This window comes from Rhynchophorus ferrugineus, unplaced genomic scaffold, assembly GCF_030347505.1.
Source record: "Rhynchophorus ferrugineus isolate W39M unplaced genomic scaffold, kcgeb_rfMv2 rfM3, whole genome shotgun sequence".
NCBI classification, from domain to species: Eukaryota; Metazoa; Arthropoda; class Insecta; order Coleoptera; family Curculionidae; genus Rhynchophorus; species Rhynchophorus ferrugineus.
Genome location: NW_027472582.1, coordinates 5,681,755 through 5,753,843, shown reverse-complemented (window position 1 = coordinate 5,753,843; position 72,089 = coordinate 5,681,755). Strand labels below are relative to the sequence as shown.

The 72,089-nt window shown below is 32.7% G+C and overlaps 3 protein-coding genes across 5 annotated transcripts in view; 2 read left to right on the top strand and 1 right to left on the bottom strand.

Annotated features, from left to right (window-relative positions):
• The window catches only part of LOC143193608 (alpha-tocopherol transfer protein), a 23,486-nt gene extending 10,808 nt beyond the window's left edge, over positions 1–12,678 (bottom strand). Inside the window, exons 1-2 of one of the 3 annotated variants that reach the window (XM_076399928.1) lie at positions 12,547–12,653; positions 8,660–8,847 (exon numbers count right to left, since the gene is read on the bottom strand). The gene's annotated coding sequence lies outside the window, so the exon portion shown is untranslated. Of the gene's footprint in view, positions 1–8,659; positions 8,848–12,546 lie in introns of those variants that run through there. The other 2 variants (XM_076399929.1, XM_076399930.1) reach the window with 2 other exon arrangements.
• Positions 12,679–22,384: 9,706 nt separating this feature from the next.
• Positions 22,385–32,932, top strand: LOC143193116 (alpha-tocopherol transfer protein-like). The gene is made up of 9 exons (XM_076399085.1): positions 22,385–22,572; positions 22,646–22,650; positions 22,700–22,738; positions 24,543–24,848; positions 24,899–25,058; positions 27,483–27,732; positions 29,490–29,600; positions 32,567–32,669; positions 32,727–32,932. Exons 1-9 carry the CDS (start codon positions 22,385–22,387, stop codon positions 32,867–32,869), a joined length of 1,305 nt encoding a protein of 434 aa, XP_076255200.1. The 3' UTR covers positions 32,870–32,932.
• Positions 32,933–39,158: 6,226 nt separating this feature from the next.
• Positions 39,159–48,007, top strand: LOC143193607 (alpha-tocopherol transfer protein). Its single transcript, XM_076399927.1, has 7 exons — positions 39,159–39,293; positions 39,355–39,513; positions 41,894–42,056; positions 42,115–42,361; positions 44,155–44,265; positions 44,327–44,429; positions 47,672–48,007. The coding sequence occupies exons 2-7, from the start codon at positions 39,363–39,365 to the stop codon at positions 47,821–47,823; spliced, it is 927 nt and encodes a 308-aa protein (XP_076256042.1). The 5' UTR covers positions 39,159–39,293; positions 39,355–39,362; the 3' UTR covers positions 47,824–48,007.
• Positions 48,008–72,089: the final 24,082 nt, after the last annotated feature.

The following is a 72,089-nucleotide window of genomic DNA, read 5'->3' as shown; positions in this document are numbered from 1 at the left end:
ATGTGTATGTGGGCTACTACTAGCAAATCGAACAAAGCCATCCAACATGTATTCTTATTCCAGTAACCTATTTCAGTGCCCCTGAAATTATGTATTCTCTGGGTATTCAACATCTTCTGGAATCCATAACGAGTACGATTCGAAGCACCAGTGTAAAGTACTCTGAAAGAGCGTCAGTGTAATTAAATGTACGCAATGTTAGTAAAATACGTAGGTTAAAAACTTTACTACAATTAGACTTGATTAATAGATACATAGAATAGTTCTTCATCATAGAATAGAATCTTGTAGATTTAATTGTATAACAAAAATCCCACCAATTACTTATTTGCTATTGGGTGTATAGATGGTGCTACGAGAATAATAACAATCACTACATAGTATAAAACAAAGTCGCCTTTTCTGTCCCTATATCCCTATGTGCGCTTAAATCTTTAAAACTACGCAACGGATTTTGATGCGGCTTTTTTCAATAGATAGAGTGATTCAAGAGGAAGGTTTATATGTATAATACATGCATAATATACTAAGGCAACATTGCTAATTTTAGAGGTTTCTAACGTGATGTCGTAAATTAACCTATTTTTTAGGCTTATTTAGCAATTAGCAAAAACGCTGCCTAACCCTACGAGTTAGATCAAATTAATGTACTACAGTATTGTACACCATAAAAAGGTCTACAAAAAAGTCCGCGATGGTATATGTTTATGTTTTAGGGATAACCCACATTAACCATTTTTATTGTTTACTTTTTACGTGAGAAAATGGCTTATTTACGAAGCTATTTTAAGCAATACGGCATTAATCCTTATCGAATTAAGTACCTTAAATACAGTGTGCAATTAATATAGATCAATATGGTTCCTTATAGCATGTAAATTAAACAAATATTTTCGGAGATATTACAAATTTAAAATTTGCGTTTAAAAATGTGTAATGTAATAAAAATTGTATGAATTTAGATATTCCAAAGATAGCAGGAAATCTTCATAGTAAGTATAGGGGAAGAGGAATTGTTTTACTCTAAATTTAATGCGTGCAGGCCAAGGGCAGTAATGAATGAACCAAAAATACTGGATCGATTTTAATCATGTTTTCATTGAGTGACATAGGCATATATATTTTATGCCCGTGCAAAGTCGGAGCGGGCCGCTATGTTTTTATATACAACGTTCATATTTTTTCTGTAGTGTATTTAATTTAGTATCAGCATTGCACCCGTGCGAAGCCGGGGCGGGTCGCTAGTAAATATATAATCTGTTAAGTTGCTATAATAAATAGTATATTAAAATTACTTTGTTTATTAATTTATTAAATTATATATATATATATATATATATATATATATATATATATATATATATATATATATATATATTTAGTTATTTATCGTTCATAAATTTTCATTTTCGTACAATTACACAAATACATATATTTGTATCTTTTTGTAAATTTTTATTGGACTATTACTGGATTTTAGAGGTAAGACTCTTTCAATAAAATTTTTATGTTTTAATAATGTTTTTCTGTAATTAGCAAAATTCATAGTAGTTTAAGAATGTAATATTCAATACGTCCTTCATTGACATTAATTATTGAGTTACATTTCGACCTTATTTTATTTTTGCAGTGGAAACAGGGAGAACTTTCATTTAGAGCTTTTTTGGGCATCAAGCGATAACAGTAATGGCACATATTATAATTAATTATTAACTATAAATATTTAATTATTCTTCCTTCTTACATTGTTTTTAAAGTTCAAACCTATACTGATTTAGTATTTAATGGATATACTCCCATTAATACAATCCATATTGTCGTTCCAATAAAACGGTCAATGCATGTTATTAATATCGTCGAGTATATTGCCAAATTCAGTTTGAAAACAGGCAAAATGTTTTTTGAACTCAGAGCGGATAGTTCCCTCAATTCATTCTACTAATTAGAGTTAATTTAACACAGATAAAAAGAAATAGAATGAAGTCTAATGCGTCCAAACATATAACCGAATTGGTTTATAAAGTTCGATTTGTATTGGTACAGTTCGACACCGTTGTCATATGTCAGTAATATTATTTCAAATAATAATGACAATAATCAGAAGTTAGAAACCGGTAAACGCTCTTTTGGCGCTTGTTTTGATACATTTCTAACTGTTGTTTCTAATAATTTGTAATAATTCTGATTAAAAATGCCAAATTCATTAATAGTCAGATTCGGGAACTGATTGCGTTCCTAATCAGACATTTTTCCTAATTGACAACCATTAAGGAAAGTAGTAATATCATACTGTTTATTTTAAATTACACAATCGCTTTACATGCTATATTGAGGTGGATAAGATAAGATCAACAACAGTATGGGAAGGATTATTGGATTTAGAGTTAAAAAAAATTATTAATATACACAACATGGTTATAGTACGATATTATTGACTATAATTTCACTCACAGTCACTAAAAAATATAACAATAATTATTATTCAAGTTTATCTATAACTAGAGTGATATAATGAAATCGATAACGATAACAGTTTTTTATTATAAATAACATTACAATGGTTTCAATGAAAATTGTTGTTTCTAAATATTAAGCCATATTTTGAGGTATTGAAAACGGGAAATAAATAAAATTTTATGGCTTAATTAAGTTATTAACATAACACTTACATTTTATTGATGATATGTAGCATCATAATAATTATCAATTAAAAAATTACCTTGATTGGTAATAAATGAAGGGGTCAAAAGCGCAGAGGTATAAATGACCATTTCATTGATATAAAATAACGGTCATATACTACCAGATGTAGTCGTCTGGCGTTGCAATACATACAGTCGTATAGTGAAAAAGTTTTACCTGAATTATTTTTAAGTTACAAGCAATTAAATGTACGCAATGTTGTTAAAGTGCGTAGGTTAATACTTTTATTACAATTAAACCTGATTAATAGATACATAGAATATTTTTTACAACAACATAGTACATTTCGACCTTATTTTATTTTTGCAGTGGAAGTAGGAAGAACTTTTCTTTAAAGCTTTTCTGGGTATCAAGCGACAACAGTAATCGCCATGCCTTCCATTTTTCTCTGTCTATGGAACAATTAAATTTTATTTAGGATAAGAAACGTTACACATGATTTAAGTTTTGTTATGGTTATTGAAATAGTGAGGCAGTTTTTGGACTTAATTCCATAACATCCAAAAGAATTATTTAAACAATACAATTTAATCTATAATTTGATGTTCGTGGCTGAAGAAATAGAATAATTTTTGGAGGAAACATTAAAAGAAATTGCTTACTATAAGAGCAATATTAGGTAAACATCACTAATAAATACACTATTAAGTAAAGATCCCGAATAACTAGTTCAAATAATATCAAACAATGAATCAAAAATATTTGTTAATTTTTGTTGATATTATTACTGATATTTTCGCTTTTATATCCTCTCTATATAGATAGTTAAAATATATCGCCATTCAGAGAAAAACATGATTACTACTTTGTATGCACACAAGTGGAGAAACCAATTTGCATTTTTTTATATATTGTTGTGTAGACAGAAACACATTGTTACATACAAAATTCATTCAGCAATGAGATAAATTTACATCGCCAAGCGAGTGAATTCAAATAAATAGATTGCTATTAATAAATGCAAAAGTTGTGGCCATGGAGAGCGATTAAACGTAGACATTGAAGGTACGTACTATGGATTGTTCGGTCTACCTTGATGAAGAAGTGTAAGTGTACTCTTAGCTGAAGACGGCTTGACTCTGATTTCGAAATTTCAATTTCACACTAACCTCAAATCCAGAACTAAAGCAATTAAAACATTTCTTAAATAAGAGAACATTTCTGTCTTCATACGTTTGTTACCGTTAAACCCTTTATAGCGGAGAAATCTGAGAAGGAAGTGTTAAAACGATGATAAAACTTGGATAGTTGATGTTTGAAAGAATGTGGTATGGTCCAATGGATCGTCGTTTACATTATTTATTACGACTGCCTTCTTCCTACAGTCAAGATTCCGTTGTGATATGGGTGGCAATATCGTGGCATTCAGCTGGTCCTCTCATTCATGTCACTAGCAGTATTACTTTGAATGAATATCTCGATATCCTCAATGATGTAACAGGTCGATTGAAAAGTCCCCGGCCTGACACATAGATGGCGCTACTATTAGTAAATCCATATGTTTTTAGTTAGCCCTAACCCTCAAAAGAAGCCCCATGAAGAAGGACACTGCCCCAGGAAAATCAACCATCAAGGGTTGGTATGCTAAGTTTAGACGTGGTGAAATGAGCACCGAAGACGGTGAACGCAGTGGAGGCCCAAAAGAGATTGTTACCGACGAAAACATTAAACAAGTCCACAAAATGACTTTGAATAACCGTAAATTGAAATTGAATAAAGTGTCAGACTGTAACTTTACGAATGTTTGGGTATGAGAAAGCTCCGTGCAAAGTGGGGTGCCACGAGAGCTCACTTTAGACCAAAAACGGCGACGAGTTGATCATTCGGAGCAGTATTTTAAGATGATGAAGCGTAATAAACAAGAGTTTTTGCATCGATATGTGGCAATGGATGAGACATGGCTCCATCATTTCACTCCGAAGTCCAATCGACTTCAGCAGACGATTAGTTACTACCACATAGCGTTATTGGAGCATTTGAAGAACGAAATCTCCGAAAAACGGACGCATTTGAAGAAAAAGAAAGTCGAATTGCTTACGCATCCACCGAATTCTCCAAATCTGACCCCCAGAATCTGACTATTTCCTGTTCTCAGTTCCAAAGAATGCTCGCTGGAAAGAAATTTTCCTGGAATGAAGTGGTGATCGCTGAAACTGAGGCCCATTTTAAAGCAAAGGACAAACCGTACTACAAAAATGATATCGAAAAGTTGGATGATCGCTATAATCAGCGTATCACCCTTGAAGGGAATTATGTTGAACAAAAAAAAACTATTTTTGACAAAAAAATTGTGTTTTACTATGGTAGGCCGGGGACTTTTCAAGTGACTTGTTATGCTTAAAGCCCAAAGTTAGCCCAAAGTGTCTATTGTGGAATAGGTTTTTTTTCATAACTTTAGACCACCGCTATAAATTAGAATAAAAACAAATATCTTAATATATAAAAAGAAAGATCAACTGTTTTCAGATGTTTAAATGCAACTTGAAATATCCAAAATGAGAGAAAATGTTTTTTTTTCAATACTTTTCGTTTAATACAGAAGTTTTCTATGGCATACTATGATTGGCAATGAAACGTTGATCTACAACAACAGTTGAAATCTATGGCCTAACACATAACAATATATTATAAGCAAAAAATAACAATATTAATGATCCTTGGACAGAAATAACATTAATTTTCAGAGAAAAATTTGTAGAAAATAGTAATTCTAAATGAACAATCGTTATTACGCACATTGATTATAATAACAATAGGGATTTTTTATGCCTTTCATTTAAAAAAAAATTAACAACGAGTCTACGAATTATTTTGTACATAATCTATGCTACATTTATACCAGAATTTATGAATAATTTAGGTACTCTTACGTACTTAGGTTTACTCGAAACTAGTTAAATTATAATAAAATAATTTTTATAGTATAATAGAGTGACAAAAGTAATTTTTTATCGCATGATGATGATTTATTAATTTACAGAGAGTCAAACTATTAAACTATAGCCGAACTATTAAAACCAAAAGTTATTAATCAATTTAAATGTCAATAGTTGGATTGGAACACTAAGCATTCTAGGTTAAGGTTCAATTATTGTCTGACTTGTCGAATTTTCTATTTTTTAATTTTTAACTAGAACATAATAGGCGTCCTGACGGCGTATTTGTATTGTAAGTTTTATTCTTTTTTATTTATAATTCGTATTGTGTATGTTTCTATATTTTTATAGATATAGACAATTTAGTGGTTTAATTTATGAATCATTTAGGTACAATTTAAGAATAACATTTTATAAAATCAATCATAGCGCAATTTCAAGACAAAGCGAAATAATTGATTATGTGTTGGAAGTAGACCATACCAGGTTTGTTGTCAATTGCTCTAGGCCCTAAGAGCTAGGAGGATTGTGACTATAACCATGAAATTTCAAGGGTCTTCGCTACAGGTGAATATATGAATATTCTGTTAATTTCAAAATGTAAGCAAGAAAGTCATAGAAGAGTCGGACACCACCAAGAATCTGAAGGATATTGTCATGGAAAGTGTGTGATATATATGCGAATATTTTATCTTAATATCGATTAACAAAATTCGGTAATAACAAGAATCGTTTGACCTCTTTTTTACAACATACTTATAAAAAGATATTGACACAGTTTTTAGATTTTCGCAGGCATCTTCTTTGATTCATAATATAAATATTAATCACTCCACTTTCAATTTTAACAATCTCAATTAATTTGATATCTGTTGAACTCAGAACAGCTAACAAAATTTGTCTTTGCTTAAGAACTGGTAATAATTGATAATATTTTCGAAACATAGTACATCATTGAATTAAAGGTAATTGTAAAATTTATTTAGATTTTTCTATAAATTTTATTTGCACTAACTTCTAATCCATTTCAGATTTCATTAGTAAATGCATTTTGTAATAAAGCAAAAATACTACATGCAGTACATACATTAATTTGCACATTAAGAGTTAAAATGAATGTTGTAAAGTTAATTCATTATTTGTTGGTGACTTTTTAGTCCCAATGTGGAACACAAAACAAAGTAGAAGCTATAGAAGACAAGTTAAAGTGAAAACAAATTAAAAACTTATCAAATAAGTCTGGTTTTTTCAGTTTATTGTTGATTAATAGTGATTCCAGATGAAAAATATATATAAAAGATAAAAATTATATTAATACATAAATGATGTAATGAAAATATGTGAATAAAATGAAACATAATTATTCAGACATAACTACTTAAATTTTCTGGACGGGACACATGGGACAAATAAAAGAAATTTTGAATTATTTACAGTAATTTCGTAAATACTTTGAATCGTTGATAGATACAAAGGTGATTAACGATTAATGCAATAAATACAGGTCAATTGAAAAGTTTCCAGCCTGACACCTAGATGGCGCTACTATAATTAAATACATATATTTTTAGTTAAACCTAACCCTTAAAAGATGCGTGTATAAATTAGACAGCTGTCGGATCATTAGTTTGTGAATTATAGCATATTGAGTGAAGCAGTTATTGTTATTGTAAAAAAATGGATAGAAAGAAATTTCGCTTTTTGAAGGGAAAAAATACAGTTGAAGCAAAAACTTCGCTTGATGTGGAGTTTCCGGATACTGCGCCAGAAAAATCAACCATCAAAGATTGGTATGCTAAGTTTAGACGTGCTGAAATGTGCACCGAAGACTGTAAACGCTGTGGATGCCCAAAAGAGGTTGTTACCGACGAAAACATTTAAAAAAATTACAAAATTATTTTGAATGACCGTAAATTGAAATTGAATGAAATAGAGTACATTATAAAGATATCAAGTGAACGTGTACATTATATAATTCTGTGTAAAGTGGGTGCCGCGCGAGCTCACTTTTTTACCAAAACCAACGACGAGTTGATGATTCGGAGCAGTATTTGAAGACGATCAAGCTTAATAAACCCGAGCTTTTGCATCGATATGTGACAATGGATGAAACATGGCTCCATTATTTCACTCCGAAGTCCAATCCGAGTGGACTGCACACGATGAACCCGCTCCAAAGCGTGGGAAAATGCAACAGTCGGCTGGCAAGCTTATGGCATCTATATTTGGGGATGGGCATTTAACAATTTTCATTGACTACCTTGAAAAAGGAATGACCATCAACAGCGACCATTACATAGCGTTATTGGATAGTTTGAAGGACGAAATCGCCTAAAACGGCCGCATTTATGGAAAAAGAAAGTGCTGTTTCTCCAGGGCAATGCACCGTGTCACAAGTCAGTGGAAACGATGGCAAAAACCCATGAATTGTCCTTCGAATTGCTTTCTCGTCCACCGTATTCTCCAGATCTAGCCCCCAGCGATAATTTACTCTTCTCAGATCTTGAAAGAATGCTCGGTGAGAAGAAATTTTCATTGAATAAAGAGGTTATATTAATACCGCCGAAACTGAGGCCTATTTTCAAGCGAAGGACAAATCGTACTACAAAAATGGTATCGAAAAGTTGGAGGGTCGCTATAATCAGTGTATCACCCTTGGAGGGAATTATGTTGAATAAAAACAAAATTGCCAAAAAATATATTTTACTGTGGTAGGCGGGGGACTTTTCAATTAACCTGTTAACTATATGACAGTTTATTCTTATAATCTTCTATTAATTATTTTTGAGAATTTGTGATAAGTTTTGTGAAATCAAGGATTTATTTAATGATTTTATATACATTTCTACAAGTTAGTTTCTATATTGTAAAAAATAAAGTGCCTTGTATTGTATTGTTTTACTTCCACGTTTATGTTATAACATAAAAGTAAATAAAAGTCATATATACTTATATTTAAAAGATTTGATATTATTAGCAGAATAAGATTAACTTAAAGAAGATAAATTGTGGTCGAATTTCGACTACAGGAGGAGCACTTGTTCTCATAAAACTCTCACCACATTCATTTCGTGTCTTACCTTAACCAAGTCGGTATATATTCATACAAATCTCGCACCGTTTAATCAGTTCTCATCAAAACTAATTTGATAACAACCCGGTCTGTACTGTATGCGACACGTTGCTTTCACGAACACATTCGGAATGATTTAAATTGGTGGGATAGTCGAAGTTGTCCGCATTCAGGCCTTTCAATGGTCTGATTAAGCTGAAAAGGAAAAAATAATGACTTCAAGGCAATGGTAGCGCGTTCAAGAAGTAAAGCGACCGATTCGTTACGCAAACTATTATGCGTTTCGGTTCGGCTATTGTGGTACTGGTGGAAAATAGTTAAACATTATATTGTCACTATCAAGCAACCTATTTAATTTGCTCCCTTTTGTGACTTTAGTTGTTTATTGGTTAAAGAATATTTCTTAACAGGTCAATTGAAAAGACCTCGGTCTGACACATAGATGGCGCTACTAGAATTAAATGAATATGTTTTTAGTTAGCCCTAACACTCATCATTCATAACTCATAACACTCGCATATAAATTGTACAGCTCTCGGATCATTAGTTTGTGAATTATAGAATTTTGAATGAAGCAGCTTTCGTTATTGTGAAATAAATGGATAAAAAGGAATTTCGCGTGTTAATAAAATATTGTTATTTGAAGGCAAAAAATAGAGTTGAAGCAAATACTTGTCTTGAGACCGAGTTTCCGGATACTGACCCATGAAATTCGACCATCATAGATTGGTATGCTCAGTTTAGACGTGGTGAAATGAGTACCGAAGACGGTGAACGCAGTGGACGTCCAAAAGAAGTTGTTACCGACGAAAACATTAAAAAAATTCGCAAAATGATTTTGAATGACCGTACATTGAAATTGAATGAAATAGGAGACCTTTTAAAGATATCAAGTGAACATGTAAATTATATCATTCACAAACATTTAGGTATGAGAAAACTCTGTGCAGAATGAGTGTCGGGCGAGCTCACTGTTAACCGAAAACAACGACGAGCGCAATAAACCCGAGTGTTTGCGTCGATATATGACAATGGATGAAACATGGCTCCATCATTTCACTCCGAAGATCAATCGACAGTCATCCGAGTGAACTGCACACTATGAACCTGCTCCAAAGCGTGGGAAAACGCAATAGTCGTCTAACAAGGTTAGGGCGTCTGTATATATCTTGAAAAAGGAAGGACCATCAACAGCGACTGTTACATAACGTTATTGGACCCTTTGAAGGACGATATTGCCGAAAAACGGACGTATTTGAAAAAAAAAATGCTGCTTAACCAAGACAATGCACCGTGTCACAAATCAGTGGAAATGATGGCAAAAATCCATAAATTCGGCTTCGAATTTCTTTCTCATCCACCGTATTCTCCAGAGCTGGCCCCCAGCGATTATTTCCTGTTCTCAGATCTCAAAAGAATACTGGCTGGGAAAAATTTTTCGTCGAATGAAGGGGTGATCGCCGAAACTGAGACCTATTTTGTAGCAAAAAATATTGTTTCAAATAGTTGGAGGGTCGCTATAATCAGTGTATCACCCTTGAAAGGAACTATGTTTAATAAAAAAACTAATTTTGCCAAAAAAATATATTTTACTATGGTAGGCCGGAAACTAGATTTTTCCTGTTATGTACACTGGTGAAAATATTTAAAATATTTTTGTGATCTTCGAAGACAGTCAATGGATTGAATGACCAAAAACTTTGTGATGTTCACGAAGAATAGTAATGTTGACCAGACTAAAAATATTTATTTTAAAAATATTCTGTTTTTTCTTGTTGGTATCTTTGCGACTTATATGGAATATTAATATGTTATTCTGACTATAGCCCTCTGCATAAAAATTATTTGACGTCAAGAAGTCTAGAACGATATATTATGTGACTTGATAGGCTAGGATAATATTCCATATAACTACTGTTTCGTACCTATATTCTATTCAAAGTTTATCTGCATATGCGTCATCAAGATGTTTAATGTATTGCCTGCCGCTATTTGTAAATTCGTTTTAGAATCAGACAATATTCTCCTTCTCAATTTATTCTATTTAAAAAGAGATAGAATGCTGTTAGACAAGTTCGAACATGTAACGGAATGAGCCTGTCAAAGCGGTTCAGTTGTCATACGTATGCAAAATTCTTGAAAGCAATAGGGATGAGAGATTATAACTCTAACCTATAAATTATTTTGGCTGTATAATTAACTATTGTTTTAGATGTATTATAATGTTAAAATAAATTATATTCGATGAGATTATTGTTCAATTGTTTTATATATATTAGAATTTTGATGCATGTCAAAGCCAAATTGAACTAAAACTGAGAGTTGATACGGCAACATTGCGACGTTTTAGCGTCACAAATTTCGATGACGCATATACAAATAATCTTTGAATAGATTAAAGCTGACCAGAAATAATGCGAATGCCTATCTTTGGTACCTTGCCTATAATCCTGATTTTAAAAAAAATATTGCTTTTCAGTACATATTTTTGGTGAAAAATTCATATAAAAGCTAAAAATTATATCAATACATAAATGAAGTAATGAAAATAGTAAAAAAAAAGATGTAAAAAAAAACTTTCTAGTAGCGCGATTAAGATTCAATGTTATCAGTACTAAGACAGGGTGATGAGAGTGGAAACAACTAAGGGTGAGTATACAATTAATATAGAATTACTCTAGAAAATTGTATTGTAGAGTGTGAACGATTTATATGCATAGATATGTAGGTAATTGTTCAGAAAATATATGAGCGTTTGTTTAAAATGTAGAGGGGGATAATGAATATTAATTTTTTTTTGCAGATATGTTAAATGCATTAAGGAAAATGCAATAACTAAATCTAATCTTGTCAAGAAAAATGTATACATGAAGTAGCAGACGAACCTAACGAGAATGATTCAGAAACAACAAATTAGACGTGAAAGAAATACGAACTAAACACAAGAAGGTAAGTATATTCTCTAATAAAAATAAAATACATTACTTAGTTGTACATTTATTAACTAGGTGTACTAAACATTCAGAGGATACCATAGATAGTTTAGAACAAGTTCAATGTAAATATAATTAAAGAACTTTAACCTATAAGCCAGTGTGGTTGTTTAATGAATTCTAGTTTAAGTCCTTAATATATGCATCAGAGGCACTGTAATGTATAAAGAAATTATATTTTATCACATTTTTGTTTCATTATTTTATTAGTATTATAATGTTGTTGTATATTTAAGCTAGAAAAAACTAATAAGATAAATTGAAATGAAGTTCATTGCGACTCCGTGGAGACTATATACACTATTCAAAGTTATTTTGTATATACGTCATCTACATTTTTAACGTCAAAACGTCGCAGTATTGGCGCATCAACTTTCAGTTCTAGTTGAGTTTTGATATACAACAAAATTCTAATCTAAATAAAATAAATGAATAAAGGTGTTATCAAATATAATTTATTTAACATTATAGTACGTCTGACAACTGGACGACTTTGACACACTCATTCGTTTACATGTTCGAACTAATCAGACAACATTGTGTTTCTTTTTAATTAGAATAAAATGAGAAGGAAAATATTGTCTGATTCTAAAACGAATTTACAAATTTCGGCAGGCAATACATTAAACATCTTGATGACGAATGTACAAAAAAACTTTGAATATATTGTATATTTACTGTGACTAGTGACTGTTGTAAGGTGATCAAAGTAACCGAAAAATCCAGACAACTATTTCTCAGACAGCTCAGGATGTTTTAAAATGAACAGATAAAATTATCTGTGAATATGAAACGAATAATTTATAATAATAGATGTGAGAAAAGCAAATAGTACTTTCTAGAGTAATAAGTGACATTCAAAACATAAAACATAAAACATGTTAGCTCAGCAATCACTTACCATACCCAATCGACGGAAACTGATCGCACAATGGGTACTTAGTTATTTAAACCGTTTACGTGAATGGCGCTAATCAGGTCGTTCTATTTTTATTTTGGGACAAATAAATATTATTGTCACAATAATTAATAAGTAAGCAACTTCATTAAAAAAATGATAGCTTTATCGGACGTGGCTGATTTAGTTTTGTTGAGGTTATTAACGTTACGGACACCATTCCACAACAGATATAAAAATTTATTTTTTCGATAGATGCGTTAAGTGTGCGAAAAAAAGCCATTTTTGTATAAAATTGTTTTATGACTAAAAATTAATTCTAAAACAATATCATATTTTGCTTAGAATTCTAATGCCATATATTACATAATCAGTAATAACATATGTATGGAAAGAAAATGCGAATTATTAATTAAAGTGGTTAGGTAAGGGGTAACGGTTGGGATAACTTCTTAAACAGTACAATAGCTATTTCTGGAATATTTTCCCAATATTTTAAATCTTTTTATCATCGAAGGTTTATCTGGACTGGACCTATAATTTAACATGGGCTCCGAACCACGGCCCTCGGCATTAACCCTACCGACTGGCCAGTGACCAACTTAAAGACCATCCCACAAGACATCCTGTCTTACCCGGTCTGGTTACTGGCGTGACTGGGATGGTTATTACTTGTCGGATATTCTACTCTTTTCATAATTGGCAGTGATGCATAATTAGGAAGTCTTTCTTCTAATTTCCGCTTCTGCATTAAGAATCTTCCTCTCTTTGGGAAACCAAGAAACCCATAAAATTGATGTGAACTAAATCACATGAACTTGAACACTAGCTTAAGTAGTTTAAGCTTAAGAAGTACATAACTGATGTATTAATGCCGTACTCGTCTTGCTTGTCTATTAATGTAAATACAACAGAACATTAACAATTAATAAACAAAGCATATCTAATGTAAAATGTAATTAATAAACAAAACGCCTGTAAAGTTTAAAATATAACCACGATGTGAAATCTGAATAAAACTGTTACTCCAGATGTCAATTTGATTAAGAGATGCTATATGACACACTGATTGCAGTTTAAATGGTAAACTCAACGTACTCACCAGACATAACATCCCCTGACTATTACTTACATGTAGTTTCGAAATGTTGAAGAAGTACCAAAATGAATCGATGATTCTATTTTAATTAATATAATGAACCAATTTTTTTCAACAAATACATTTTTGCAGTAAAAAATGATTAAAATATGTTCAAGAAACTAATAGTATCATCAATGCTGCTGGAAGAAAAGTTGACTAAACTAATGTGATAGCTTATATATGCAAATATATTAACAAAGAATACATGTTATTGCAAATAGTAAAAAGAAACAGTTTTTTTAGTATTTTAATATAGGCAAACCCTGACATAGATAGTCTTAAATGCCTTATTATCTATTAATCGTAGAAAAGAAGAATATCAATAAATATTAGTTTTGTTGAGTAATAATCATGTTTATACACATATTTCAGCCAATTTGTTAGCCGAGCGGTCAAGGCGTTGGGATAGTTTTCTGTTGCTGCGATATTCGCAGGTTTGAGTCCCATTAGAGACATTAATGATTTAGATTTATGTCTGTAATTGTGTACTGGCAAGCGTATAAAATACAATAACTAATAACTAGTAAGATTACATCGGTAACTAGCTGCTAAAATGCTTTTGAGCCGGCTTTAATCTGCGGAACTATCGACTGAAAACAGTCGAAACAGTCGATAGTCCCAAAACAGTCGAAACAGTCGATAGTCAATTAGCGACTGGAAATAGTAATTACTATTTTCAGTCAAATGCACGGTTCGACTGTTTTTTTCCATTCGTGGTGTCAGACGAGGAGGTACGAATTCTTGTCTGTATAAAATGTGAGATAGGAAAGGACGGAGATAGATGCTTGGAGCAGTTAATTTTAAATGTCTTTATATTCTCCAATGGTAGTATAAGCGAGACAGAGATGTATATATATTCATTAACGTGATAACTTTAAAAAATAAAAGGAAAAAAAAAACTAATTTCTATTATTATGCAATATATAATATAATTTTAAAGAAAGTGGGTTTACTTTTATACTGAATGTTCTGTGGATGTGTAAAAAGGAATGGAATAATAACACCACAAATGTTTTATCCTGTTTTAATATATTAATTGCTATATTTTAATAACATTGTATAATAAATATAAATTGTACAACTTAAATAAAACCTAAAAACTAAAGATTTTCAATAACCATAACTACTAAATAAAATGTAAACATATACCTAATCATTGAAAAATCTAATCCATGATGAACCTGAAAATGATCGTACAATAACTACCAGACCCTTTTTAAATAAAAGTTTTATTTATTTTTGAACGGAAATATTTTAAAATTACTGTGAATATTATCATGTTCAACTTTTCTACATATGTTGCGGGTATAGAGGAATATTTTACGTGTAACTGATATAATTCAGGTGGTTTCATTTTATTGGTTTGCCAAAAATCCAATTGATTTTCTAAACGCCTAATAAATGGAATTCCCAAATACTGCTAAATCTGTAATGTAATGTTGCTTCAGTATTTGGAGTAATTACTTCTTTCATTCTAGCCATTTTTTTATCAAAATATCTTCAGAGGTCAATACATTCTTGGTCAGTAGTTTTGTCTTGAAGAGTTGTGGAGCTATATTTGTATTTTTTGAAGTTGAAATGGAGGATGCCTCTTTTGTGATAACTTTTTGTATTGCCTCAGCATTATTTGCAATACCAAATCCTGCTTTTTTAAATCTAGGATCTAAAAATGTGGATTTCCCGCATATCGTATTCATTTCTAAAATTGCCAGTTTTTTAATGATGACATCTAATAGACAATTTTGTCATTTTTCCCCCATTCACTTATTAAAATCCTGGATTTAATGGAATATTGCAGTACTCTTATTAACCGTATAATTAAAAACATCGTTGGCATATCTTTCACCAGATAACTCGGTGGTCATTATTTCAATGGGCTTTAAAAGTTGAACACATTCTATTAAGATAGTTCATTCGTTAACAAATAAGAACTGTGGTGCTCTTCTTAATAACCAACAAAATAAATTGTTGAATATTAAAGTGGAGTTTTCCTATCAGAATTAATTGTATTTATTACAAATATTTAATATACTTTATTCACCTCTTTACAGTTAATATTTTTAAAAGAAATTTAACTTCTACTGTAAAAAATTCTTCAAATCTTTTGGATCTATGCAATTTCTGAAACCTCTGGAACCTAATTTTAGTTTTCAAGATTTTAGGAAAAAAGTTTCGACAAACAAAAGGCTTGCACGAAAATCGTGTAAGTTTATCAAACAAGTATTACCTATTATACCAGTCCAAAGTATTACCTATTATGCCAGTCAAAAGTATCTTACTATTTAACATTTACAATTTAATTTTTTTGCCCTCAAAAACTAGCGTTCCAAAATACTGCTATATTAATTTACAATATATAGTTATTCACAAGCAAACTATAAAAAAAAATAAAACCACATATATTACATATAAATCTATATAAGCAAAAATGCGGCGCATTACTTTTAAGGACGCGGCTAGAACGGAAGGCCAGAACGTTAAAAATCAGTCGAATGAACTAGTAGAACCGAAAATAGTAACTAAAAGTAAACGACTGAAACAGTCGATAGTAAATAGTAATAAAATCAGTGGGACCGAAAATAGCGACTGAAAACAGTTACTAGTAAAAACAGTCGATATTCGATTTCAGTCGATTGTTCCCAACACTAACTAAAACCAAATAAGAGCATATATTAAAATTTGTATCACGTTTAGTATTATATTTTGGATGATTCAGCTCTGATGTTAGAAAATATACTCTAATAAACAACAACAATAAAAATAAACTATAATCTCATGCCTAAATGAGAAAAGAAGATATTAAACATCATAGGGCTAATTTTTTTTCTAGGAGAATATAATTTATATATATAAATATAATGTATATCTTAAATAGAAGAAAACTTTACTATTAGCTTACCATTAGCTCGTCTAGCTTTAAGGGTATAATCTAGTCTGGAATGATTTACAAAGCTTAACTCTATAACAATTTGTTTTAAGAGGATTTTTCAAAATATAAGTTATTTTCAGAGATATAGTTGTTACAGGAATACCGTATGAGAAAACGAAAGTTTAACAGCGTTTATCTCGAAATGACTTTTTCGAGACAGTTGACATGATATCCTAAGTCCTACTAAACCAATTTATTTGTATTTTTTTTTAATATATAAGTCCCCTTTTTACTAACGAGAATTTATCTAGACTGGACCTACAGTTTAACGTGGGCTCCGAACCAAGGTCTTTGCCATTACCAACTGGCCAGTGACCAACTTCCAGAAAAAACAATCCCAGAAGAGTTCCGGTCTTACCCAGCCTGGTTACTGGCGTGACTGTGTTCATTTTCCTTGTCGGATTTGGCACTCTCGCCTAGGACAATCACAAATATTAAACAATCACAAACATAAATTTACGACCATGTCGGTAGAAGGACCGTCCTGTCGCCTTTAACACTTCACCAACCAAGACGGCTACTTGTAATTTAGTGCGAACCGTTCCTATACATTATTCCATTGTATTAAAATAAAATTGCATCAAAACTTTTTCTTCCTTTATGTGAAAAAGTTGTATCTTTTTTTTAATTAACTTGATATCTAAAATACGTTCTTCTAAACTAGAATACAGGGGGTAACAACTCCCTTAGAATATTTTTTTTATATATTTTTAAGTTTCTTTTTTATCAAATAGAGTTTTTGTTGAGTGGATCTACTGTTTAACATGAGCTCCGAACTACCGCTTCAGCATTACCATTTTCCTTGTCGGATTTTGCACTCTTGTCTTTTGGAAAATCCTTAACATAAATTTACGACCATGCCCCAGCAGGATTACACATTTTGAACATATTTCTTTTGGAATATGTTCAAAATTATTTCATGGATCAAGATTAATTCATCATTCATAATCAATTATGGAAATTTATTTAATTTTTTCATTGCCTCAATGAGTATGGCTTAATCATTGAATACATTTTAACTATACAGAATGTGTCTAACAAATTACTCTTTCACGCCTTTATATAAGTTTTTTTTAAAAATAGCTTAAAGTCATTTTTTACCAACGAGGGTTTATCTGAATTGGACCTACAGTTTAACGTGGGCTCCGAACCACGGTTCTCGGCAAAAAGCCTACCGACTGGCGAGTGACCAACTTAGAAATTATTTTCCTTGTCGGATTTTGCACTCTTGCTTAGGACAATCACAAATATTAAACAGTCACAAAAATACATTTAGGACCATGTCCCAGCAGGTTTCGAACCCGCTGCTATCGCAACAGCAGGAGGTCCGTCCTGTCGCCTTACTACTGCGCCAACCAAAGCGGCTAAATAAGATTTGAAACATATTTTAACATATAATATAAGCAAGAATAGATAATATCTAGCTTCTTTTGTACATTGATCAGGTTATTGATTTTTATTATTAACGCAATTACTGCGATTTGTTGTTATTGTCTCGAATAAATATGCAATCTTTCAAGGTCAGACTCGTATATACTTTCCACGTCCGCTGATACTTTTAATCACCTCTGCAATGATAACTGTCTTTAATTTATGTTCGTTAAGTGTATACAGATTAGTTTATTATTTGCCGTTGAATAGGAAACAATTATTCTGTTAATGATCGAGGGTACAAGGCGATCTGAAACGGAATGTGCTGGGTGCTCTATATACTGGAGGAATATAGTCATTTTATATTTACAAGGTCAAAGAACCAGCGCCAGCTTCGACTATCTTTATTATAAAAAAAAACATTTTTACGTTTGCGTCTTAATATCTGTTAATTCATTAATTGCCTTAAAACATATTTGTTCGATGTTTCGGATTTATGGTTTTACTATGAACTCTTCACCTGAGTGTAATGAGATTTATTGTATGGATAATAAAAGATTAAGGCCAGAGGATAAATGTACTCTTAAAATATTATTATTTATGCCATACCGTTGTCGATATAATTGACATACGCAATGATGCTCATTCAATATTCTATATTAAGTCGACATATTGAAAAAAATAATGTTTCGTTATTAGCATATTTAATAAATTGTTTAAAAATGCAAACTAAGTATATTTTGGAATTATGGGTTATGTTTTATACGCGAATTGGAAGGTATTGTAATGGCTGAAGGATTGCAATACATTTTTATTTTCATCATATAATACTGTCTTCCATTTAGTATTATTGAGTTATCCATGTTTCTTTTTCTATATATTAATTGGATTAGTGAAAATTATGCTTTTCGTGTTACTTTCGATTATTCCATTTTAAAAAAAATAGGGAGTTTTAGTTCTTGAGATAGTTATTTTAATATGTTTTTAATATTCATTTATTATATCAATTAGTGTTATATATCAAATACATTTCTTGTCTTTTATTGAAAATACTGCGAAAACAAGTTCCAGTACCAGTAAAGTATAATTTTTAAATCAATCTCTTTACTCTATTTTGAGAGAAATCTGATTAACGTAATAAATTGTTTTCGAAGTTCTACCACCGGATGAACACTACTGAACACTAATAATGCATTTTAATCGATTTTGATTTAAAGGTAGATATTTTAGCGTCAATCGTAAAGAACGACATTAAAAAAGCTAAAATACATTATATATTGCAGGATATTTTGAAGGAAAGCCCAACTCATACTCTCAAGGAACTTATAAGTAGCTTAACAGTTGGAAATTCGTTATTTTCAAATATGTACGGGCGATGAGAAACGTCCAAAAGGGTGGAAAATTTATACTAAACGAATTGATCGAAAATACTACTTCCATCTGTTCGTTACTCAACATAGCGATTTCATAGCTTGATTAGGGAAGAAGAAGAGTTTTCAGTGACTGCCGATGGAAAGTATATCTGCTACGACAATCCCAGACATATAAATTCTTGTATTAGCTCATAAGAGCTATCCATATCGACACCATCGACCATGGGTTGTAGCTCATACTTGTTCTTACCAGAGGGTAGAAAAGAGTTTTAATAGTTCCTACATAAGATCCCAAAGAATTCTTTTGCTAGGTACAAATAAAAGTTCCTAAAAATTGTTACTCGGAAAAATAAAAATTAAAACAAATTAGATCAAATATATGTCCTGTTTTTCCTTACATAAGGAGAGGGGTCAAAAGCTCAGACAGAAACCGTCTTATGTATTAAATTAATGGTAGGAGAGTGAAAAAAATCAGACTATATGCAAGCACATAGTACATCGCTGAAATGTATCAGACGTCAAACCTGTCAAAATTAAACGACCTCCAATGACAATCGATTTGGAGCCATCGAGGGGAATTGTACATAATTGGAAATGTAATTGCATCCATACTTTAACTTTTAATATTATTGCACGTGTTTCTAATAAAATTTTATTACACCAGCGATGCAAATATTAACTAATTTATATGCGACATGCTAACGTGATTATTAGAATATTTATTGGTAAAATCTTGGAAATACGTTTTCTTTTTGCAGTGGCACTGACCGTAGAAATGAGGTAAGTATGTCTGTTACATATTAATGAAACCAACATTGCTATTATTTATCGTTACGAATTGTAATAGTCAACCGGATTAGTAATAATGTGTCCATAAAATAGTAAGTTTATTTAACCACCTGGTTATCCATAATTGTCTTATAATCAAAGGCATTTGTCTGAATCGTATATGAATGCTACTAAACTACTAATCGCTACTAATATATAGTCCGTCCAATAAAACAGCCAACTCATTTCATCAATGTCATCGAATGTGTTGCAAAATTCAATTCGGCTGTATATATATATATATATATATATATATATATATATATATATATATATATAGATATATATAGATATTTATATATATATATATATATATATATATATATATATATTCATTCATGGTATTTATGGATCATTAAATATTTATGACAAAATACTCTTCCCTTTTTTTATACATGTATGGTTAACTGTTGATTAACAATTACAATTTTCAATTTTAATCGTTAAACCTACAGTTGCAGGGTGATTTTACGAAAACATATTCTTCTAAATACTTGATGTAAATTGAAAATAAATACGCTACCATGTAAATACATCGTGAAAAAATAATATTTTTCAAGGAACAACCAATTAGTCATCTATCCACTCATTTCTGATAGTATAATCTGCTGATAGTATATCAGCTAGTATCAGTTTAGTACAAATTTCTTGTTCTTAACTCTAAATTTGAGAAATAAAATTGCGAACAAAAATAACAAAGATTTTTCACAAATTATATTAATTTTCTCGAAAAACTACTATTATATTTTAGTTGCTGTCACAAAAAGAGTTTATTTTAATATCCATTAAGAATGACTTATATAAAACTAATAGAGGAAGCAAAACACAAGAGACATGCAAGTTCGATAAAGCTAGACCTTATAAGTCAAGCACTAGGAAACCAAAAAGGTTAGCGACTTCTAAAGAGATCGATATTTAATAGTCAGGATCAGGAGTAGTTGTTCTGAGGGAAGAAATTCTATTTGGGCACGCTGATGAAGTGAGCTCATCAGGAAGAAGTCTGAATTCTGCTGATTCAGTTCCTTGGATTAGCTGGGCCATTCGCATTTTAGGTTCTCAATATCAGAATAATAATATGCGACTGGACACTTAAAACAATAGGTTGTCAAAAAATCCCAGGAAGCTCATTCCTTCTTACATTACTGGGTGATATTAGCTTGAATAAAATCAAGAGTATCCTAAGATAGTGTAATTTAGAACGTGGTTATTTCAGGGTGATGAAATAGAAAATTTATTTTAGTCTTCTGTCTTGTTAGAGGGTCAGAGGGGGGGTTATATTACTGTTATCTTTCTTGTTGCCTTGAATTTATTTCAATAATATTTATTACCAACAGCGACTTACTTATTATAATATAAAATGTTTTCTTTAAGAACTTACTTGTTTTTAATTCTTGAGGTACTTTTAAGTAGTGCTCAACCTTCACTGCCATCTACGCGTAAGTACCGGAGATAATTTATAATAGTTTTCCTTTCTATTTATACGTATATAACTGATTGTTACGTACTACTGTTGGTGCCCTATTGATGGCGCCACCGTTCTTATTCAATAAAAATTGTTAAACATCTTGTTTGGAATGATAATATATTCCTAAGAATATTATACTATTGTTATTATAATGTAGCGTTTACAGAAATTCTATTTATTATTTACTGTTCTTGTACAAACGTTTTAACCATAGTTTTGATGCTGTTAATGATGACTAGCATGCAGGTTGTTATTTATTCATATTTAACAATATGTGATTATGTTGCAAAATCTCGTTGATTACACTTGATATTTTAGTAGTACAAAATAAACTACAATTACAAACCTGATTATTTTATTTAAAACACAAACAATGGGCTTTTGTCATCGTTGTCGATATATCAATCTTTTGTCTTTAAATTCATTTTGAAGGATTCACAACAACTGTAGGCAATATTGTATATTTGTAAACGACTTCATATTCAAGTGTTACGATGCGTTGAAAATTTCTGAATTTGTACCTAATAAATCGCATTTGCGGGAAGTTTTACTTTTTCGAATGCGCAAAGAGTATTCTGGACAGTCAAAAAACATTGAAGACGAGGACTTGAAGACATTACTTCATTAAACCAACGGTAGGGATCGTTATCGACTACAATTGATGCGTTTGGACCGACCACCTAGCGATAGATGATCAGATTATGAGCAAAAGCACAATACTGTTTTTATGCGGCATGATAAGGTTGTTAAAAACCCATAATCTCCAGACCTTGGTTCTTCTGATTACTACTTCAACCGATCGAGTTGTGACCTATCTGAGCAGCGCTTCATCTCTTCAGAAGCTACCCAAAAAATGGATCTATTTGCGGATACGTTGTTTTTTTGAAATGGAAGCTGTAAATTACCTGAAAGATGTTACGAAGTAGTGGCTATTGAACTCTGCCGATTTTTCACAATAAAGGTGAAAAAAAAACACTTGTATTAACTTCTTATAGTTACGGTAAGGGTATTATTAATTTTTTTAACATTTTTATATTTCTTTATTCTAGCTTCAGTGTTGGGTTCGATTAAACGATATAACGATATGGGTAAAAACGATTATAGCTTTATTTTACACTGTTACTTATGAATAACCACAAGCATCAAGTCTATCTATGCCCTAGCTTAATTTGAAGTTGATGCAGCTAACACAGCAAAATTATATTCAGCTTTGCAAATGTTAAAAAAATTAGCAAACTAATGTTTTGGTTTAATGACAATTTTTTATCCCTACATAGTATAAAACAAAGTTGCCTTTTCTGTCCCTATATCCCTATGTGCGCTTAAATCTTTAAAACTACGCAACGGATTTTGATGCGGTTTTTTTCAATAGATAGAGTGATTCAAGAGGAAGGTTTATATGTATAATACATGCATAATATACTAAGGCAACATTGCTAATTTTAGAGGTTTCTAACGTGATGTCGTAAATTAACCTATTTTTTTAGGCTTATTTAGCAATTAGCAAAAACGCTGCCTAACCCTACGAGTTAGATTAAATTAATGTACTACAGTATTGTACACCATAAAAAGGTCTACAAAAAAGTTCGCGATGGTATATGTTTATCTTTTAGGGATAACCCACATTAACTATTTTTATTGTTTACTTTTTACGTGAGAAAATGGTTTATTTACGAAGCTATTTTAAGCAATACGGCATTAATCCTTATCGAATTAAGTACCTTAAATACAGTGTGCAATTAATATAGATCAATATGGTTCCTTACAGCATGTAAATTAAACAAATATTTTCGGAGATATTACAAATTTAAAATTTGCGTTTAAAAATGTGTAATGTAATAAAAATTGTATGAATTTAGATATTCCAAAGATAGCAGGAAATCTTCATAGTAAGTATAGGGGAAGAGGAATTGTTTTACTCCAAATTTAATGCGTGCAGGCCAAGGGCAGTAATGAATGAACCAAAAATACTGGATCGATTTTAATCATGTTTTCATTGAGTGACATAGGCATATATATTTTATGCCCGTGCAAAGTCGGAGCGTGCCGCTATGTTTTTATATACAACGTTCATATTTTTTCTGTAGCGTATTTAATTTAGTATCAGCATTGAACCCGTGCGAAGCCGGGGCGGGTCGCTAGTTTATAATAACTTGAAAAAAACAGACTAACATATGTTCAATAGTACAGAAAAAATTAAAGGTCATATTTTAAATGTATCTTGAGGAACATATTGCAGGAAAATAATTCGCAAAAATTTGAATTTTATTCAACTGATGGTTGGTAGTTGCTTTTTATAGTTCTAGATAATTTAACTAAATTTAAACATTTCGGCTTACTAATGGTTACCCAATTCATCAGACCATCCTAAACAAAAGCACCATATTTATTACGATAAATATATTGCAAAGGACTATTAAGTTAAAGGCTTGTACCCAATAATATATATCATGTGAGATCTAATAAAAAGATTTCATAAATTTAGAAAAAAAAGGTTGGGAGGTACAAAAATGATTAGGGCATATTGTCAATCCACAAGAATTAGTTGGGGACTGCTTGGAGGATTAGGGAGTTATTTATTAATAGGACGTGAATTTTAGCCTAAAAATTAATTAAAGATCTTCGGATTTTCTGTGGTTTAGGGAATTGAGACATTTTTTAATCAAGTTCAGTGTCGAATAATTTTAAAGAACTATCACACATTTTATATATTATATATATGGTGACATTCAAATGGGAAGAACTACCTCAGCTGTCATGTTCTACATACATTGATCGATACAAGTTCCAATACAAATAGCTTAAAAGAACTGGATGGGTTCTCCTTAAACCCGTCTTGAATTGATCCAACACCTAACAATTGAAATCAGTCTCTGGCCTACAATTTAGTAGGCCTTGTGATCGCTAAAACTAACCCCGCGCTTGTCAAGGCCACCCAAGAAACTTCTAAATCTGCGTGCTATTGTTTTTATTCGAATTTAACAGTAACCATATATAATGATCACTGTAGTTGGTCATTGGATGTAACACCTAGCAACAAAGAAATGAGCGCAACAAGCAAATTGAGTAACAAAAATCGAGACGATATCAAGAAATTGGTGTTGGCGAAATTGAACCAAACCGAAGATGCGTTAAACCAGGAGGTCGAGGGACTGAAGACGTGGTTGAGGAAACAAAGGAACGTACCTGAAATACCCCGTAGGTATCTTATTGTTGATTATGCGAATTGTTGGTAGTCTTTTTTTCAGCGGACGCTGTGATAGAGAATTTCGTGATTTTAAATAAATTTAATGTTAAAAAGGTGAAGGATAAGCTGAAGATGTACTATCAGATACGGTGGGATATTCCAGAATTTTATGTTAATAAGAATCCAAAGTTGACTCATATGAAGAGTATAGCTGAGACAGTGTGAGTATAAAATGTTTTTGTCTGTGTTAAGTTTATTTCATGACGTTATGGCGAATAGAGTTTTTGAATTCAGTGATTGGAGACAAGCCACTTTACTCTATTGTTAAAAATTACACATATTTGACAGAAGAGTGGGGAGAAAAGGTTTTTTTTTGGAAAGTTTAATTTTGACAGAAAAAATCGGTTTATTCACAAAAATATAAAGTATAAGGTTCAGTTACTAGTTGTATATCAATACCAAGTACAAAATACACATAAGGAATCATTGTATGTTCGTTATTTCATGATTTTGATGCATTTGTAAGGTAGTGAAGAGTAAAATAAGCGGATATTATAAGAATTAGAGGCCAAAGAGGTCTTCAACGCCATCAAATTTGGTTTATAGCAATATTGGTTTGTATGTTTATTGATAGTAATGTGAGCTGCTAACCTTGATCAAAGACATTCATGTTGAAATCTACCGGTGATTATCCATGCTATAGGCTAAATAATTCCTTTTTTAATTCTTATTTTTATTTATTGATGAATAATGTCTTTGCCGATATTGTTAGAATATTTAAAGAATTAAAAAATTGAAATAAAAAAATCAAGAGACTAAAAAGATGTGCAATGCTTTAAGTATTTTGTTAAAATTTCAATTGATAGTTAATTAAGCCTTTAAATTATATCACTTAATGTATGCAATATTTAATCGAAAAAACATGAATCGAATTACAATAAACAAAAACGTTTCGTACAATTTTTACAATTTCTCTCTTGTGTTGTCTCATTGAAAATATTCACGCAGTTTATTTTAGAATAATTAGAATATAAATGATGATATGATATTTTGTTTGAAAAAAAATATATGTAAGAAAAAATAAAATGGCCATTGATGTCGTCATTGCAAAATGTACTGATGAAGCTTGCAGATTTAATGTATTGAAGCTGATTGGATGGGATAAGGAAAGTGTCATACACCATGAATTGTTGAAACTAACAGGTCAATTGAAAAGGCCCGGTCCACTATAGCAAAACATTTTTTTTGTCATAATTATTTTTTTATTCAATATAATTCCCGATTACAGTGACCCTCCAACTTTTCGATACCATTTTTGTAACACGATTTGTCCCAATAAACGGCTTCAAAATAGGCGTCCATTTCAGTAATCAACTCTTCATTCGCCGAAAATTTCTTCCCAACGGGCACTTTTTTGAGATGTGAGAACAGGAAATAATCGCTGGGGACCAGATCTGGAGAATACAATTCACGGTTTTTTGTCGTCGTTTTCACTGACTTGTGACACGGTGCATTGTCTTGGTGAAGCAGCACTTTCTTTTTCTTCAAATGCGGCCCTTTTCGGCGATTTCGTCCTTCAAACGGTCCAATAACGCTGTGTAATAGTCGCTGTTGATGGTCCTTCCTTTTTCAAGGTAGTCAATGAAAATAATGCGCGTCCCAAAATACAAACGCCATAACCTTGCCAGCCGATCATTGAGTTTCCCATTGAGTCCCACGCTTTGGAGCTTTCCTGCGCAGTTCACTCGGGTGGCTGTTGATTGGACTTCGGAGTGAAACGATGGAGCCATGTTTCATCCATAGTCACATATCGACGCAAATACTCGGGTTTATTACGCTTGATCATCTACAAACACTGCTCCGAATCATCAACTCGTCTTTGTTTTTGGTTAAAAGTGAGCTCGCGCGGCACCCACTTTCACAGAGCTTTATCATACCCAAATATTCGGGATTCATATGATGTACACGTTCAGTAGATATCTTTAGAGCGTCTGACATTTCATTCAATTTCAATTTAGGGTCATTCAAATTCATCAATTTGTCATTTTGTGGATTTTTTAAATGTATTCGTCGGTAACAACCCCTTTTGGGCGTCCACTGCGTCCCCCGTCTTCGGTGCTCATTTCACCACGTCTAAACTTAGCATACCAACCCTGGATAGTTGATTTTCCTGGGACAGTGTCCGGAAACTCGGCATCAAGACAAGTTTTTGCTTCAACTGTATTTTTCCCTTCAAAATGCAATATTTTATCAACACGCGAAACTCCTTTTTATCCACTTTTTTCAGAACAACAAAAGTTGCTTCACTTAAAATGCTATAATTCACAAACTAATGATCGAAAAGCTGTCAAATTTATACCCGCATCTTTTGAGGGTTAGGTCTAATTAGAAAACACATGAATTTAATTCTAGTAGCGCATAGCATATTATCTTGGTATTCCTTGAAACTCCCAACAGATTTTGAGCTTTTAGCCTCGGTTTTCGTTAATCATACTTGGTCTGTGTTAATAATCTCCAAAAAATGCTAAAGCATTAGGAAGACTTGACCAATAATATTAAATAATTATATATTGATGTCCATACTGATCGTGTATGACGGCTCGTGTTGTATTTCTAGCTTATTTCAATTTTATATGTTGTTTCAGTTGCTGGGTACCTTTGCCTGAACTAACTCCACAAGCGAACCGTGTTATAATGATGAAATTTCTAAACGCCGATCCCAGTATATTTAATATCTGGGATTTTATAGCCTATTCCTACAATATCGCGGAGGTACGTCTGAGGGAGGATGTCGCAACCTCCGATGTATTTATTTATGATTTTGATGGGATAACATTCTCTCATTACATGAAAATATCACCCGATTGTTTACGAAAAGCCAGTATAGTTTTGGAGGTAAGTCTGCTCAGTATTTCCCGCTTTTTTTGGCCATGGTTAAATTTTATTTCTAGAAGAAATATGAAATTGTTTCATCACGTTGCTTTTTTGCTCTTTGGTAGTTAGAAAGCAAAATATGACAAAATATATTTCTAAAACATTCATTTTCAAGTCGTGATAACTTTAACTGTACATATCCTTCGTCCGATTCTTTCCGTTCAAATGCGCCATAGTATGGCTTCATTGAACAAATACTGCTATAGATATGTCATTAGTTTGAAATTATACGAAATTAATTTTTCTTCAACCTTATATAATGTCGTGCAGTGTTTTAGTAATGTAGAAGACATTTCAGTGAATAATTTTTACCATTGCTAAATAATACAAAAGTGTTTTCTGTCTAATATAAATATTAAATTTTACAGAAAATTAAAATTATCTTTATCAAAAATAGCTGAAAACCCATCCATCTAGCTCCAACTGATCGTTATAATCAAATGTTTTATTGCAGACTTTAACCAAGTTTACGCATTGTTCTCTAACCAAATGTTTCTCGACTATTCATATAGCATATAATTTCTGGTTTTATGGAAGCAATAGATTATTTTGTTAAATCTTTTTCTCTTGGTTTGTCAGTTTGCTGTTATTTTCGTAAATCTTCTAAGATTCTGATACAAGAGCGAAGCTGTATGTTCAGAATACATTTATTTATACTAAATTAACAAGTCAATTGAAAAGTCACCGTCCTACCACAGTAAAACACATTTTTTGGCAAAATTAGTTGTTTTTATGCAACGTAATTCCCTTCAAAGGTGATACACTTATTATAGTGATCCTCCATCTTTTAGATACCATTTTTGTAGTACGATTTGTCCTTTGCTTCAAAATAGGCCTCAGTTTCGGCGATCAACTCTTCATTCGACGAAAATTTCTTTCGTCAAACAGTCCAATAACGCTATGTAATAGTCGCTGTTGATGGTTCTCCCTTTTTCAAGGTAGCCAATGAAAATTATTCCATGCGCATCCAAAAACATAAACTTGCCAGCCGACTTCGGTTGCTTTTTCCCACGCTTTGGAGCGGGTTCATCGTGTGCAGTCCACTGTCGACTGTCGATTGGTATTCGGGGTGAAATGATGAAGTCATATTTCATCCATTGTCACATATCGACGCAAAAACTCGGATTTATTATGGTCAAAACTGAGCTCGCGCGGTACCCACTCTGCACAGAGTTTTTTCATATCCAAATATTTGTGAATAATATGATGTGCAAGTTCGGTTGATATTTTTACAGTGTCTACTATTTTATGCAGTTTCAATTTACGGTCATTCAAAATTATTTTGTTGATTTTTTTAATGTTTTCATCGGTAATAACCTCTTTTGGGCATCCACTGCGTTTACCGTCTTCGGTGGTCATTTCACCACGTCTAAACTTAGCATACCAATCCTTGATGGTTGATTTTCTTGGGGAGTGTCCGGAAACTCGGCATCAAGCTAAGTTTTTGCTTCAACTATATTTTTCCCTTCAAAAAGCAATATTTCATCAACACTCGAAATTCCTTTTTATCCATTTTTTTCACAATAACAAAAGTTGCTTCACTCAAATTGCTATAACTCATATAATGATCCGACAGACAATATACACATATATATATGTATATATACGGGAGAAATATATGAGAAAGAATATTCGGATACATAAAATCGTTTCTGTTTTAATTTTAATATAGATGTTTTCCATATAAAATTAATAACGTAGTTATTATGATTTCGCAGAGAGTATATTCTAGCAGAGTAGCTGGAATTCACTATTTGAATTTACCCACATCACTGGAGGTGTTGATCAAGATTGTCAAGGTCATGCTGAAGGAGAAACTACGAAAAAGGGTGAGTCTGTGACGGAAATACGTTATTTTTATGATATTTTTCTTGCAAATTCAGTGTGTTATCGAGAACATTTTATATATTATTGTATTTTAATTGGTGGTACATAAGCGGCGTTTTATCCATTTATCTGTTGGAATATGAATTTTCGAAAGTTGAAAAAGAAATCGTCGAAAGTAGCAAAACTTCCTTTTTTATATTTATTGAAAGAGATAATGACCAAAATTGGTAAATAATATCTAATAATACTTTCGATACTTAATCTCATATAAAACTGTTTTATGGAGTATATTAGGTCTGTCGGTAATTCGTTTCTGGATTTTATAATAGATTTTACTATTTTACCGTAATAACTACACAAGTTACTTAAGTCAGCGACGCATTACTGGTTTATTATTGCTTTATTTAAAAAAAACTGATGAAAATCATAATTTGATGAAAAAGACGTGAGCATACTCCAACCAATACATTTTCGACAGTTTAAATATGGTGGTTTGAATGTTCAAGGCAAATAATGTCGTGGTATTTTAGAAACGATTGAATATGTGAAATTGTAGGAGCTAATAAATGAAGAAGATATGATAAATTGTGAATGATTACATGCGATGGTGCAGATTCAAAAGAAGACGGGTGTCATATGAACTGAAATACCGTGTCAAGGTACGAAAGAAAGGCATTTTTCTACATCAGATGGTAATAGGTGATAAAAAACTGATATATTTCGAATATCCTAAGCAGAAATCGTGGTTAGCGGAGACGGCTCATCAACAGCAAGGCCAAACCGCGTTGGTGACAAGTATTAACTGTTGAAACCAAAACAAATAGTCAATTAGAACTGGTCACTGATCGAAAAAGGTCGATAATATGCTCAAGGGTAACATGATAAAGAGATTTTGCGGCACGACAACGCATCATTTCATACAGCAAAATTAGTTAAAAAGTGTTGAAATCACTTGGACGTAAATTTTATCTCACCCGTCTTATTCTACAGACCTATCTCTATGCGATTACCACCTTTTAGTATCGATGGGACACACGCTTGCAGAGAAGCATTTCGCTGATTACGAAGAAGTTTAAAGGATTTTTTCGATGCTGTTGGAATGACATCTATAAATTGCAGGAGATATGAGCAAATTGTATAAGATAAAATGACCAATACTTTGAATATATTTAACTATCCGTTGTAAATGTGTTTTCTTTTGAAAAAATACCAGAGAAAGTTTAGCGACACACCGCAGATACTTAACGATGTTCTAAGATAAACTATGTCTAAGTAAATACTCTAAAATTACTACCTTTAATATACAATTATTTTTCTTATTGAGTACTTATTTTCCATCCGATCTTATATTATCAATTACTTCTTCATTGTCTACAAAATAAGCTTTAAAACAATTAGATATACATTTTAGATGATACATATGAGAATACAATAGTGTTTTAGCTAACGAAATAATAAATAGAGTTGATAATAATTAATAGGTATTATATTAACGTCGTCCAGGCTTACTGCACGAAATTCGAATGGAAATTCATGCGATGAAACTCCATTCTTCAGCTATAATCATACGCTGGCTGCTTCGTTGTTAATTTTTTATTCAGAAAATGGCGTAATTGTCCTGCCTTGTTGTTTGAGGGTCTCTCGTTCATTAGTATTTCATGATATTTTTTTTGCAGCGCAGGAATTACGAATTTAGCGAAAGAACGAAAAAAGTGCCTTTCATGTTGCGTACAATGTAAGCTGGCGGAGTGTAGAATACTAATATTATGTAAAATGTGTGGACATATTTTATTAATTTATTCGTATAAATAAATATTTAGTTAATGTAGATACTGTAAATATATAGGGCGTTAGTTTAAAGTTTGAAAATATAAAGAAAAATTGGGGTTTTCCTGACTTGTTATGACCGTTTTTTCCTCAATATAAGTTGTAAACATATTAATTCAAGTAATAATGGTTAATTCGCGAGTATTATTTGGGGGTCTATAGTAGAACAAATACTCCTGATCTCAGCAGTCACAGTTTAATTTGTGAATAGCAACATTCATTAACAATATCCTTCTATATTCCTTTAATATTAATATTATTAGGCCTATAAGTAGTTTTAAAGGATTTCTTTACAAGGTTCGGAGAATATGAAGGATTGGGTAGCACTATCTAAATATTCCCGAGTATGTTTTAAAGCGTTTTACAACATGTAGTTGAATTTTATCGTGCTGAAGGATAAAATTCTTGTCTTTGCTCGTATTCCTGTCGTTTTCCACCGCACTGTTCAGCCCAAACGCATAAATTGTTGCCGATTGCAATCTTCGTTGATGTTTTCATTCGGTTTTGATGATAGTGTACAACATCAAGTTGATCCCACCAAATACAGATTTTTAGCTTGGACATTCGGTTTGGTCATTGATGATAGTGCATGACCACGTAGCCCCCATGAATAAATTCCTTCGTCTTGGATTATTGAGCTAGATCAACGTTTCATCGCAAGTAAGAATATGATACAAGAAAGCTTTCCGATTTTGCTGTTGAAGCAAATGACCATACACCTTTCAATAACTCTTCAAGCTCTTCAATTTGTAGGGAACAAAGTATTCAAGCTTTTTGGACGATTTCGTTCTTCAACCGATTGGAGGTGATTTTTTTACACGGATCATCATCGAGAAATGCCTTCAGATCGTCATACTACATTTGTTTTGTTGACAGTAGACAGTACATAGTAGACAAAACATAGCGATAGAATCATTATACGGAGCATTAGATATCTTTTCATTATTTTGGACACAAAAGTCGGTTAAAATTAATGAAATTATAACATCTAGATGTTATGCAAACTTGAAAAACCGCGCGTTTTAATGGACAAACAATGAAGGACAAACAAAATGACACAAACAATGATTGTAATACATGCAAGAACCTAGTAATATTGCTATAAATATGAATAACAACCCCAACAATTTTTTTAAAACAGATATGCATTCATAAGACAGTTGAGACTTTATATGAACACGTACCCAAGGAATCTCTACCGGAGGAATATGGAGGAAAGGGCCTCTCCCTCCTCGTCCTACATGGTATGTTGGCGTAATGTATTATATCTACGGTTCTATTCTTATTAAACATTCTCCTAGGACTATGGTTGAAAAAAATGGAAGAATATCAGGACGTTTTCGATAATTTGGAACAGATCGCTATAAATGGGAAACCAAATAAACCTATCGACGCGGAGACCGAAGCTCCCGTCCGCCACTTCAACCAGCTAGCTATCGATTAACGAACAACTGACTGTGTTCCTCATTACAATATGTATAACATACATTTTATGTGGTTTCAGACAGCGTACTTGTTAAAATATAAATAAATTTATAATATAATTAATATTTTAATAAATTATGTGTATATTTTGGAAAATTATTAAATAAATATTAATGTTAAAAATATTAAAAAATTTTGATGTCTGACCCATGCCGCAATTTTATCTAAATATAAATTGGTTAATTATTATAAATTATTTTCTTTTCTACCAGAGTGATTCTATAAGTACTTGGCCTATAAAAGAAAAAAGAAAATTTTGGAAAGTACTGACTTATTTCTCAACACCAATCTCTTTTTAGCTCGGTACAAGTGACCCAGTGATGCGCCAACTTTTTAGTCTGAATCTGAAAAATACCTTTTCTCGACGTCTGAAAACTGGGCCTCCGTGGCGGCGATGACTTCCTCATTCGACTCAAATTTCCGTCCGGCGAGTGACTTTTTCAAGTTCCGAAATAAAAAATAAATTGCACGAGGCTAAATCTGGAGAATACGGTGCCAGTTCGTAGCCCAATGCGATTAATTTTGCCGTGGTGAAGGAGGAGGTGTGAGCCGGTGCGTTATCATAGTGGAAGAGTGCTATTTTCTATTCGAAATGCGGTCGTTTTTTCTATAATTTGGCGTCGAATCTGTCCAATAAGTCCGCATAGTACAGGCAGCCGTGCAGCCGATGTAGATCATACCTTGTGAATCCCAGAAAGAGGTGGCCATCACCTGTCCGGCCGATAGGACAGTCCTCGCTTTCTTCGGAGTACGTTGCCCTGGTGAAGACCGCTGTTACGATTGTTCCTTGGTTTCTGGAGTGGATCTATGTTGCGTTGAGTGTCACAAAACGATGTAGAGACTCCTTCGACTACAAAAGCTTATATAATTTTTCTTATTAACACAAATCTACAAAAAAAAAACTAAGAGCTGTTAAGTAACGTAATTTTTATGTTTTTGCTGTCTTGAATTCGAAAATGACTTTCGTTTTGTTATAGGTATATATATATTATCCAAGCTATTGCTTTACAATTAATTAACGAGAATAAACTTAAAATATTTATGTTTACAAACTATTAACGATACATAATTTTTAGTATTTAATATATGTTCACAAGTACTAAAACGTCTCCTTTTTCAGGATAAGATCCTCTTTGTCAATTTTAGCTTGTGAGCATAAATTGCAAGGTCTCCATTTCTCTCCATTTCCTATTTTTCCTTCATCTCTTGAATGCCCTGGTAGAATCATTCACCTTGATCTATATTCACATTTGCCAAATTGTCCGAAAGCAGTGAAGGAGAACGTTATTGTAAGGAGTTTGTTAGGTAATATTTTATGCTTTTAGTACTCATTTGACGATTTAACTTCATTCTTCTTTTTGATTATCTCTCATGGTGGTGATGAAATTAGTAAAGTCATAAGTTGTCGAATGTCTAATGGACGGTAAATGAACGTGGAAGGGTACCTCGGTAGTCACCTCAAATAGTTGTGAAAAAATACTATGATCTAAAAATCGTAGCTTTTATAGCCCCTTAAAATTATAGTTCATTATCAATTACATTTGATACATACATTTCTCTACAAGGTATTATTTGACAGTTATAGCTCACTTACATTCATAAAATAAATATAAAACAGCCAAGTGTCTTGTTACTGATTATATATAAGTTACATATATGTGTTTTATGAAGATGGCACAATTAATGATGAATATATAATTAAAATAACTATATAAAATCATATTGTAGAGGTAAAATATTTATGTGGATAGATGCTTGTGTCATTGTTTAGGATATACATGAGAATTAGGTTAGAATTTTTGAGAAGACAATTCGTATTAACTGTTTGGCGACATGGCAAATGCTTTAAGAGGAGTGTAGTGGTTAAATCTAGTTTTATAAATGAAAACCTATTCAGGCAGTAAGAAAACAAATTGAGGGATATAAATATTACTTAACTAGGAATTAGAGGATCGAGAGAAACAAGAACTAAACGTAAAAATGTAAATATGCTTTATAATGAAGGTCAAATATATTACTTGCATATATAATTGTTAATTAGACTAGATTAGTCCTCCAGGAGGTATAAGTAGATAAAAAAATCGGACATAATACTCTATCTTATAGATGATATAGAAAAAATATTTTAATGTAAATGAATTTGAGGAGACAACGTTCTATTATGAATTTTGGTAACGTGCATTGGCTGTTTTATTGCAAGCTATTATACACATGAAGCCAGTGTTAATTGTGGTAAAGTGATTGATATTTAATTAAAGAGGACTTTAAAAAAGAAAAGGTTTACTAATTAATTAAAGTGATTATAGAATTATATTTTATTAAAATTAGATTTTATTGAAATGTGATTTATTTTTGGAAGCTATTAACTACTAGTAACGACAGGAATTTTATTAACTTTACTCTGAAATAAATTGAAGCCGTCGCGTTGTGAACAATATTTCTTCCAGTGTTGACAACATTGATTGACGCAATAGCATCAGACAAATCGTAGAAAACTGACATTAAAAACCTAACATTGATAATATATTATAACATTATATAATCCACTTATGCTATTGTTAACCTGTGGACTTGTTACATTTATTTGAAACTTTGACTCTACTTGCGAAACAATAATAAAATGTATTCTAAAATAAGTGTGTTGTCAACCTTCAAGTACCAATTCTTCGTGGTAAATTGCACCGGTTTAAACATATCCATAAAATTTACAAAACTAGCCACTATTTTTTAAATGGGTTGTTGTTATTGTTATTCAAAATAACTACATTAATATTGTCGCTGCCCAGTAGTATCATATATAGTTTCTGTAATAGCACTTGACTGATTTCGTTTCTTCGTTTGGTTACTCAGGTATGTAGGTAGAAGAAAAATGATATTTTTCACAATTATATATTTGTACCTTCCAAGGGGCATTATGTCTATTTTAAGTTTAGATTTGCATAGGTGGTAGTAACTTATTCCAAGATATTTTATGATCTCTAAGTTCAGAGGTACAAGTGACATTTTATATTATGAGCTTACATGTTTCCTTGTAATAGTTTCACTTGAAACATACATTCATTGAGAAAAATTGATAGAGTTCATATTGATCAAAATATTTCAAATAATTTTCTACAACTGTTTCCTATCTTTCTTGTATCATGGCGATATCTTGCTGAAAGAACTACATTGGTTTGGCAGTGATCCATTCATCGATGTATTTTCGTACTTCTTCAGCATTTTGAAACTGTGAAAGCAAGCTATGATGCATCGATCTATACAGTAAGTACGACCGAACTTGCTTGACTGTAACCTTCACAGCTCTTATAATGTGTGGCCGAGTGTTGTCACGATGATGATGATGTACGATGATGATTTTCTTCTGTTTTTGCTACTGCTACTTCTTTTTCGCAGCAATACATTTTTCAATTTGTTTAATTGGCAATTGATGTCGTCTGTTACAAAAACATTACACTTTACTAGATCCGCTATATACCCAGCATGATTTTGTGATAATGAATATTCCGCATCGTTGTCGATGTGTAGTAGATCCACTTGGCATAGGCTGTCAAAAATAGGTCACAGAACACTCTTTTGTTTACCTATCAAGTAAGGCGATGTTGAAGCGGTTTGAAAAGGCACTTTAGTCAATTCCCCACCTTATTGAAACAGTTGATTCACTAACAGCTAAGCTCTTTGAGTGTTTAAGGCGAATTTTTATTCAGTAAGTCGTAAAATTTTATTGTCTGCACTTTTTTTCCTCGTAAGGGCTTTTTTTGTTTGTTCAAAGATCAGATCATAACTTAGGATCATTGTTATTGGCTCCATTTACATCAGCAGAAGACTATAGGGAAGTGAACATGTATATACATGTATATGATTAGCTAGTTGAGTGCTGGTGTACTTAAAATTAATATGATAACGAACGACATTTTAAATAAATTTGGTTGTATTACACGATTTTGTTGTTTGCAAGGTTGTATTTTGTTGTGAGGTAAGTTTAGCTAATGATATTGTTTCTCTTTAAGAAAACAGTTCATCATAACATAATTGTTATTATATTATATTATATAATTAATTTTTTAAAGCAACTAATGAAAATAAAGTTGGGAAACCGAAATAAATTAAAGTTATATCAATAGATACTTATTATGTTGCTCAAATTTGCTATTATACCTTTCCTTCTCTATAAGTTAAAGCTTTTAACTGAGCTACTGAAAATATAGAGTGAGGCAAGAGCCCCGCTACCATTAACGCAATGTCCGCTGAGTGGCAATAATGGAACGATTATTTTAAGTAAATATTGTCACTATTTCTGCTCGTTCTTGTGGCGTATATTTATCGATAATAAAATTGGACGTCTACACAACAAAATGGTTAAAGCAAAACTGAGCTAAACGTCACATAACTAAGATGAAGCGCAATCAAAATGGTAGCGAGACTTTTGCCCCACTCCATATTAATGGAAGTAAAAGGAATAAAATAAAATTAATGATAAATATGATACATTTCGAAATATTGAATTGTATATTGAAATTGATATATGTATATTCATAACTAATTTGTATTATGTTTATCTTTGTATTTCGGTTTTTCTCGACTCGACTCTTCTCTTGTAACTACGTATTTTTCATTTAGTAGAATCTATTCACTTTGTGTACTCCAATTATGTACAGTGTTGTCGGGAACAATGTTGGTACCCATTCCTTACATATTTTTATCAAACAACATGCTTACCCATCACCAAGAAAGACTAGGAACCATGACACTTTGTCATATTGTGAGCTTTGACTACTATCATCTTATCCTTATAATTTTCTGTTTTTTTCATATCTAAAATATATAATAATTGTTATTTATATTTTAATATAAGTAACGTTTTCAAATGAATTTTTTGCCAGTAACATATAGTAGTAACTTGTACATAATGAGATTAATATATACTAGTGATAACCCTGTGTAATAAATTGGACCACATTTTATTTAGTTAATAATGTTTCTTTCTCAACAGGGTAAATGAAATAATTTAAAAATCATATGTTACCAAAAATTATTTTCACAGTATTTTGGATATAAGATCAGGAATGTATTTGATATTTAACATCAATTTAAATAATAGATGTCTCTATATTAAAACATATCATAATAACTATCTGAAGAACTAATTTCCATTAAGTTTAATGAATTAACAAAGAATTTAATAAATTACTACATCAGTGAGTATAAGCCATATTATTTTCAGAACTCCGGAGTACCAAATATAAGTATACATGATTTTTTTAGATCTTAGTTTATTTAGTAATACACGTTGGTATATAGAATCAGAGAATATAACAGGTAAGTTGAAAAGTCCCCGGCCTACCATAGTAAAACACATTTTTTTAGCAAAATTAGTTTATTTTATTCAACATAATACGCTTCAAGGGTGATACACTGATTGTAGCGACCCTCCAACTTTTTGATACCATTTTTGTAGTGCTATTTGTCCTTTGCTCCAAAATAGGCCTCAGTTTCGGCGATCACCTCTTCATTCGACGAACATTTTTCCCAGCGAGCATTCTTTCGTAATCGGAGAACAGGAAATAGTTGCTGGGGGACAGATCTGGAGTATAGGTGGATGAGGAAGCAATTCGAAGCCCAATTCATGGATTTTTGCCATCGTTTTGCCACTGACTTTTGACAAGGTGCATTGTTTGGGTGAAGCAGCCGTTTTTCGGTGATTTCGTTTTTCAAACGGTCGAATAACGCTATGTAATGGTCGCTGTTGATGATCCTTCCTTTTTTAAGGTGGCCAATGAAAATTATTCCATGCGCCTCCCAAAATACATACGCCATAAGCTTGTCAGCCGACTGTTGCGTTTTCCCACACTTTGGAGCATGTTCATCGTGTGCAGATTGACTAAATAATTGATAAAATTGACTTTTTTTGCTTATTTATTCCACTCTTGGATCTCATCCTAGCTTGGCCTATTTAAAACAAAAATAAGTTGCATATCGTAATGAAAACATTGAGAAAAACTAAAAAAAAAATTAAATTACTTCTTGAAGTTTTTATTAAACAAAATATTACTTCTACAAAAAAAAGAACACAAGGTTCTAATACAGAATTTCAAGGTACAGACATACTCACAAAAGGTCTTGATTGTCACCTGATTACAATAGGCAATTTACCATTAACAGTGTTCAACTTTGAACCTGGGTTTTTGTCGAAATGTGCGCGTGAAACTGTGTTGTTTACGTGGTAGTTCCATTTACTAATTCATCGATTAGCGCAATTAAATATTACCCTACAATTTAATTACCGAACGGGGAATCTAATGCGTTCCGTAAACCTTTAAAAACATCGTTTAGGCTTTTATGTTCTTTGTAGATATTGATGGTTTGTCTACCAAAGTAACTAGAACGTAAGCTAATTTTTTGTGTGTTTTTGCGTTTCGCAATAAATGGTGCATGATGATTTTTCAGCTAGTAAAATGTCGAATTTGTCCAAACTATTGGAAGTGACCGAAGAAGAAAAGAAGGCCATTTTGGAGCATTTTAATACCACCGAGGATGAGTTCGAAGAACAAGTAAAGTATTTAAAGGAATGGTTGCAGCAGAGTCATCATTTACCCAAGGAAGATGGTAAGTAAATTTGATTAAATGTTATTAACTTGTTTTTTTTAATATTAATGTTCTTAATTCTTGTTTTATATAAGAAAGTATATTCCACAAACATTTTGTACTTTGCCATTATACAGAACTAAAATTCGGTTAAATTTTTAATATTTCTTAGTGAAAACTTGTGTTATTATTGCATTCTTTTGGGTTAAACTTTAAGATATATTCTAACCAGATAAGGAGTTTTCTCATATAGCTTAAATTAATCATCATTAAAATCAGTAAATTGGGATACAATGCTCTCTTCTTACATTACTGTAATTGTATCATTTTTAGAGGACTACTTCATATTTGGGTTCTACTACTACAGTAGTGAAATCACAATACATAATTAGCAAAATTGAAGTTAAAAATCAAGTAATGTTTATAATCGTAATTCATTTCTATATTTCAACCCGGAGGAATTTCTGAGTGATTTAGGTTGATTTTCCAGTTTCATATTTTTTTCATGATTTTATTCCATGAATGTTAATAATAATTGACTAATAACTAATTATAATTGACTTGTGCTTATTCTGGAATATTGTAACCTGTTGTGAACAAAGTCAGTCTATGTCCAAACCGGTTAACCATAATTACAAGAAATCAGCTAATATGTGACTGTATCGTATTTTATCGTATTGGTTTTCTATTGTTTACAGGAAGTAAAGACTGATTAAATAATCGTTTTAAAGCTATTTTTCGATGAAAAATAATTAAGTTTTGATATTAAATATGTAGTGACTAAACCAAAAATCCGACATATTTGTATTTTTAGAAGTTTGCAAACTCATCAAAATGTGCTCAGTTCAGTAGATTGAAGAGCAAGTTTAGTGAAAATGGCCAATCTTCAGTTAACCATTTAGAGTGATAAAAAATATAACAATGATGAATCATTGCTTTTTTTTTAAATTATGTACTTACATCAAATTTGTTTAGCTTGTTCAAGTATATGTTGACAATAATAACACACTGTTGCACTTTTGATGTACTACAAATTGTTGTCTGATTATCTTCATAATAAGCTAAATTTTACACGGCCTTCGTTTGACATTGCTAGTGCGTCTGTTAATCGTAGCTATTCTTCTAAAATAAACTTTTTTCAATGAGCTCCTCACGAGCTAAGCCCTTGAGTATCAAATGTGGCTTTTTTTACAGAAGACACACCATAATATTGAGTTTATTTATATCACAACTTCAACTTCTGTCCTCATTCGTCCGTTTCTGCTCATCACCTATTACATAATTGTCTACGTCTTCCATGATCATAGGACGATTAAAATAATGGACAGATATCTTCAGATGATATTGTGTTAAAACATGGTTTAATCAAATCAAACTACCTTGGAAATATATTTTAATCACTACTTAGTATAAAACAAAGTCGCCTTTTCTGTCCCTATATCCCTATGTGCGCTTAAATCTTTAAAACTACGCAACGGATTTTGATGCGGTTTTTTTCAATACATAGAGTGATTCAAGAGGAAGATTTATATGTATAATACATGCATAATATACTAAGGCAACATTGCTAATTTTAGAGGTTTCTAACGTGATGTCGTAAATTAACCTATTTTTTTAGGCTTATTTAGCAATTAGCAAAAACGCTGCCTAACCCTACGAGTTAGATCAAATTAATGTACTACAGTATTGTACACCATAAAAAGGTCTACAAAAAAGTCCGCGATGGTATATGTTTATCTTTTAGGGATAACCCACATTAACCATTTTTATTGTTTACTTTTTACGTGAGAAAATGGCTTATTTACGAAGCTATTTTAAGCAATATGGCATTAATCCTTATCGAATTAAGTACCAATATTATTATTATTATTATTATTATTATTAGTATTAAACAAATATTTTCGGAGATATTACAAATTTAAAATTTGCGTTTAAAAATGTGTAATGTAATAAAAATTGTATGAATTTAGATATTCCAAAGATAACAGGAAATCTTCATAGTAAGTATAGGGGAAGAGGAATTGTTTTACTCCAAATTTAATGCGTGCAGGCCAAGGGCAGTAATGAATGAACCAAAAATACCGGTCGATTTTAATCATGTTTTCATTGAGTGACATAGGCATATATATTTTATGCCCGTGCAAAGTCGGAGCGGGCCGCTATGTTTTTATATACAACGTTCATATTTTTTCTGTAGTGTATTTAATTTAGTATCAGCATTGCACCCGTGCGAAGCCGGTGCGGGTCGCTAGTTATATTCTAAATGACAATGTGTATTACCTATTATTAACTAATAGTATCATTATATAGTAAAATATTTTATGATTAAGCACGATATATACTTGATTATTATAGATTATAGATAGTAAATTATCTTCTCATATAATTGAATTCATTTTAGACGAAAATAAACTGAGAATAAGTCTTCTGAACAGCAAAATGAGTTTAGAAAAAGCGAAGAAATCTTTGGAAGGCTATTACAGGATCAGAGCCGTATATTCCGACGAGTTTTTCAATTGTATGATGCCCAAAACTGAGAGATACGAAGAAGCTAAGAAACTAGTGTAAGTATGGTAACACGTGATGGGTTCTTCAATCAGTTAGGTGATGATGTTTTTGTAGAACGACAGTAGTAATGCCAAAGTTGACCAACGATCTGTGCCGTATAACCATCTTTAAATTCGACGATCCGAATGGGGAGGCTACCGATCCTTATATCTATCAAATGATTGCATTGATGATGGCCGAGATACGAATCAGTCACGACTATTTCCTGTCCAACAAAATGATATTTGATTACAGTAATTGTGGTTGGAAGAACATCGTTAAATTTACACCTGCTGTTAATCAAAAGTTAGTTGATATTTTGGTAAGTAATATTGATTTAACAGGTCAATTGAAAAGTCCTCGGCCTACCATAGTAAAACACATTTTTTTGGCAATTTATTCATCATAATACCCTTCAAGGGTGATACACTGATTATAGCAACCCTCCAACTTTCAGATACCATTTTTGTAGTACGATTTGTCCTTTGCTTCAAAATAGGCCTCAGCTTCGGAGATCAGCTCTGCATTCGGCGAAAATTTCTTCTCAGCGAGCATTCTTTTGAGATATGTGAACATGAAATAGTCGCCGGGGGTCTGATCTGGAGAATACAGTAGATGAGAAAGCAATTCGACGCCCAATTCATGGATTTTTGCCATCGTTCTCTCTGCACTTTCTTTTTCTACAAATGCGACGATTTTTTGGCGATTTCGTCCTTCAAACGGTCCAATAACACTATGTGATAGTCATTGATGGTAGTCCTTCCTTTCTCAAGTTTCTGTTGTCACATATCGACGCAAAATCTCCGGTTTATTACGCTTGATCATCTTCAAACACTGCTCCGAATGGTCAACTCGTCGTTGCTTTTGGTCAAAAGTGAGCTCGCGCGGCACAAACTTTGCACAGAGCTTTCTCATACCTAAATATTCGTAAACGATATGATGTAGACGTTCAGTTGATATCTTTAGAATGTCTGTTATTTCGTTCAATTTCAATTTACAGTTATTCGAAATCATTTTGTGGATTTTTGAATGTTTTCGTCGGTAACAACCTCTTTTGGGGGTCCACCGCATTCACCGTCTTCTGTGCTCATTTTACCACGTCTAAACTTAACATACCAATCCTTGATGGTTAATTTTCCTAGGACAGTGCCCGGAAACTCGGCATCAAGCCAATTTTTTGCTTCAACTCTATTTTTTCCCTTCAAAAAGCAATATTTTATCAAAACGCGAATTTCCTTTATATCCATTTTTTTCATAATAACAAAATTTGCTTCACTCAGAATTTCAAAACTATAATTCACAAACTAATGATCCGACAGTAATCAAATTTAGATACGCATCTTTTGAGGGTTAGGGCTAACTAAAACACTTATGGATTTAATTCTAATAGCGCTATCTATGTGTCAGGCAGGGGAGTTTTGAATTGACCTGTTATGTAAACAAGACTTTTTTAAAATAAGTAGATTGTTGAACGAAATATTTTGTTTGTTTTAATAATCACCCTCAAGGATTGTTAGTTTGAGTTTACAACTCCCATTATATCTGATTTGTTCTCTTTCATTCTTAGCCGAAGTTTTTTTCATCTGATATTAATTCTACAGTATTTATCTCTATTGAACTAGGTTATATGTATACCCTAACAAATATCTTACTTATCTATACTTATTTATACCTTGTTATGTACTCCAAGGCAATGTTGAATAGAAATATTGAAAGAAAATATATGCTTAGTAAAATGTTAATTTATAAGTTGATGTTTTACTATTGGTTGATGAATAGATTGCATCAGTATGTTTTATACAAGTTAATTTTGATTTAACAGTAATTTTAAGATTTTAAGAGTTTTAGTAACCTTATTTCATGTTGTAAATCGATATCTTGATTAACTGTGGATGGCGTTGGATTACCAATCATTTCAATACGTTAAAGCAATACTATATATACGTCCCGTACGTCAAAATTGGCTTTATCATATTATGAGGAAATTACTTCTATTTTTTCTTAAGTGAAACTTTTATATAATTTTTTTATATTTTTTATATATTATTTTTATACTTTTATATTAAAGTTAAATATATTCCACCAGAAGTTATTTATGAAAATATCACCTTTCAGTTGTCCATCAACTTACGAATCGAGTCAATCCATTTTGTTAACACCACCGCATTTATTGACCAAGTCATGAAGATACTGAAAAATGTTTTACCAGCAAAAATATTTGGTAAAGTACGTATGTCCGAAGCTACACATTATTATTTTTACTGTACAAGCTTTATTCATATTTCAGATTCACACTCATAAAGATTTTGACAGCCTACATGAAGAAATAGCTCCTGAGTTCCTTCCGTCGAACTACGGGGGGAAACAGAAATCACTTGAAGAACTTTACGGTAAGTAAGCAAATTGATATACAGGCCTGTTTCGATTCTTATTGATTTTTTATTATTGAGTTTTTACTTACACTTTGTCTTATGATAGGCACTTTCAACTTAACATTTATATCACTGTTTTTATCATATACTGAGCTTTACTTACATCTTCACTGAACTAACTCTGCTCCACATCTGACTAAGCCATCATTATTTAGGAATTAGTGAACATCAACATTGATGTGTTCATGAACCTTCCGTTCATGCCTTTGGACATAACCTTGACAACGTTATCGACAACTTCCACCTTCAGGTCCTTTTGCAGTTTGTTGCTAAGTATGTCGACTATCTACAATAACGCACATACCTTAATTTCGAATCTTTGTATGATATTTCGATAACTTTGGCTGGTACAACCCCATAGTTGGTTTTAAAATCTTTTGGTTAGCAAAATGTTGCCACAGTTTAGAAAGGACAACTTTTTTCACTCTAAAATATCGTTCAGTTATATATGGTTCTGAAAATGTCTTGGCTTCTCCTCTGCTGTTCTGTGTTCCTTAATAGGCTTTTTTCAATTTGAGTAAAAAGGTATCAACTTTATATGGTATTATTATCGATTTTATACAATAAATATTCAAATTTAAAAAATCTTCAGAATTGTTTTATATGACTTATAATGGAAAATCTGTTATAGTTCACTTCTTGAAATATTTGATAGTTGCTCCTTAATGTTATGGATATCAAAAAGGTGCAAATTAATATTTAGTAAAACTGTTTTATTTTCTCTTTTTCTTCTTTTTTCTGGGTAGTGTCTAGAGTTATGTATTTATTTATACTTTTACAAAATTGATACAATAGATTCTCTCTATAAATTTAATGTTCATTTTAATATACTACTCTTAAGGGCATATTTTTGAAAGTTTCTAAACTAATATTTTAACTAGCATAAATCAGTACAAGCAGTCTTATAGTAGTTTCTCTAATTGTGTCACATTAATGTGCGTAAATATCAGTTTTAGAAATTAGTTTTAAAGAATTTACAGAAGCCTATGTTAATATTTATTAAATAGCATCGTATACCTTTGAATCTGATTTCATGTTGAACCCTCAACGACAGGCTTCACTATTCAGAATGTGTCATTTCGTAGAAACGTGATCTAAATTGATTTCCCATGTGTTGAAAATGTCTGAATTTGTTTCGAGTAAATCGGACTTACGAGATGTTTAGCCAATTTTACTTCAATTTATAGAACAAGGCAGTTGAAGGTCATCGAATACGGTCTGAAGATTGTGACAACCATGCTCCTTTGGTTTCAATATGTGAATACTTGACAAAGATTGTTTAGTATAGCAAAAAAATGTGAAGGCGAGGATTTCTAAAAACGGCCGAAATTCGAGCGAAGATACAACAGTGTTATTCTTCAGCATAATAACGCTCGACCACATGTTCTAAAACCGGTGAAAACATACTTGGAAGCATTAAAATGGGACCCTCACCGGCCGTATTCTTCAGAGCTTGTTCCTTCTGATTGCTACTTGCTCAGACATATCAGTTAATATCACAGTAGAGTAGGTAGTGTCATTTTATTGGCTTGCCAAAAATCCATTGTGTTTTCTAAACGCCCAATAAATGGCATTTCCAAATACTGCTAAATCTGTAAAGTTGCTGCAGTACTTGGAGTAATTACTTCTTCCATTCTAGCCATTTTATTTTTATCAAAACATCTCCAGATGTCAATACATTCCTGGTCAGTAGTTGTGTCTTGAATTTCGAGTTGTGCTACTATATTTGTATTTTTTGAAGTTAGAATGGAAGATACCTCTTTTGTGATAACTTTTTCTATCGCCTCGGCATTATTCGTCTACCAAATTAATACCAAATCCTGCTTTTTTAAATCTAGGATCTAAAAATGTCTAAAAAAAACTTTGCCAGTCTTTTATTGATGACATCTAATAGACGACTTTGTAATTTTTTCCTCACTTGTTTCACTTGTTAACATCCTGGATTTGATGGAATGTTACAGTCATCTTATTAACAGTATAATTAAAGACATCGTTGGGATATCTTTCACCAGATAACTCGGTGGTCAATATTTCAATGGTTTTAAAAGTTGAACACATTCTGTTAAGATAGTCCATTCGTCAACAAATAAAAATTGTTGTGCTCTTTTTAATAGTCATCAAAATAAATTGTTGAATAGTGGAGTTTTCTTATCAGAAAATATGTTTATTACAAATATTTAATATACTTTACTCACCTCTTTACCGTTAATTGTTTTAAAAGAAATTTAACTGCTACAAGAAATTTAACTGCTACTGCAAAAAATTCTTCAAATCTTTTGGAATCGATTCAATTTCTGAAACCTTTGGAAATTAATTTTAGTTTTCAAGATTTTAGAAAAAATGTTTTGACAAACAAAAGGCTTGGACAAAAATCGTGAAATTTTATCAAAAAAGCATTACCTACTATACCACCCCAACGTATTGCCTATTATGCCATTCAAAAGTATTTTACTATTTATCATTTACAATTTTATTTTTTACTCTAGAAAACTAGCGTTTTAAAATGCTGCTATTTTAATTTGCAATATAGATTTATTCACAAACAAACTAAAAAATATATATAAAACACATATATTACATATAAATCTATATAAGTATAAATTCGGCGCATACTTTCAAGGCTTTCAATACTTTCGCGGCTAGGACGACGCAGCCACATTGTTAAAAATCAGTCGAATAAACTAGTAGAGCCGAAAATAGTAACTAAAAGTAAATGACTGAAACAATAGTCAATAGTAAATAGTAATAAAATCAGTCGGACTGAAAATAATGACTGAAAACAGTAACTAGTAAAAACAGTATAACCAAAAATAGCGACTGGAATAGTCGATAGTAAAAACTGGTCATTTACTAAAGAGTCGATAGTCGTTAGCAGTCGATTGTTCCCAACACTAGTCGATTCGTAGATACACATCATTACTTCGAGATGGAATCAGTAAATTATCTGAAAGATGTAATAAAGTAGAGGCTATCGATTGACGATAATTTTGTTAAAATACATTGCATTAATTTTTTAAAAATTAAACTTCAAATTTAAAAAATCTTTTAAAACTAATTTATATGGCTTATAATACAAAAATCCGTTCTAACTCAGTTTTTGAAATATTTGAATTTGCCCTAAATGAAAACATTAGATGCTAAAAACTATTAATATTTTACTAACATTCGATATTAAATATATTAAGTGTTTCCTTTTACAGACGAATGGTGTGAACATCTTGAAAGATCCGAAGACCTTTTCCAAAAACTGTTGAACGTTAAATCGAGCGAAAAATACGAGACGGAGGCCGATGCGCAAGACATGTTCGGTTTGGGAGCCGAAGGATCCTTTAAGAAATTAGCTATCGATTAAGAGGCGAGTTTCGAAACCAATTTCCATTTGTTTATCTTTATGTTTTAGTTCGGATTGATAAAATCTGCAGAAATTAATCGCTTTCGAACGTTCTAATCGGCCAACGGATACCGACATTTTGTAGAAAGAATACATTTATATTATGGTATTGTGTTAACTATGAAATATATCGTATTTCTACGTAGTTGTTTCTGTATCATTTCATGTATTTAGTTCCTATAGATTCATATTCCCGTCTGAGCAATCTCAAGTTGATGAAAATACAATTACTAGCTTCCTAAATTTGCCATTTCAAATGGATTTGCCACATAACAATACGCCGTCAAAGAAGCTGAACAAATAATAATCCGAGAGTAAAAAACTACCTGGATTTGATCTAACAACCGGAAAAATAATGCAGGAACCGTCAGAAAAGGTGATAAAATTATTAATATTTATATTTAATGCTATTTTACGAACTAATTATTCTCCCAGCGTCTGGAAAATTGATACGATTTGTCCTTTGCTTCAAAATAGCCCTCAGTTTCGGCGATCTTCAGCTCTTCATTCGACGAAAGTTTCTTCCCAGCGAGCATTCTTTTGAGATCTGAGAACAGGAAATAGTTGCTGGGATGAGGAGGCAATTCGACGCCCAATTCATGGATTTTTGCCATCGTTTGCACTGACTTGGGACACAGTGCATTGTCTTGGTGAAGCAGCACTTTCTTTTTCTTCAAATGCGGTCGTTTTTTGGCGATTTTGTCCTTAAAACTGTCCAATAACGCTTTGTAATAGTCCGGGTGTGGTCAAACGTGAGTTCGCGCAGTACCCACTTTGCACAGAGTTTTCTCATATTCAAATATTCATGAATGATATGATGTACACGTTCATATCTTTAGATTCGTTCATTTTGTGGATTTTTAAAATGTTTTCGTCGGTAATAACCTCTTTTGGGCTTCCACTGCGTTCACCGTCTTCGATGCTCATTTCACCACGTCTAAACTTAGCATACCAATCCTTGATGGTTGATTTTCCTGGGGCAGTGTCCGGAAACTCAGTATCAAGCCAAGTTTTTGCTTCAACTGTATCTTTCCCTTCAAAAGGCAATATTTTATAAACAGGCTAAATTCCTTTTTATCCATTTTTTCACAATAACAAAAGTTGCTTGACTCAAAATGCTATAATTCGCAAACTAATGATCCGAGAACGGTCAAATTTATACACGTATCTTATGAAGGTTGAAGCTAACTAAAAAATATATGGACTTATTTCTAGTAGCGCCATCTATGTGTCAGGCCGGGGACTTTTCAATTGACCCCTTATACTATTGAATAAGCTTTAGAATAAGACTAATTAGTTGAAATAGTATTTTATTCAGGAGATTACTTAACTAAATGATTTTCTACATGCCGTGTGTATATAATATAGACATAGCAAATACTTTTACCCTTTGGGAAGATTGTTGAACTACTTAGAGCAATAAAAATATATTATATATTCTATGATTTGTGTGTGATGTTTTGTGATCAGTGATTTGGATTGTGCAGGGCAGAAAGAGACGTTGACATAGAAGCGGAGTATTCATAAGTATGAATTCTGTTGTGCATTTGGTAGGATCAGCACGTTGTAGAATATTATGAGTTGCTAAAATCTAATGAAAGTGTTGAATCATTAGATGATTTGGTGTATTAGTTCAATTTCGTATAAACACCCCATAGATCCAAATTGGGTTTATGATTAATCATGCAATGTACTACATGAAAGCCTACCCTGCAAATGATATTGGACAGATAATGTTCTTCTCATTTATAACTAACTTCAAGTGACTTCATTTAATTTGTCTGGTTAGCATCAGCACTATTATGAACTTTGTCGAAATTTACTATAATTTTTTTCAGCTTAGAATTTATATGTTAGATCAAGTATGTTTCTGAAATAAGTTCTAGTAATAACATTTCAACAGTAAACTTCATGATCTTCAGACTTGATGAGATTAGACTGTAAAATAGCAGTTATAATAACGAGTATAAAATAGATAAAGTCTGCAGTAATATTAATGATAATATTACAATTTTTAATTATCCATCATAGTTCAACGGGAAGTAAATTTTCTCTCAACTTTTTTAAGGGTATTTGGGTAAGCGAACCTGAAGTAAATGTTTGCTTTTGGTGGATTTTATAGCAGGATTCATTCCGAATGTTAATAAACGTTGACGCTGCACATTTCACCAAATAGCAAATGCAGTTTTCGTGTTAATAGTTCCGGGAAAGGGGTATTTATTGCCCGGGTGAAAAGTTGTTTTTCCTATTTATATGGAATTTTTAAAATCTAAATATTTTACAATTTTTTTTCGTCGCTATTTGGGTCATAAACTTGCCGGTAATGGTGCGGTTTACTGCTGCTATATCGTTAAAGAAGGAAATATTTTTATTAAAACTAATGGTGGTACATATATGTCGTAGATACAAAGAACTCTGATAAATCAAAAACTACAGTAAAGGATATTTTACTAACTATACCGTATTTTTTGATATATTTGGTTCAGTTTTTTAAACTGAGATAATGAACTTCTATATTTTTGACCGATATATGGGTGTTTTAATAAACTAAGTATTTGGTGCTTAATTTTAAAAATATATGTTTTGTTTTGGTAGTTACTCTTAACGGTCGATATTTTAAAGGAAAGAAGAGGAGACTTGTTTAATGGTGATACAAGACCCTCACATTTTTTCTTCACAAGAAAACATACCAAACTTATATAATATTATTACATATATATTTATATTTGTTATTACTTATTTAACTTCATTTGAAATGACAAATACATTTTTTTCCTTTCCTGTCCAATGGTGTAGGGTAATGATTGAACGATATCTACCCTGTAGGGTTCAAAAATTCTTCTTAGTCTTCCCCTTATTATCTCTAGCCCTGCTCTGCATAGTAAAATACTCAGTACTGTATTATTAGCAAGTTAACGCATAAGTTTCGTTTAGTTTCATGTTTCAGTTGGAAGTAAGATTGTTTAACTTAATTTTATCTTGCTGGAATAATTCCAAGTTCTCCCTACCCTCCGTTTTCTGATATTCATCCCAGAATTTTTTTACCATAGTTATTTCAGAAATGAATTTTATTTCTTTATTTCCTTTTCTTAATTTTGATAATATTAGAGGTTTTTAAGAAAAGTGTGCTAACGTTTTGTCGTGAAGTAAATGCCCAATGCTCCATATATTTTTTGTAGAGTTGGGAACTATCGACCGAAAACAGTCGAAACAGTAGGTAGTCACAAAGAATCGATCTAGCGACTGAAAATAGTAATAACTACTTCAGTCAAATGTATATTTTATAGAGGAAATGACTAATGTAATTGTTTGATTATATGTGATGTATAGATCAGTCCATTTTAGATAATTTTAAATTGGCAAGAGGTAATATGAGAAAACAATTATTTAGAAAGTAAGAATTAAATTATAAAATAAAAGTTATTGCTGAAATAAACCTTTTCATTCCAATCTATGCTTACAAATTTCTTTAACCCTGTCATAAGTAAGACGGAGATGTAAATAATACTTCTAGAATTTTTATTGTGAAAGAAAAGGAATGCATTACGTATTTTATTAATATATATTCTATTACGTTCAAAAGAATAGTTTAATTTTGAATTATGTAAAATTATTTTTATGATTTATATATTTGATTTGATTATAAAGAGGGATGTGGTAATGACATCTAAATATCTAATAGAAAAAGCCAATAAAAATGATCTAAAAGTTGCCGACATAACATCAATGCAGCCAGAATTATTTTACTATTAATCAAACATAATACTGTTCATTTTATCCTATGGAATTGATGAATAATCTTGAAAAATGGAGTTCCCAAATACTGCAATATTAATGCAATAATATATTGTTATTTACAACCATACTACAAACCTAACATAAAACCATATATATAACATATAAATGTGTGTTAGCATAAATCGGCACATTATTATCAAGGTCGCGGCCCGGTCAGTAAAGCCAGAACGTTGAAAATAAGCAGAATGAAAATTGCCGGCCCTAAAATAGGAACAAGATGTACTAGACTGAAACAGTCAGCAAACAGTAGTCAGTAACTAAACAGTCGATAGTCGTCTCAAGTCAATAATAATTCCCAATGCTAGAATTTTGTATACGTAATGTAAGCAGTTGTTCACATAAGTAACGTATAATCCGTTCGAAACACTGATCTCACATCACCTAAATTGATTATGTTAAAGCATGGAAATGTTGCGGCATTAACACTAATATTGGGTACATTTTAACATAATAAAATTCTAAACTAAATAACTAATCATCCGATGCATACATTATTTAAGGATAAATAGTTCGTGGATTAGGATTGTGTTTTATTATATTTTAAGTTATTGAACTCTTTTCCACGTCACCTATGACGTAGAGTTCTAGGCGTTATTTATGTAGTGGTGTCTATTGGAGGCCTAATCTACCTATTTAACAATTGTATATCCAAGTAACGTATTTTACTTTCATTAGAGAACATATATACTTTTACTTTTATTCTTGTTTCTTTCGGTATACAGTTTCATTGTATAGTCATTTCGATATTACTGTACATTTTTTTAGTTTGTTCGGTTACTGCCTGTATACATCTTTCTTTATTCAGATTTTATCACTGCACTCTTCCGAGTATTTGCCAACGCTATAAAAGACTATTCAAACTAATAGTAAGTAGTACTCTTTTTCACTACACATTTTGATTAAATGCTCAGGTATACTCTGAACGGTTACACACATACCTATTACATCCTTCACACTGTACCATACAATTTCCTACCGTTATGGTATATTAATTAAATATACACCTTTAGTTGTTTCCACTTTCATTATCTTGCCTTGAACGGTTCCGAATGAGGACGGTTTCTTTTCGATGATTCCAAAATTATATTTTTCATTTTTCCAGATAATTTAGTGACCGTGTCCATACTAATACTTAGCATTGCTGCAACACGTTAAAAATAAAACCGTAGAAACTTTAGGGGGCCTCCATCATCTCGCCACTGTTTAAAGTAATTGATAACATTGAACAGAGACAACGTTTGCCGGTTTATAACCCGTAGTTATTACAACTAATATTTTGATTGGGTTGCATGTTCGACGTAACAGATAGCATTGTACCTCGTCTGAACTAAAATAAAATGAGAAGGAAAATATTGTCCGATTCTAAAGCGATTTTACAAGTTGCGACAGGCGATACATTAAAAATCTTGAGGCTGCGAGTTCACTGTTATTTTGAATAAGCTATTAACAATTTAATAAATCGAGTATTACTAATATTCAATACACACACATAAAGTAACCCTAAATTAACAGGTCATTTGAAAAGTTCCTGGCGTACCATAGTAAAACAAATTGTCTTCCCAAAATTAGTCTTTTTTATTCCACATAATTCCCTTCAAGGGTGATACACTGATGATAGTGACCCTCCAACTTTTCGATACCATTTTTGTAGAACGATTTGTCCCTTGCTTCAAAATAGGCCTCAGTTTCGGCGATCACCTCTCCATTCGAAAATTTCTTTCCAGCGAGCATTTTTTGAGATCTGAGCAAAGGAAATAGTCGCTGGGGGACTGATCTGGAGAATACGTGGATGAGGGAGCAACTCGAAGCCCAATTCATGGATTCTTGTCATCGTTTTCGCTGACTTGTGACACGCTGCATTGTCATGGTGAAGCAACAGTTTCTTCTTCTTCAAAAGCGGCCGTTTTTCGGCGATATCGTCCTTCAAACAGTCCAATAACACTATGTAATAGTCGCTGTTGATGGTCTTTCCTTTTTCAAGGTAGTCAATGAAAATTATTCCATGCGCATCCCAAAATACAGACGCCACAATCTTGCTAGCCGACTGTTGCGTTTTCCCACGCTTTGGAGTGGGTTTATCGTGTGTAGTCCACTCGGATGACTGTCGATGGGACTTCGGAGTGAAATAATGGAGCCATGTTTCATCCATTGTCGCATATCGACGCAAAAAACTCTGGTTGATTGCGCTTGATCATATGTTTGAATATGCTTCGAATTATTTACTCGTCGTTGTTTTTGGTCAAAAGTGAGCTCGCGTGGCACACACTTTGCCCAGATCTTTCTCATGATATGCTATACACGTTCAGTCGGTAACAATCTCTTTTGGGCGTTCAATACGTTCACCGCCTTCGGTGTTCATTTCACCACGTCTAAACTTAGCATACCAATCCTTGATGGTTGATTTTCCTGGGGCAGTGTCCCGAAATTCGGCATCAAGCCAAGTTTTTGCGTTCCTTTCCTTTCTATCCATTTTTTTTACAATAACAAAAGTTGCTTCACTCAAAATGCTATAATTCACAAACTAATGATCCGACAGCTGTCAAATTTACACACACATTTTTTTTAGGGTTAGGGCTAACTAAAAAACAGATTGCTCTAACTTTAGTATCGCCATCTATGTGTCAGGCCAGTGACTTTTCAATTGACCTGTTACATCATTGCCAGTTCAACTCTCCGACATTCACGGACGAATCCGAACATCGCGTCTTTCTTCCCGAAAAACCCACGAGCCCCCTTATCCCTGCGCCCTCTGGCGGCATATCCGCAAACATCTCGTGTGGTAATTGCATTCCGTCGCGGATTCGACGCTCCGGAGTCGGCAAATATAATTTTCAATTAGCGATATCGATATTTTTCGTGACGCGGCGCGGCGAAAGAAGCGGAAATAAGATGGGAAAGGCCGGATAAATTGGCCGGATCTAATTCGGGAATTGCAAAAATCACGCCCGCTTGATTGGCTGTCGCGACGAGATAAGAGAAGGCGGCGTCGGCGGTGACGTTCGAGTTACGGTCGCGCGCCTTGCGGAAGGGGGGAAGGAGATCGAAAATCAGCCGGATGGGAGCGGGTGTCTGTGGTGGCGGTTGAGATTGTATATGGAATCTGGATAATGTTCTTTTTTCAGTTCGATTTTGTGCAAGTTAATATTGTTATGAGAGCTGATAAATTATTTTGATCAGCGACTGGTGAAAATGCAAACTATTAATGTTAACAATTCTTAAACAATAAGGAGTTATTCAGTATATATGGTACATCCAAAGTTTTTTGTACATACATCATCAAGATATTTAATGTGTTGCCTGTCGCAATTTGTAAATTCATTTTAGAAACAGACTATATTTTCCTTCTCATTTCATTCTGGTTAAAAAGAGACATAATGCTGATAAGTTCGAACGTGTAACCGAACTAGCCTGTCAAAATCATCCAGTTGCCAAACGTATGTAATTTTTTTAAAAATAATAGTGATAGTCACTGAAATATCTCAAAATTTGGTCTTGAATTCATCGAAAAAAAAAAACCGTCCACCGTATCCGGGTGATAAAGCAAGATGGGCTTGATATTAGCTCTATCAGAGTTTAATTATATGAAATGTATAAAAACAGTGAGTAGTTTCTTAAAGTATACATAATTTAATGCAATTATTTTAAACAAAACTGTTTGTCAGAAAAATATCGAACAGGTTAAATGGAATTTCACGATATTGCTTTTAAAGGAATAAAATTTTTAAAAGCATATAACAAAACGAAGGAAGACTTATTTTCATTTTTGTATTTAGATGAGACAGGATATTTTAGAATGGGGCCTATATACCCAATGGTCACTCGTGGCAAGATGATAATAAAAATAATTTTATGACAACAAAAGTTGATGGAAAAAGGTAAATGTTGGAATAATAATTGATTAGATTTTATTACTCACAATATTTATTAATAATTTATTGCGGATATATTGTACTTTGTGCTGGAAACAGGAATGGTTAATAACACATTCGGTTTGAATGAACTCGATAAGACACACTGAAGAAAAAATTGAAAAATGATGGAATTGTGAACACATTAACTTATTCAGAACAGTTACAGAACGGTTAACTTATTCACTTGAACAAGTAAAGATGAGTATATAATTAATATAAGATAACTGTAAGAAATCTTATTGTAGAGTGTAAAACATTTGTTTGCACAGATATGTGTGTAATTGCTCAGAATATACATGAGCATTTGGTAAAAATGTGTCAGGAGAGAAATAATAGTAAGAAGTAGATATAAAATTATTAATTAGGTAGATTAGTCCCCCAGAAGATACAATTACAAACGCGCTTAGAACTCTAACTAATAGATAGTATAGAAAAGAGTTCAATGTAAATATAATCAAACACAACCCTCTCCTACAAAATATTATGACTGTGTACTTAATTGTAGTTTTAAATCCTTTGATAATATATGCATTAGATTTAATGTAATGTTAAAGTAAATTATATCACAGTATTGTTGTTTAATTATAATTGTAAATAGATAAATAGGTGTCGGTAGATATTAAGTTAAATTGTTTGTATATATTAGAATATAAAATGCATGCAGTAGAGAGGTTAAATAAGATTTTTGATTATTATTATTTAGTTATTACACACCGATTATGTACATATTTTATTTTATAATGTCTTTTTCTGTTAAAAATCTAAGTTTGATTATTTTTCAATTTTTGGTGAGCTTATTTATTGAAGTAATTTCAACTTTTTTGTTAAAAATATTCTATTTTTCTTTTTTTAGTATTAAAATGTCTTTTAGCGTCAACAATTTCTTATTTATTTATTTATTTTTTATTTATTTTTTGAAGTCGGATATTTTTTTTGTTCAAAATATGTAATTTTTCTCTTCTTCGTGCTAGATATTTACTCAAAAAATTACGCAGTTACTTTATTCAATATTACAATGGGTAGGTCAAATAAAGGTGCAGCCCGTACGAAGAAAAATAGGAATAAAGAAACAATGATTGAAAATAAGGAAAGCTTCAGGCTTTCGGGTGCGCTACCCATTCTATATGATTTGACAAACGTTCTAAGTAAACAACGACAAAAACTTATTGTCCACGCCGCCAATCGAACACAGGAGGTAAACGCTTTAACCATTACACCACAGAAGCAGTAGTTTACAACAATTCTATGGGGTCTTATATGCTATAGTTAGTGCTTATAAAACAAACTGAAAGGCTTTTGTACTGAACGACTTCCGATTTTTCGTCACATCAGCTCAGCAATGACATTATACCCAAATATCTGATTATTTTAGATAAAAAAATATGTGAAAACTTTGTACGTGCCTTTGAAATTTGAGCGTTTCACCTTTCACTCAACATATTCAGATTTTTTTTAATTGGGACAACTTCGGAAGTGCACTCTTTAGAATAAAAAAATTTTTTGAATATTAGCCTACAATTGACGGGGAGTTCGGCGAATATACATATATATATATATATATATATATATATATATATATATATATATATATATATCTAGATATATATCTATACAGCTGAAAATAGAACCTCCTCCCTTTTCGGTTAAAAAGGAGGAAAATATTGAATTATATATTTAAGAAAAGTATTTAAATTTTATTTAAATCGATAGTCAGCAAGTGAACTGTCATCTCCAGCCCTATACCATCGTCAATATCAATATTATTCATATTTGACCGGAACAAGTTGATCGACAGTTCCCATCGCCCTCATCAACGGCACAGTTTCCGAAAGATAAGCGCCGCCGCCCATGATTAATTGTTCGGCAATCGGATGCGTAACCGAAATGCATATGTGCCGGTCGATACACGTGTCTTTCGAACGCATATGTCGATATCCCGGAAAACACGCGGACATATTAATCAGTCATCTGGATATTCGTTGGTCTGCTCATTTTAATTGTTGGTGGTCGCGTCCAACTCGATTGCTTCGTTACTAATAGGACGTTGGTTCTAATGACCTTTTGATCTTATAAATACTATACGAGGTAATCTGATATATGCCAAGTTGTTTGAGAAGCTCGCGATGCAACATTTTCGTCGACAAATAGAAAATAACGTAATTTTAATAATTCATCTTTCATAAGAAAAATATATATAACTAGCGACCCGCCCCGGCTTCGCACGGGTGCAATGCTGATACTAAATTAAATACACTACAGAAAAAATATGAACGTTGTATATAAAAACATAGCGGCCCGCTCCGACTTTGCACGGGCATAAAATATATATGCCTATGTCACTCAATGAAAACATGATTAAAATCGATCCAGTATTTTTGGTTCATTCATTACTGCCCTTGGCCCGCACGCATTAAATTTGGAGTAAAACAATTCCTCTTCCCCTATACTTACTATGAAGATTTCCTGCTATCTTTGGAATATCTAAATTCATACAATTTTTATTACATTACACATTTTTAAATGCAAATTTTAAATTAGTAATATCTCCGAAATATTTGTTTAATTTACATGCTGTAAGGAACCATATTGATCTATATTAATTGCACACTGTATTTAAGGTACTTAATTCGATAAGGATTAATGCCGTATTGCTTAAAATAGCTTCGTAAATAAGCCATTTTCTCACGTAAAAAGTAAACAATAAAAATGGTTAATGTGGGTTATCCCTAAAAGATAAACATATACCATCGCGGACTTTTTTGTAGACCTTTTTATGGTGTACAATACTGTAGTACATTAATTTGATCTAACTCGTAGGGTTAGGCAGCGTTTTTGCTAATTGCTAAATAAGCCTAAAAAAATAGGTTAATTTACGACATCACGTTAGAAACCTCTAATATTAGCAATGTTGCCTTAGTATATTATGCATGTATTATACATATAAACCTTCCTCTTGAATCACTCTATCTATTGAAAAAAACCGCATCAAAATCCGTTGCGTAGTTTTAAAGATTTAAGCGCACATAGGGATATAGGGACAGAAAAGGCGACTTTGTTTTATACTATGTAGTGATGATTAAGTTGAACTAGTGATCACTCAGTGGTTGAATATCGACCACCATCTATTAATTTAGTCAAGTTTCTCACCTAATTGTTTCTTTACACCCGTTTCTCTAGCCCAATTTTGCATAATTTGTTAAAGACATCGGAAAGATATTTTTTTTAATAATTAAATCTTACCTTCGATATGCTTAGTACAATCTTAATTTACAAGTTAATTTATTATAACTGCTCTGTTGTACTTGCATTAATATACAGACAAGGGTTGTACGGGATTAATACATCAGTATGTGATTCAAAAATTAGAATAAAACTAAACTATTTAATCTAAAGTTTAAAAAAATACTTATACACTAATACACTAAACTATTTCGTGTGGTTTGATTCGCTTTAATATTCTGATTTCTTGTTTGTTGTCCAGAAGTATAGCTTCCACGTTGCTATGATTTAGTGACGTTGTTTCATGTTTTAGGGATAAATCTTGGATCACTCCTTGTATCCATCCGGTTCCGAGATCATAGTGCAGCACTGTTTTGGTTACGTAGCGATAAGAATTGGTAATTAATTGTAGAACATTTTTTTGGGAACGTTGTACTACTAATTGGTTTGATGTTTCAGCGCAACCTCATATTTGCATCAAATAGGTCCAAACAAGCTTTTTGATTGACTGATAAACCAATCTCCTTGATTTTATATCAAGTTGAGAGTATCTTCCGACTAACCAGTACAGTTGGTTGACTTTAAGTCTAATTTGCTCTACTTTTTGTCTCACATAATGTTTCCAGTTTCTGCTTGAGGAATCGGGCATCCGTCAAGTAACATAATTAAGTTTTTGTTAATTCGACTCTTCTCAAAATTAACTCGGACAGATTTGGAGATTTTAAGCTGTATTTTCCAGTCTCTTGTCCATTTGTAGATCTTGTTGACCACTACTTGTACTTGTTCTATAGCCTTAGACAGAGATGCATATTTTGCTATTATAACTGTATCGTCAGCAAATGTTCCAAGTACTGTTTCTTTTGCTGTTGGGGGATATTAGCAGTATAGAGCAGATATAGGAACGGTCCTAAGATATTACTTTGTGGAACTCCAGCCGAAATAGGAGATATAAATGAGTAAAATTGTTAATTATATTTGTAAAGTCCTAATAGTCTTTTCTCAAGATATCGCCTTTATAATATCTGGATTTTCATAGCATTATGGTGGTTTTTGATGATGTTTTGTGACCGCTACCTGACCCAAGGTTTATTTAAGATAAGGATAAACCTTTATAATTGTCCATTGGCTAGAAGGCAAGGTGATTGGTAAATGCAGTATACTTTGGGAGTAGGCGTGACATACATGTCACCTTAAATAATCTGAACCGATGTGTTCTAATCATATTTCACTCTTTCACTTAAATTTCGTAAAACTCACAATTCGCGATCATTTATGAGGTCAGGGTAGAGAAGTCTAGATAGAAAGACTCATAGGAAAGTTCGCTTTGGTTCACTTAATTTGTAATTACTGCAAATAAAATAAATTGTGCAAAGTAAAGTGTTTCGTTAATTCATAAGAAAGTCTAGTTGATATCGTCAGCTGTGGGCAGCCATGGCGCCAAGTAAATTAGCAACAATTAACAAATAAAAGGACTCCAATGGCAGTTCGTTATGAAACCTATATTGTTCTTCCTAACTGGACTATATAAAGGCTTTGGCACTTTTAATCCGAATTATTACAAATTTTAAACCAAAGTTAGTAATGTACTAAAAAAAAATGAACGTTTGCCGGTCAATTTCTGATTATCGTCAATACTGTTTTAATTAATTTAGCTACTGCATGATAGAAAGAAGAAAGATTATTTCAGAACACCAGATTAAGTTTAGCAATAAGCATGAAAAAAATGAACAAGTGCATAGACTTGTTAACAAAATATATATGGACCTAAACACTGAAAAATATTGTTCAGCTGTATTCTTAGACATATCTCAGGCCTTTGATGGCATACGGAATTGTAGTTTAAATTAAAGAAACTTCTTCCTTATCAGAATTACGTGCTACTAAAATCTTACCACACAGATCGTCATTTTACTTTCAAATAATGCGATGAACATACTGAATTATATACAATATATTCAGGAGTTCCGCAAGGTAGTACACTGGGTCCAGTACTATATCTTTTGTATACACTCGATTTACCTATGGCATAAATAACCACTCTGGCAACATAAGCAGGCGACACGGCAGTCTCCACCTCCCATGAAGTTCCATCGATAGCACCAATTAACCTACAAACACACCCAAATCAAATGCAAATGTTGAAAAGATGGCGTATTAAAGCCAATGAAACAACATCCAGTCATATAGCTTTTAAGCTCCGTGGAAAAACACATCTCACCAGTCTATATCAATAATTGTCAACTCCCGCAAGCAGAAGATGCTACATATCTTGGTATGCACCTAGATCGACGACTAACTCGGAAGAAGCACATACTCACGAAACGGAAACAACTTGAACTTAAGCTCTACCAAATGTATTGGATTATCGCGCGCAAATCCAGGTTGTCATTAGAGAGCAAGATATTGTTGTATAAATCTATACTCAAGCCTAGTTGGTGATATGGAAGTGTTTAGTGCCATTGTCGAGGCTCCTTATTATGTTCAACTGAAGCAATAAAACGCGATATTCCTCTAGAACCAATAACGAGCGTAATTCAACGTGTTTCTGTGAAGAATTTCAAAAGAGTGCCAATGAATTCCAATTTACTCGCTAACCAGCTAAAGAATCGAAGTAACAGTGAAGTGCGTAGACTAAAACGTCTAACACCATCCGATCAGATTATTGAACCTTCTGCTCGATGTTAAATTCGAGGGAATTCCACGTTATTTTATACTGAATTTGGCAATACTTTCAACGGACATTTTATTAAGGACTCTATAATAACAGGCCAGTGTATTATACATACATTTTAATGTTGCGGGAATGATTGAAAATATAATATTCGGCTCGAAACCGCAGGCATCTCGTAATATACGCTCGGATTTTAGTTTTTAGTCACCGCATCCAGAACTTTGTTATGGTCCCATAAACCTCGACTAATGCTTTTATGAATAAGTAATTGCGTAGTTGAAAACTGTAAAGTTTAACTGGAAATTATTAAGTTAATTAGTCGATTATGCAAATAGAGTGGCAGCATTCGCTTAACTCAACTTTTGCTGCTGGATATGGGATAGGTGCTCCTGCTGGGGGGATAGTGATACCCGTCTTTCTGTGCGGCGTATATAACGACGTTGCGTCAGTTTTCCGAGCTTCGGATAGTTTATAATGCGAAATAGAATATCCAATGACAACAGTTTATTTTCAGTGTTTCTTAAAATTATTTATTATTGTCATAATTATATGGACATTTGCTTCTGTGATATGAAGATTGTTGTAATAGCAGTATTTTTAATAGTATTAGTATTAGTTTGATTGTTGTCTATTATACCAAGATACAAGAAATAATTATTTAAAATTATTTCAACATAAAAATCGTTTTAAACTTAGTTTTAACTAAAAAAAGGTGTATATCACTACATAGTATAAAACAAAGTCGCCTTTTCTGTCCCTATATCCCTACGTGCGCTTAAATCTTTAAAACTACGCAACGGATTTTGATGCGGTTTTTTTCAATAGATAGAGTGATTCAAGAGGAAGGTTCATATATATATTACATGCATAATATACTAAGGCAACATTGCTAATTTTAGAGGTTTCTAACGTGATGTCGTAAATTAACCTATTTTTTTAGGCTTATTTAGCCATTAGCAAAAACGCTGCCTAACCCTACGAGTTAGATCAAATTAATGTACTACAGTATTGTACACCATAAAAAGGTCTACAAAAAAGTCCGCGATGGTATATGTTTATCTTTTAGGGATAACCCACATTAACCATTTTTATTGTTTACTTTTTACGTGAGAAAATGGCTTATTTACGAAGCTATTTTAAGCAATACGGCATTAATCCTTATCGAATTAAGTACCTTAAATACAGTGTGCAATTAATATAGATCAATATGGTTCCTTACAGCATGTAAATTAAACAAATATTTTCGGAGATATTACAAATTTAAAATTTGCGTTTAAAAATGTGTAATGAAATAAAAATTGTATGAATTTAGATATTCCAAAGATAGCAGGAAATCTTCATAGTAAGTATAGGGGAAGAGGAATTGTTTTACTCCAAATTTAATGCGTGCAGGCCAAGGGCAGTAATGAATGAACCAAAAATACTGGATCGATTTTAATCATGTTTTCATTGAGTGACATAGGCATATATATTTTATGCCCGTGCAAAGTCGGAGCGGGCCGCTATGTTTTTATATACAACGTTCATATTTTTTCTGTAGTGTATTTAATTTAGTATCAGCATTGCACCCGTGCGAAGCCGGGGCGCGTCGCTAGTTAAGAATAAATAGGTAGAACTTTATATCAGATGTATTATTAACATCTATCGGCGAAACAAAATATATAAACATATATTTTGGGTTCCATTTTCATTGGACCTAGCCGACGTGTTGCCAGTTGGCTGCTGGCAACGCTGTACATCAAAATACCAGTAGAGCAAGTTTAAATCAGAAGACAAATCCTACTTTTTATGTCTAAACAGATTTAAGATAAGATAAGAGTTTATATCTCATCAGCTCGTTCTTAAGTGTTCCGGATGATGGGGCTGCAGGTATTTCTGGAGTAAACGAAGCGTTGAAGAACTTAGACCTAAGTGAATACCCATTATTATGATTATAATAAGAAGCAGATAATCAGAAAGATAATTAATCAAGAATAGAAACACAACAATCAAGAGTAGAACAGAACAGAATTAGTACCGACAATTCAGAATAAAAAAAGTCAGAATGAAAACAACAAACAAAGAAAGAGGCGACTTTCATTAGAGAACAAGTTCACGTTAAACAGAACGGTGAGTTTTGTCGGTCACTTCGCATAATCAACAGTTGGGTCCGAGGTTGGAATCGGCATTTATTCTTTCAGCACAGGTATCAACTTTGATCTATTTTCTATTTATCATTATTTCCTTTGTATATTTGATATATCAATTGTTTATATAAATAAATACGTCTCTGCATATTAATTTACGCAAATAAAAGAGAGGTATAATAAATTGTATATTTTTAACATTGTTTTCCATCCCGAACACTCGTTGTTATTCTAATCAACGTGCTAAAATCAAAGGATTGTTTCATTATACCTTTTCTGGTTAATACAAAAACTGTTACAGCTTTAATATAGTCTATCCAAAGACATTTTGTATATACGTCATCAAGATGTTTAACGTATTATTCCCCGCAAGTTGAAAAGCAATGCTGCCTCGAACATTGGAACGTAGAAGCAAACTAGCCTGTAAAAATCATCCGGTTGTTAAAAGTATGCAATATTCTTCAAAACAATAGTGATAAGAGGTTATAAACTAGCAAACGTTGTTTTAATGCTTTGCTTGTTTTGATAAATTTTAAATCGTTGGCTTATTATTACTCTGACTGAAAATTTCGAATCCAGATAGAACAGATATGGTCTCTAATCAGTTATTTTGAGCAGGAACGAGAAAATCGAGGTTACTTCTTGCCAATAAAATTCAGTACAGAAGTAAGCATTTTTACTCTTAAATATTAATTTGCTGCTATTTTTTTTGTAAAATATTTTTAGCGTATTCCAGCTGCACTGAATATTACTATGGACAGGGTCACGGAAATATCTCAAAAAATGAAAAATGTAATATTGAATTCACCGAAAAACAATCGTCCTCATACAAAGCGGATGACGAATCAAAATCAACTTGATGTTAGCTCTATCAGAGATTAAATATAGGAAATATATAAAAACAGTGAGTAGTTCTATAGTACAAACATGATTTAATACATTTATTTTAAAGAAACCTGGAAATTGTGGTTAAAGCAATATGATTTTCGAAAGTATATAATAAAATGAATCAAGACTTATTGTTTCAACTTATGTATTTAGATGAGACATTGATATTTTAGATTTAGGAATAGTTAATAACACCTTCGGTTTAGATGGACTTGATCAGACACATTGAAGAAGAAAATGAAAAATGATGGAATTGTGAACAAATATTAGATAGATTGGAAATTAACAGCTTATTTATACACTTGAGTGAAACTTTCTGAATATTAATTCAATTGATTCAATGCTACGAATTTCTAAGATAGGGTGATGAGAGTGGAAAGAAGTAAAGGTGAGATTATAATTAACATATGATAACTGTAGGAAATGTTATTGTACAGTGTAAAAGATTTATATGTACAGATATGGGTGTATTGTTCAGAATATTGCATTTGGTTAAAATGTGCCAGAAGAGAAAGAACAATATTTTGCAGATATGGCAAATAATTAAGGAGGATGCAGTTGTAGCGACCTTGAGGCATGTCGAATTTTACATCGTGGAATAACGGTATACAAAATACCCAGAAATATAATCCCAGATGTTGAACACCGGCGGGGTGCCATCAGGCGCCCACTAGAACCCGATAACGAATAGCTGGCGGCAACCCCGAGACGTTTATCTGGGATGTTATTGAAGGGTATTGCGATTCATTCAGTTCTCCACCCTCGTTTGGTTTAGACGTGCCACCATCGACTGCCCCAGCCTCGTCTCCAGATAACATCGCTGCCATCCGTTTTATCTAATTGTATTTTTCACATATTTTATATAGCCAATAAATAACGGTCACATAATGTAAACATCACTGTTTCATTTCGTTTTACCTCCATTCACCGAGCCACATCATTTACCCTAAAGTGGTGACTCGTGAATGGAGGGTACGTGGAACATGGTGTATTTTACGTGGCCGTTATATCTTCTCTTTAAAATTTTAAATATTTTTAATTCGATTCGTTTTCGATTTTACCTTCAATATTCCTTTTCATTTTATTCCTATTCATTTCATTATTTCCAATTAATTTTTTAAAAATTATTTGTCAAAATTTTCTTTCACAATCTTTTGAACTCATAGATATTTTTACATCACTGTTTAATCATCAGCGTCTCGGCTAAACATTTCTTTCGGCGCTATCATTTACCCTAAACAATGATTAAATCCAGTTTTATCAAGGAAGATGTATACAGGTATTAACAGAACAAACTGAGGAGAAATACAGTGAAACACTGCACCAAAGGGCACAAGAACTAAGCGTAAAATGTAAATATGCTCTCTAACGAAACAAAAATACAAATACATAAAAAACGTGCCTAGAACTCATAGGTGGTATAGAAAAGGGTTCAATGTAAATATAATAATACAACAGCCTAACCTACAAATTATTGCAACTGTATTTTTGTTATTTTATCTTATTTAGATTTGAATGTTGTTGTTTATCAAAAACAAACTGAACTAATATTAAGAGTTGATACGGCAATATTGCGACGTTTTGATGTCACAAATTTATATGGCGTATGTACAAAACTTCTTTGGATATACTGTCTATAAACTATTATAGTATATTACTTAATTATATTCATTCGTATTCTTATATTTAAATTATTGTGAAAACAAGTTTTAGTAATATTACATATGAATATTAAACTCCTTACTCTATTATGAGAAACACATGACTTAGTAACTTATGATCGAATTTTACCAACAAATATTAATTTCTAAGTAACTGTGATTTTTAATATATCAAATTAATCCGATAAATAAAAAAAAACTAGATTGTTCTTCTCGGAATTAAACGAAGCTATTTTTCTAGACAAAGCCACAGAATGAATACTTTTCACCGTCGCGGAACGGAATCTCTCGTGCAGAAACAGATTATCCAATTAGAAAAATAGATGCAAGAGACGCTCGAAGTAGATCCCTGCAAATCCCGGTCCGGATCCTGCAGTTGTTCGCGTCTCCACTTCGCGTTCTAACGGCTCGCCCTCCCACTAATTAAACCGCAAAACTAAAACTGATGCCGCGACATTTTCCCGCGAAGCCCCAGCCGGAAATCGGTTTTTAATTTGGGCCGTATCATTTAGAGAACGATTAATCTTTTTCTCTGGTGTTCTTCATTCGAATTTCAAGAGGAAACCATTCCCATCTTGTATCTAAATAGGTTAGGTGGGTTTAAAGTTTCAAAATTCTATTTCATTAAGTTCAGAAAATGATTTCTTCTGTCTAGAGGAGAAATTAATCAGGAAAATGTGAAATCAAACTTGTGTAAGACTCAGTCAAAGGAATATGCGTTGTGATTGAAATGAATAATTACAAAAATACTAATTTATAATAATAACATATCATAGCCGTATTCTAAAATATATATTTATTTTTAAAATACAAGTATGACTATTAAGATTTTATAATTTCAAGGAAAAATTCTAGCCTGAGAAGATATCAATAGAAACCTTAGAGATAGGCAGCTCGTTGAGGGATGTAAGTCATCCGTTCAAACACTGTTAGACATATGATTTAAATGGTATAAAGATAACCCACGAAGAGATCCAATGAAACTTTAAAACATTTCGTTTAAAAGAATACCAATTTTACAAGCATATAATAAAATTAATGATGGAAACACCTGAAAAATTCACTCTTGGCAAAACGCTTTAAACAATATAATGGTAACAAAAGTCTATGGAAAAAGGTAAAGGTTTGAATAATATTTTATTAGATTTTGTTGGCCTTATTAGTACTTAATTATTTATTGCATATATATTATTGTTCGTAGTGGAAACAGGCTTGGCTTTTTTTCTGGAGCTGAGTTAGTGATTTGCCAGTCGGTAAATTTAAATTATATGTTTGTGTATTATGTAATTTACTCTTTTTAGATACAAACCTGTTAAAAGATACGCTGAAGAAAGAATAATTGTCTATAATAATACTTCCGATATATATACACTCTATCGGAGAGACCGTAAAAGAAATTGACAAATGTTGGAATTATGAACTTCAACACTGATTCTGAAAAACTGCCCTTCGCCAACACATATTTATAAGAGCAGAAATAACTAAAGATGAGTATATAATTAACAAGAGATAACTGAAGAAAACCATATAGTAGAATTTAAAGGCCTTATGTGTAATTGTTTAGAATATAAATGAGCATTAGGTTACAATTTATGGGGTGGTAATTAAGAATAACTATTTTATAGGTATGGTAAATGCATTTTTTCTTGTTTCCAAGAGACTCCACCAAGATTTAGCCAACCATTTTCGGTCTCCTATGTATGCTTCATATTATCAATTAAATACAACTACACATCAATTATTTGGGTCACTTTAGTATCAGTTTCTGGCTTATAAGAGAGTTATAGTTTAAACTTTATAGGTGTGCTCATAAAACTATATTACAGTTATTTAGGAATTACCGGAAAGGTACGAATAAATAATAAAACCGAATAGAATAATATAGATGAAGATATAAGAATAAATAAATCAATTGAAAAATATAAATAGAATGTTATAAACCTAGATTGAATAAATAATAGATGGGACTAAAGAAGAGAAAATTGGAATATTCAGTGAACGAACTTATCTCTTGATTGAGTCTTAGCATCGCGTCTTCATAAATGAATTATTATAAAGTTCTGACGTCCTTTGGATATGTGAAGATATTACAACTGACCCAGAAAGAGGATCAAACATATTGCAATTTATGACCATTATTGCTTTTGTCAAAGGGTTTTCATTTTTTTGTGGTCTGAGAACTGGAAATAATCGCTGGTGGCCAGATCTGGAAAATAGGGTGGATGAGGAAGCAATTCGATTCGACAAATTTATGGATTTTTGCCGTCGTTTTCACCGACTTGTGACACGGTGCATTGTCTTGGTGAAGCAGCACTTTCTTTTCCTTCAAATATGGTTTATTTCGGCGATTTCGTCCTTCAAACGCTCCAATGGCGCTATGTAATAGTCGCTGTAGATGGTTCTTCCTTTTTCAAGGTAGTCAATGAAAATTATAACAGACGCCATAACCTTGCCAGCCGACTGTTGCGTTTTCCCTCGCTTTGGAGCGGGTTCATCGTGTCCACTCGGATGACTGTCGATTAAACTTCGGAGTGAAATGATGGAACCATGTTTCATCCATTGCCAGATATCGACGCAAAAACTCGGGGTAATTACGCTTGATCATCTTCAAACACTGCTCCGAATCATCAACTCGTCGTTGTGTTTGGTCAAAAGTGAGCGCGCGCGCCATCCACTTTGCACAGAGCTTTTTCATACCCGAATATTTGTGAATGATATGATATACACGTTCAGTTTATATCTTTAGAGTGTCTGCTATTTCATTCAATTTAAATTTACGGTTATTCAAAATAATTTTGTGGATTATTGTAATGTTTTCGTCGGTAACAACCTCTACTGCGTTCACCGTCTTCGGTGCACATTTCATCACGTCTAAACTTAGCATACTAATCCTTGATGGTTGATTTTCCTGGGGCAGAGCCGAGAACCTCGTTATCCAGCCAATTTTTTGCTTCAACTGTATTCTCGACACACGAAATTCCTTTTTATCCATTTTTTTCACAATAACAAAAGTTGCTTCACTCAAAATGCTATAATTCACAAACTAATGATCCTACAGCTGTCAAATTTATACACACGTCTTTTGAGGGCTAACTAAAAATGTATTTAATTCTAGTAGCGCCATCTATGTGTCAGGCCGGGCACTTTTCAATTGACCTGTTATTTTATTTACGTTAGTATCTTGTCATGTCAGAGTCAATATAAATCAAAAGTTAAATTTATTGCGTTGTGACGTTATAAATTTTGATGATGCGCATTGGCCGTTTAATTGGAGGGCCTATACGTTCGTAAGCAGGTCGGAAAGTTCTCGTATACTACACTTGTAACTCCAACGAGCCGGCCTAGGCGAGGGCGTAAATTATTAATCGCCTATTTTATGTAGTTACGGGTGCCCTTACTCAAAACAAAGCCGCACAAACAGGCTTTATTTACAATAATTTAAAAATTAATGGGCCGACGGAACGTGCTGACCGACGACTGCGCCTGCTTAATAGTCGGTTTCGGTTTGATCGAGATGGGTCGCTGCCGCAAAACCTCCGTTTGTTTGCCGTGGAACAGTTTTTTTAATAATAAATTCGCTATTCGCCGGCCTATGACACTTCTGTTGCTTTTGATTAATTTACGGAAACGTTGATAAAATCTAATAAATGTCTGTAACTGTACTAAAATACAGGGGATAGACAAAATAATACGAATACCAAACATTCAACAAAACATTATAATGGTCACTATCTTGACAATATACAAGGTACTTCAATGGTTATTACAATAACATTCATATGCAAACACTGTCAACAAGTAACTTTTCGTAAGACTCTTAGAAACTTTTTTTTGGCCTGGAACCGAGTAGGGGAATCCTGTTACGGATACCTGGTCGGGAAGACCCGCAAGAATAAGCGAGTTGGACTGGTTATGTGGAGGCTGCCTCTGGGCTACCCACTAAACCCCACCCTATCAGCTGATCCAATGACCCTAACTGATACTTCTTACTGTTAGTAAGGAGGGTGCCCGTAACCGGTAACATCGTTAAGAGGCACAAGAGCCAGGCAAGGACGTGGAGTCGTTATCACACCACGCAGCTTGCGGTACATGAGTTAATCGCTCGCCGGAGAAGGTCGAGACAATTAGTAGTTAGAGCACGACGGGGTAGTGTCAGCTCTGATAGAATAAGGCTACGAAGAGCCGAATGAGTTATTGGCCTGAAATATCGGCCAGCTCGGTAATACATCTATTGTCCGAGAGACGAAGAGTGGAGAAATATCTCGAATAAACCTCGGATATAAAATCGTGAACTTGGGGGACGTCTGTTTCTCTATGAATTTGATTGTTCCTGACGAACCATGGGGCATTGATAATTCTCCTGAGAATTTTATTTTGAAACACTTGGAGACGTTCCACCTGGCTAGGGGAGACGTATTTTAGATAGACACTGGAGCCGTATAGAACGACTGATCGAACCAGCATCTTGTACAGGAGAGATTTTATAGATAGAGGAAGCCTGCTGGCTCTGTTGATAAGCGGGAACAGCAAATTAACAATACCTTGACCTTTATGGAGGGACTTTTGAATGTGGGAGTTCCACCTAAATTTGCGATCGAAGACAAGACCGAGATAGGTGGCTTCTTCTGACCATGGGATTTCGGCGTTCTCGATTTTAAGACGCGAAATGCTCGGTGCAAAACGCTTCTTGTGGAAGAAGATGGCCTGGGTTTTTTGTGGGTTGACCTGCAACCTCCAGAAATGTAACCACTGGACCGTCCCATCGAGTTGTTTTTGGAGTCTGCTTCGGGTGTGCGGTGCTACTCTTGAAGAACCAAAGTAAGCAGTGTCGTCTGCGTAAAAAGCAGCCTCAACTTGTGGTCTCCTAGGGATATCTGAAAGAAAGATATTAAATAGAGCGGGTGCCAGTGGGGAGCCTTGTGGAACTCCTGCGTCGATGGTTTTCCGGCTAGATAGAATATCTTTAATCTTCACCTGGAACGATCGTCCTGACAGAAATGATTTGATCAGAGCTGTTAGGTCATCAGGTAGACCTAATCGGATGCATTTCGCCACTAAGCCTTCGTACCAAACCTTGTTAAAGGCTTTGGTTATGTCCAAGAAGACCGGTGCAAGTCTTTCACGTCGGTTAAAAGCACAGTTGATTTTTGCGGCCAGCCGATGGGCCTGATGAACGGCTGAATGGTTAGCGCGGAACCCGAATTGCTCATCTGGAATGATATTGTTTGTCTTCATAAAATCATTGAGAGCATAAAGAATTGCTCTTTCAGTCAGCTTGGAAATGGAACTTAGTAGGCTGATAGGTCTGTAGTTAGAAGGTGATGACTTAGCTCCTTTTTTGGGGATAACTGCGATGAATGCATGTTTCCACGTGGATGGAAAGTGTTGCAGCCTCAGAATGGCGTTGATGATATTACTTAGTTCGGCGAGCTGCTTGTAGGGAAGATTTTTTAGTTGGGCTATCGAAATATTATCGAAACCCGGGGTCTTCTTATTCCGAATCTTGCTGATCATTTGCGTGAGTATTTTAGGAGTGACTAGATGGTTTAAAAGATAACTCGGAGGTACTTGCGAACGAACGGAGTTGGAATTCCTAATGATTTCGTCGTTGTCAGCAGCGTTTATATTTGTAGCAGGAGGGAGGCATTTGAGCCTCATAGGTTTTAGCGAGGAGCTCGGCCTTTTCGCGATCGGTGACTGCAAAAGTTCCTGTCTCCGCTGACTTTAGAGGGGGTATGACGTTTTGCGCCTTCCCCACGAGGCTTTTAAAGAGTCGCCAGAAAGTTGCGGGGCCATCCAGTCTTTGGTCCGCTAGAAATGTTGTTCATAGAGTATATATAGAGGTTGTACTTAAATAGGCGAAACCGAGGAAATATTTTGCGTGGTCCAGCTAATGCTGGCTCTGAGACCTCTTATTTGATTGGTTCATTTGATTTAGCCAACAACGGCATTT

What these genes read in the sequence shown, in the direction of transcription:
- LOC143193607 (XM_076399927.1), top strand. Translation starts at nt 39,363, where the DNA reads ATGTCGAATTTGTCCAAACTATTGGAAGTGACCGAAGAAGAAAAGAAG. An exon ending in GAAGAAGCTAAGAAACTAGT is followed by an intron (nt 42,057 to 42,114) that starts GTAAGTATGGTA and finishes ATGTTTTTGTAG; the next exon opens with AACGACAGTAGTAATGCCAA. An exon ending in CAGCAAAAATATTTGGTAAA is followed by an intron (nt 44,266 to 44,326) that starts GTACGTATGTCC and finishes TTCATATTTCAG; the next exon opens with ATTCACACTCATAAAGATTT.
- LOC143193116 (XM_076399085.1), top strand. Translation starts at nt 22,385, where the DNA reads ATGATAAGGTTGTTAAAAACCCATAATCTCCAGACCTTGGTTCTTCTG. An exon ending in TAAACGATATAACGATATGG is followed by an intron (nt 22,739 to 24,542) that starts GTAAAAACGATT and finishes ACAATTTAGTAG; the next exon opens with GCCTTGTGATCGCTAAAACT. An exon ending in CTCCCTCCTCGTCCTACATG is followed by an intron (nt 32,670 to 32,726) that starts GTATGTTGGCGT and finishes ACATTCTCCTAG; the next exon opens with GACTATGGTTGAAAAAAATG.